General features: G+C 34.4%; 5 protein-coding genes across 8 annotated transcripts; 2 read left to right on the top strand and 3 right to left on the bottom strand.

Moving 5' to 3' along the window:
• Positions 1-1,421: 1,421 nt before the first annotated feature.
• Positions 1,422-1,933, bottom strand: LOC145956212 (transcription factor GTE12-like). Its single transcript, XM_083071778.1, has 2 exons — positions 1,770-1,933; positions 1,422-1,656 (listed from the first exon to the last, which is right to left on the bottom strand). Exons 1-2 carry the CDS (start codon positions 1,931-1,933, stop codon positions 1,422-1,424), a joined length of 399 nt encoding a protein of 132 aa, XP_082927904.1.
• Positions 1,934-30,195: 28,262 nt separating this feature from the next.
• Positions 30,196-44,363, bottom strand: LOC109789644 (uncharacterized). Of its 4 annotated transcripts, none has more exons than XR_014432384.1 (9): positions 44,193-44,363; positions 43,858-44,106; positions 43,010-43,726; positions 39,496-40,305; positions 38,523-39,173; positions 36,455-37,294; positions 34,542-34,669; positions 34,102-34,190; positions 30,196-30,730 (listed from the first exon to the last, which is right to left on the bottom strand). XR_014432384.1 is itself a non-coding variant. In XM_020348654.3 (9 exons), exons 1-8 carry the CDS (start codon positions 44,217-44,219, stop codon positions 34,135-34,137), a joined length of 3,447 nt encoding a protein of 1,148 aa, XP_020204243.2. In that variant the 5' UTR covers positions 44,220-44,363; the 3' UTR covers positions 30,196-30,730; positions 34,102-34,134. The 4 variants fall into 4 exon arrangements, 3 of the variants coding, with proteins under 3 accessions (XP_020204243.2, XP_082926918.1, XP_082926919.1); XM_020348654.3 differs by having other exon boundaries at positions 34,542-34,638; XM_083070792.1 differs by having other exon boundaries at positions 34,102-34,638.
• LOC145956211 (putative disease resistance protein At4g27220) lies at positions 44,276-47,032 on the bottom strand. Its single transcript, XM_083071777.1, has one exon. It carries the CDS (start codon positions 47,030-47,032, stop codon positions 44,276-44,278), a length of 2,757 nt encoding a protein of 918 aa, XP_082927903.1.
• Positions 47,033-57,301: 10,269 nt separating this feature from the next.
• LOC145956210 (uncharacterized) lies at positions 57,302-58,618 on the top strand. Its single transcript, XM_083071776.1, has one exon. The coding sequence runs from the start codon at positions 57,302-57,304 to the stop codon at positions 58,616-58,618; it is 1,317 nt and encodes a 438-aa protein (XP_082927902.1).
• A 10,897-nt stretch (positions 58,619-69,515) lies between these two features.
• Positions 69,516-69,962, top strand: LOC109789643 (uncharacterized). The gene has a single exon (XM_020348653.1). The coding sequence runs from the start codon at positions 69,516-69,518 to the stop codon at positions 69,960-69,962; it is 447 nt and encodes a 148-aa protein (XP_020204242.1).
• Positions 69,963-72,089: the final 2,127 nt, after the last annotated feature.

Below are 72,089 nucleotides of genomic sequence, written 5' to 3'. Positions count from 1 at the left end.
TTCGTTTTCATTTTTTTCATCATTTTCCCACTTTTGGTGAGAAAAAAAATATTAAAATGTCTTTATTTGACAATGTCTTCTAGACCATTACAAAAATATTTTTGTAATTTTTTTTCATTTTATCTTTAAAATCAATTGTGTTTAAATAAATTTCACAATCATAAAAATACAAATATTCTATCAAATACATAATATAAAAAACACAATTACATAATAATGACAGAATATATTACGTCAATGAAATATTGATATTTTTCACTTTTAGTGAGAAAAAATAATAAATTAAAAGAGATTGAATATTCTCTTTTAATAGCATCTTCTAGACACATTTCAAGGATGTATAATTTTTTTTATTTAATAGTGTCTTCAGGACTACTATAGTGTCTTCAAGACTATTTTAATACATAACAATGTAAACAATACAAATATTTGATAAAATTTTTATTGTGAAAGATGAATAACTAACCTTGAAATATTTGTTTTGAAAAATATGATTTTCTTCATGAAAATTTTTCATAGCTTTGTCTTACAGTTGTAACACCAATAGCGGAAAGACTATCTTGCTGATAACATGTTATAAAAGAGAGAAAAAGTAGAGAGAACAAAGGACAATATGAGATGGAGAATAGAATTTGACTTGTGTATTATCTTTGGGAGAGGATTAACCTATTTATAAGTACATGTAGTAATGAAACAATTATACAATAAAGAGAATAATGCATAACATATAAATGGTAATGATTGATAATGAATATTAACATCCACTAATTAAGCCACTAATTATTATTCATAATATAAGTTAAATTTAATTTTAAATTTTATAAAATAGATTTATCATAACTTAATCTATTCTCATTCCTACTCAAACTTCAGGTAGCTTCGCCTCCTCAACGTCAACGAAACGATGGTATGAAAATATTTACATAGAATTCTGAGTATCGAATATCAACGTAAACAAGAAGGGGATCCTGGAGTGAAAATTTTGATTTGCTAAATTAAAATAGCACGGTTTATGATTTTCTATAAATCAAATAATAATAATAATAATAATAATAATAATAATAATAATAATAATAATGTTATTTTCAAAACTAACTCTCACATCTTTTTTACATCACGTATTAAGGAAATTAAGTCTATTTATTTATTAAACCAAATTATACAAAATATTCAGAACTAAAAACAACAATGAGAAATAAAAAAAAATATTTAAACTCTAAACCTTAAATCCTAAACTCCAAACATATTTAAATAAAAAAAGAATACAAATCACATATAAAAATTTGTCTAAGAACAACCTCATACTAAGGTGAATGTCTTAGAGACCATGTTGATAATACTATTCAAATGGTGATTATGAATCATGATCCTCATCATCATTTGAACACATTTTCCCTTGTCCACTTGTGATTGTAAGTTTTTCATGAGAGCTCAAAAGTGTCTTTGATGTTCCTTGCAGTTTTGTGAACTTCACTCCTTGAAGGGTATTGTAATGCATAAGAGAACACAATCCTCATATCTTTTGCAAATTCATCAACTTTTGAGTACTTGATCAGTTTCTTCAAGTTGGACTCAATATCCTCCAAGCACATTTTTTCTTTATCACTTGATCTTAACTTATTATCAATTAAAGGTTGTTTCAAAGCCCATCCATCTCTTCCCACCATCAAATGTTTCAACATTATCCAACACTACATCTTTTTATAACAATCCATCATTATTTCATGACTCTTGTTATCCTTGCACACACTCGCCTTTGATTCACATACTTTAGGACATGACGTACTCTTGAAGGATATACACTGTGATAAACCTTTGAACAACTTTCCTTCTCGCTATGACCTTCATCAAGTCCTTCTTCATGCTTTACAGATTTTGGTAAGCGAAGCTTTATTATGTATTTTCTTTGTGGTTGTTCACTGCTCTCTGCCATTGAAGAGAATCAAGAATGAATGAAAGCTAGGGGGTATATTGGATTAGCATTTTAAAGGATTTTTTAATTGAAAAAAGTCTTGTGAATTTTTTAAAAGACTTTGTAAGATTTTCATGATTTTTAAGATTTTGTAAGATTATACAAGACTTTAAATCAGAATTTTAATGGATTCTGTAAGACTTTTAAGTCAGGATTTTAATGGATTCTGCGAGACTTTATAGACTTTATAGAATTTCGTGAATTTTTGACATACGATAAAATTTCAAGATTTTTTTTCATACATTCAAATTTAAAAAGAGTCAAAGACAATTTTTTTAAAATTTTTAATTGCTTTCAATTATTCACTTGCGAAGAAATTTTTAGTATTAAATTTTAAGATACCACAATGTCTTATATTAATTTCCTTTTAAAAATATAAAAAATTCTAAGTTCAAAATATAAAAAATAAAAAAAATAAAATTCATAGTAAAAAAAATAATAAATAATTGTTGAGTAAAAGGAGGAAGGATAACAGTAACAAACTCAAGGGATGAAGAGAAATCGTTGTTTTTGTGTTAAAAGAGTTCTTCCCTCAACTAAGATTCATTCTCATCTCAATCTACTCACAGAAATCCTAACTCAAATTCATATTTTATATATATATTTTGTTCTAATAAATCTAAATTGATTACAAGGTTTTGAAGATATACGATTGATTTTAGAAATTATGATATTAATTTCAGCTTTCACCTTTTCTTTTTCTTGACGTGTGTTATAAAAAATTATTACTTAAAAGTTGAAATTTCAAGCATTTTATTTGTTATATATATGAGGAACAAACTCAACTAAATAAAGCAAAATAAAAGCAAGTCAATTAAAGAGAACGAAGAGTAAAATGGAGCAAAGTTAATAACATTGTCATTTACGTACTGTAGTTTCATAGGGGAATGAAATGGGAATAGTAGTACAATATTAAATAGAGCAAAATAAAAGCAAGTCAATTAAAGAGCAAAGAAAAAAAAAAAGAAATGAAAAACTCACTTGGAAAACCAATGGATTATTTTTAAAAAGTCCTTCAAAATATGTCTAATACAACAATCTTTTAAAATCCTTATATTTTTTAATACCAATAGATTATTTTTGGCTAAAAACCTAATTTGGTCCCTTATAATAATTTTTTGTTTCAATTTAGTCCCATTTTAATTTTTGGTTTCAATTTGGTCCCAAACTAATTAATTGGTTTCAATTTAGTCCCTAATAAATTAATTGGTTTCAATGTGGTCCTTCCGTCAAAATTTCTTTAACATCGTTAAATATTGAGGACGTGGACGCCAGTTGGTGCTGACGTGGATTGATAATAGGCAGGCGGATGCCAACGTGGATTGGGACGTGGATGCATTTGTATTTTGCTTCTTGTTTATGTTTTTGTGGATGGGTAGGTGTTCATTATTCTCATTTAAGGTTTCTTTGTCCGCCCCCAGTTCTTCTTCTTTTGTTATTGTTCTTCTTGTTGTTGTTGTTGTTCTTCTTCTTCTTGTTGATAAATTAGTTTTTGTTGTCCCCATGTTGTCATTTGTAGGATTTGAAGTTAGGGTTTACTGTTGAAGAATGCAAACGTCCCGGATGTCTGCGAATTCACGCCCAATGAACTCCACGAATTCAAGTGCGTTTGAAAGTCATGGTAGTAGGTATTTTGTTCCCTATTGCCATTGCGGAGAGGTTGCTGTGTTGCGAACAGCAATGACATATGCCAATGCTGGTAAAAGATTCTGGGGTTGTCCAAATTAAAAGGTATGTAATGTAAATTAATTAAATTAATTTAGCCCTAATTGCTGATTTTGTGGTTTTGTTTATTTGGTTTTAAAAATTTGTAGTTTGGTGATGCTGAACAACAAGGATGCAACTTTTTCAAGTGGTCTTTTGAGGAATATGTGGATGAAAGGGATTTGTTGGTAGCTAGGCAGAGGAGAAAGATGAACAATCTCCAGAGTTCTTTGAAGTCAATAAGATGGTGGATAAAGTTGATAATAGTTGTAATTTTGTTGTTGTTGTTGAATTTGGTTTTAATGTATGTAATTTGTAACAACTTGGTTCAATTTGGAAGGGTGTTTTATTTGAAGTAGTGAAATATGGTGTTTTGTATTTAAAGACACCTTTTGGGATATTGTTGATGGTTATTTTTGTAATGTTGGTTTAATTGCAATGGAATTATCAAGAATTAGTAATGATGGTATTGTAGCATTTCCTGAAGTTTAAATTTAATGGTTTGTTTTTAAGATTAAAACCATCAGTGCAGCAAGTATGAATGTCAAAGCATACCAAAATTCATAAACATACATATATTAAGGTCAAATTTTTTAAAGACTTTAATACATATGGTATGAAATTTGAAGGAGTTAAATATATATGCTAAGAAAGTTGAATGACTAAACAAGAGAAAATGATAACATAAATTGCTTGTGGTGAAGCAATATGATTCAGAGAAATTACTGGGGAGGAAAATCATCTGGATAACGCTGAAGGTGCCAATTATACATCCTATCAACCATATAATTATAGTGTTGTTGACGTTCATCCATCTCTTGTATTCGACGATCCATAGATTGAATGGCAGATAGAATATCAGCATTGTCTACTTGTACATGCGGTTGTCTTGTGAAATGTTGGTCCTCTGTCTCCTCTTGGTCTGCTTCAAGTGCTACGTCCTGAAGAACAGGTTGTTGTTGGGGTACATCAGTCAATGACTACAAGGGGAAACACCAGGTGGTTTCATCCTTTACTGTATAGTGTCAGTTTGGCAGTAAGTGGTTCACTCCTGTCTGGCTAACAATGAAATAAAACTTGTCATCATTGTCCTTAGTAATACAGTGCATTGCATAACAAGTATTAAAATTAATCCTTCTAGGAGGTCCGATATCCTTATAACAGAGGGAATCACGGGCGTTATTGTGAATCACGGCCGTGATTCTCACGGGTCTGGCGGGTTGAAGTTAACATGTTTTTATTGACTTATAACAGAGGGAATCACGGCCGTGATTGTGAATCACGGCCGTGATTCTCACGGGTCTGGTAGGTTGAAGTTAACATGTTTTTATTGACTTATAACAGAGGGAATCAGGGCCGTGATTGTGAATCACGGCCGTGATTCTCACGGGTCTAGCGGGTTGAACTTAATATGTTTGTGATTATGACGGGTTGGACTTAAAATGTTTCTTTATTACGGCTTGGACTTAGTTAATATTGTCAATTACCACACTTAGTTAATAGTGTCATTTACCAAACTTAGTTAATAGTCTCATTTACCACACTTTGTCATATTGTTTGGCATTCTGTTATTCTTGCATTTGAAAAAACTATATAAAAAAAATGATCATAATAATAGCGTATTTCATTTGTTGAAATATAAGTAGCCAAATGTTGTAAATCACAATAATAATAGTCTCCTACATTAAGTATTGTCATATGATGACCAATTAATATTGTGATGCAAAACATAATCTCAAAAGTCTGCTACATCATAAGTCACCAATACAGTCTAAACACACAAAAATTTAAACCCTAAACACTAAAACCAACAAGCAACAATCTTCAACTTTGTCATGGTTTCCAGTGTGGTCGTGCTTTCCTAGGCTTCAACTTCTCCCTGGGTTGGGCCGCCTCAGATGCTTGTGTGGGTTGAGATACCTGGGTGGGCTGAGATGGTTGTGTGGGTTGAGATACCTCGATGGGCTGAGATGGTTGTGTGGGTTGAGATACCTGGGTGGGCTCATTTGTATGGGTGGGGTGAGATACCTAGGTGGGTTCAGATACATGGGTGGGCTCAGATGGTTGGGTGGGGTGAGATACCTGGGTGGGCTCAGATGGTTGGGTGGGGTGATGTGTGTGAATTGGGTTTTCCTTACAGGTTGATTTGTTATGGCCAAAACTCTTGCACCTACTGCACTTTCTCCTACATCCCCTCCTTGTCAATTCAGTGTCATCCTTCTTCAGTTCCCATGGCTCCAAATTCCTTCTTTTCTTAGGGGGTCCTGGCATTTTCTTACATGGTGGTGGAAGAACATTAGGGCACCATGTCTTGGTCCAGAGTTGCTGACCATTTACTGGATATATCATTGATTGATATACAACTTCATATGTTGCCCTCTTGTAATATTCTGGCACAAAAACCTTTGGATCCAAATTCATATACCTCATACATGATATAGCATGGCAGCAGGGCAACCCAGTCAACATCCATTTTCTACAGGTGCATTCCTGCACTTGCAAGTTGATAGTATATTTATCTCCTATCAAGTTGACATTTTTGACCTCAAAAACTTGCTCTCCAGCCCAACTGAAAATAATATGTTAACTCATTATAAACCAATAATGGGTTAATCTAAACAATTCAAACCATGTGAAATATACCTTGGTATCCACCATTTGCTCAAATTACTTTCCTTTTCAATCTTCTTTAATATTTTAGGAAGAATATCTCCTTGATGTAATGTGATGTTTTTCCTATTTTTAGCCCATCTGTTCATCAAGTACAATCGCATGTCTTCTAACATGGTAACAATAGGTTTTTCTCTAGCATCAACAATGACCGAGTTAAATGCCTCACTCATGTTGTTAACTAAAACATCACATTTAGGATTTGGCTTGAACCTTGACTTGCTCCAATACCTGAAACCAATAACATATAAACAATTATTTGAATAAAGGCATAAAGTACAAGTTATGAAACAAAGCATACCTAGGGGGAATTTGAATTAAATGTTTGAATGCTTCAACATCCACTTTTTTAATCTCATGCATTTCTCTTTCCCATGCTACAGGATATGTGGTTGTAGCTGCCTTCCACATCAAATCCTTTAATTTTTTCCCAGGAAACTTCTTCCTAAAATTATTGTAAAGGTGTCTAACACAAAACCTTTGATCTACACCGGGCAACAATTCATTGATTGCTGGCAGCAACCCCTGCAAAATGAATATTACACACACAATCAATCAATATAGTCATTATGAACTATAAATTTTAAAAATTTTCAATTTTACCTTTTGTTGATCAGAAATGAAAGTGTAATTGACACAAGCTGGAAATCCTCCAAGATCAGAAATTAGGAGGCATAAAAACCACTCCCACGACTCTTTAGTCTCGCCTTCAACAACTGCAAAACATATTGGCAGCATTTGCTCATTTGGATCTCTTCCAACTGCTGCCAATATTTGGCCACCATAATAACCCTTTAGAAAACATCCATCTAACCCTATTATGGGTCTACACTTTAAGAAACTTTCTTTGCAACCTTGAAAACAGATATACATTCTTTGAAAGGTTGGAAGTACTCTATTAGGCCCTTCAACATTATTCTCACAATCTTCATTGCCATCAACCTTCACCTTCACTGTTGAACCTGGATTAGATCTGATTAGCTCATGACTGTAGTCATAAATCCTCTTGAATTGTTCTTTGAAAGACCCTTCAACATAACTCTTTGAAACCTTCCTAGCCCTACATGCCATGGCCTTAGAGATGCTAGCATTCCATTTTCTCTGCACTCTTTCTCTGATATCATTCAATTTTAGTTTTGGATTCTCCTTCATAGTTGTTTTAAGTTTGTCACTTAACCACTTAGTACTCAACAAAGTCATCTTGTGCTCCCTACTACATGTATGTATATCAACAATCTTTCTTAGTTACCAACTTTCTTCATAAGGTACTTTGGCACAATATGCTACCCATGGACATCCTTGTTTGAATATCACCTTTATCCTTCTTTTATCATTTTTTTTATATTTTAAATTTCTCCCCGAATGAACAGCATATGTTGTAATTGCCTCTTTAAACTCTTCTCTACTCACAAAATACAAGCCCAGTTCCCACTTATAATCTTCCATATTTCTAGGCATATTAAAACATGGATACTTACTTGAACCAATAGTATACTCTTCATCACTACTGTCATCCGGGCCACTTACTAATTCTTCCGATTCATATTCTTCTTCAGAAATACCCCTACCCATGGAATGGGTTTTTTTTTCTACTCCACAGTTGTCAAGTTTGAACAAGTCATCATCTGAATCATCATTACCAAACCCATCAATATCGTCATCTGTAGGGACTATAGTAGCCTCAACAGTCTTCTTAGGCCTACCTCTCTTCTTACTGCTACAACTAGGTTGTTCATGTACTGGTTTTGGGACAGGTATTTCAAATTCATTCAATATATCTAAGTCACCACTATTACTAGCCTGTCTTACTTCTAAAGGTCCTTCAAACCTATCAACTGAAGAATTCTCTCTACCTTTAACAGGTACCTCAAATAATTCAATATCTGAAAGCTCTTCTTCATCAGTATCACCCAAATGTACTGAAGGATAACTATCTTCAGTTTGTTTGTCAGAAACAACAGTCTCATGCAAACTCTCAACCCTACCTCCATACTCATCAACAACACCACCATTTGGCACACTCTCATCAGCAAAACCACCCCCTACCTCGGTCTCATGATCAACAAAAGACCCAAGTCCATTGTCATCAGCCACAGGCCCATCATTTCTTACATCAACAACTAATGGTAAACTTTGTATAATTTCAGCTTGAGATGTTGGATGTTCAACATATAATCTAACATTTCCAAACTTTCTTGCTATCCTTATCATTTCCATGGCCCTATTATCATCAGACAACAATTTAAGCCCATTCTCGAAATCTGGCCCACCCACAAAATACCACATCTTATCCACTATAATATATCCCATTTCTTTTAAAATACCCAATATTTCAAAGTAAGACCATTTATCAGGGTCACAGGACCATGTCGAATCATCACCCACATAATCTAACTTCCCTTTATTTACAAACTTCCCCCCATGATGGACAACTACTTCAAAATATGAATCCATATCAGGCAACTCCTATAAAAATTCACAAAACACACATTTTAATATTAACCTATTGTAGTAATACATTTTTTTCCAAATATATCAATTTATTTATTTAAAAATTAACACAAACATATTTAATTAATAGAAACAATGAAATATTCAAAACAAATTCATAACATAAATATGCATACATAACAACCAACACTTTTGTGGCCCAACATAGTCAAAAAAGGAACATTATTGGGCCAATTTATGCAAAAAGGGAACATTATTGGGCCAACATATGCAAATAAATTAGGGCTTGATGTGTTACTGGCCCAACATATGCATTTATACGGGTCAACAATGTACAACTCAGTGAGGCCAATATATGCACAACACACAACAAGATTTATTCATACAGGAACCAAAATAAACCACAAATTGCCACCAACGCATTCTTTGGGACCACACCAAAACCAACGAACCCAATGTTTGGGACCACACCAAAAACAACGAACCCAGTGTTTGGGACCACACCAAAACCAAAATCTCCCCAATAAACATCAAAACGCAACTCAGAACCCAGGCCCACTCTTACCCGTAGCCCTAAAGTGAACCCAACAAGACCCTTTAATCAAAAAAACCATAAACAAAGGACTTACCCGATTAGAACAACACAAAAACGTCGCTTCTTCTTCTTCAATGCATGCGCCTTCTTCTTCTTCTTCAAAACCCTAAGAAAAACTTTATCTCCAAACAAACCAATGAATCAGACTTCTCTCGTTTTCTCTTCTCTCTTGCGCGGTTTTGGCACAAAAAATACTCTTTCCACGTTGGAAATCCACGTCAGCATTAATTACAATTATCACATTTTAATTTTTTGCCACGTTGAAAAAATCCAAACGCCGTTAAACAAATTTTGACAGAAGGACCACATTGAAACCAATTAATTTATTAGGGACTAAATTGAAACCGATTAATTAGTTTGGGACCAAATTGAAACCAAAAATTAAAATGGAACTAAATTGAAACAAAAAATTATTATAAGGGACCAAATTAGGTTTTTAGCCATTATTTTTAAGTTATAAAAAGTATCAAATGAATATCAATGGATTTTAATAGACTCTTTAAAAAAATCTTGAAAATCTATATTAAATATCACTGGATTATTTTTAAGTAACATAAAATCCTGATTAAATACCAATAAACTTTTTTACTTAAAAAAGTCTTTTAAAATTATATAAAATTCTAAACTAATACACCTCCTAAGACTAAGAATGAAAGTGGTTATGAGTATTTTAAAGGGAAATTTCAGTGGGAAATTTTTTGGATTTTATATGTAAACAAAATGGATCATATTTTATCAGGTAGCAATGATCCCTTTTTAGAAGTTATATGATCAATATCACCAAAAGAAGGAAATGATTGATTAAGATTGTGTTTCAAAATAAGTACAAGACGGTGGATATTTCAGCATTTCAAAAAAAAAAATTACAATCAAGAATGATCAAGATTGTGTTTAAATTAGGTATAGATATAACGGAGATATTATGGAGAGAAATTTATGAGTACGGAAATTAAGTAGTTAATTTTTTGTAAAAAAAAAAAATCAAGATCTTGATTTAAGTAATGGAATAAAGCAGATTTTTTTTTATCTTATTTTATGATGATGACTTTACTGCTATCTATTTCGTATAAATTTGAAGTATTTAATTTCAATGTTTTTAAAATAAAATAGATCAAGATGCGGGGTTACCTAAGGAATTGGAGCAATAAATGTAGATGACAGGAAAGTTGTGGACTTGAGGAGGCTGCAAAAGAAAATAAACATTTAAACAACCAAAATCTCATTAGAATATTATATTTTCTCAAGGTATTTGTTTTTCTCTTAAGAGTTTTATTAGGATACAACAATTAGAAAACTCCATGTGATTGTAGCTCTTTGAAAGTTACCACACGAGGCCATTAAGATTTGATATAATTTACACTTAACAAGCTCTTAACCAGATTTATGTGAAATCAATAAAAGAACTACACACCGAAAAATAAAATGAGTGATGATGGATGATTAATAGATAAAAATTGTGTTTGAATTAAAAAGGGATATGGTATGGAAATTTTTACAGGGAAATTTGAGTGGGAAATTTTTGGAACTTTGATCAAGTAGTTTTTTTTTTTTTTTTTCCTTTTCGAACATAAAATCAAGTAGTTATAAATTATAAACATTACTTTAATACTTCTTATTTTGTATAAATATAAATTTCAATTTGAGTGTGGATATTTTTCCGTGCAAAGACCATTTAGCGGGTAAGCATATGGGTCTCATACTACATCGATTATTGGGAGAACTGATGTAGATATACTTGTAATTATTCACGAAAATGCCACTGCGAATTCCAAACGACATCGGTCCCACCAAAATGATGTAAAACGTTCATCATTTACATCGATCTTCTCTACAACCGATGTAACTATGCTTTACATTGTACTCTTATTTACAATTATGCTACTGCATTCGTTTTTTACATCGTTCTACATGAACCGATGTAAAATTGACGATGTTAAACATTAACTTTGTAGTAGTATAAACTATTTAGCATCATTTTTTAACGTGTTAGGAGAGCGTTTGTCAATATATTTTTTAGAATTTTTTATTTTAATAATACAAGTATATTAGTTTATACACTTTATAGATCAAATATTTATTATATAACTAAAATATAAAGAAATTATATATAAATAAATATATGATTTCTTATAAATTTTAGTTACTAAAAATGCCAGATTTAATCTTAAAAAATATTTATTTAAAAATATCAAATTTAAACTTATAAAAAAAGTTGTTAAACCTAATATATCGATCTATTTAACTATGTATTATAATAAAAATTAATTTACATATTACATTATTCATAATATAATTAAATAAATTTCTAATAAAAAAATTATCTATATTTATGATATTTCCTATTCTTAAATGTTACATTTCATGTTCATATGAAATTAAGAAATAAAAATTAGAAATTAAAACAATATCTTTATATGTTTTTTCCTTCATTTTAATAGTTAGTTGTTTAAATTTTTTTAAATAGGATATATAATATATTTAGAAAGTTATTTTTTGATAAAATTAATCTCTTATTACAACCCGTGATGAGTATACCAATTATCTCTCTTACATATTAGACTTTTTATTTTTCTTTTAAAATATAAATTTTAATAATAATGAAATAAACTATTTTTTTATCTTGTAAATTAAAAAATGACTTACCCTCACATTTAAAAATATAATTTTTGACTTTTTAAAATTATAGTTATTAATTAATTAGCATAAAATAAAATTTTAAATAAATTAATAAATGAGACCAAACATTTAAAAAGACAAAATCAGACTTAACCGACATATTATCATCTCGACTCAAACTATACGTAGTTCCGTTCTTCAGCAGAACGGTATCAAAATATTGGCACAAAATTAAAAGTATCAAATAACAGCGTAAATTAAACAAGAAGGAGATTGAGGAATGAAAATTTTGACTCGCTAAATTAAAGTAGCTAGGCTTATGGCTTTCTTTTAAGTAGATAATAAAAAAATAATAATAATAATAATAATAATAAAGAGAATAACAATGTTATTTCCAAAATTAATTCTCACAACACATTCTCTCATCATCTACGTATTAAGGAAATCAAGTCTATTTTGAACTACCGAATTATTAAAATACAAAATACAAAAAGTCAAAAAATAACAATTTAAATTTTAGAATGATAAAAAATAAAGCAAAATACTCTAAGCTCTAACTTTAAACCCTAAACTCTAAACATATTTAAGTAAAACGAAACATGAATCTCATGTAAAAATCTGTGGAAGAACAACCTCATATTAAGGTGAATATGTTAGAGAATATGTTGAAAACAATTTAAAATTTAGAATGATAAAAAATAAAGAAAAAATACTCTAAATTCAAACTTTAAACCCTAAGCTCCAAATACATTTAAGTAAAAATAATATGAATCTCATATAAAAATCTATATAAGAACAATTTCATATTAAGGTGAATGTGTTAGAGAATATGTTGATAAGACTCTTCAAATTATCTATATGATATTTCCTATTCTTAAATGTTACATTTCATGTTCATATGAAATTAAGAAATAAAAATTAGAAATTAAAACAAAATCTTTGCATGGTTTTTTTTCTTCATTTTTACAGTTAGTTATTTAAAATTTTTTAAATAAGATATTGAGAATATTTAGAAAGCTGTTTTTGGATAAGATTAATCTCTTATTACAACCTGTGATGAATGTAACACTGCACATAAGTGTATACCAATTATCTCTCATTAGACTTTTTATTTTTCTTTTAAAATATAAATTTTAATAATAATGAAATAAACTATGTTTTTATCTTGTAAATTAAAAAAATGACTTGCGCTCATATTTAAAAATATAAATTTTAATTTTTTAAAATTAAATTTATTAATTTATTAGTATAAGATAAATTTTTTAAATAAATTAATAAATGAGACCAAACATTTAAAAAGACAAAATCAGACTTAACCGACGTATTATCATCCCTACTCAAACTATACGTAGCTCCGCTCTTCAGCAGAACGGTATCAAAATATTGGCACAAAATTGAAAGTATCAAATAACAGCGTAAACTAAACCCTAAACTCCAAATACATTTAAGTAAAAAAAAATATATGAATCTCATGTAAAAATCTATGTAAGAACAATTTCATATTGAGGTGACTGTGTTAGAGAGTATGTTGATAACACTCCTCAAATGTTTATTCATAAATCATGATCAGTCATCATTATTTGGACACACTTTCCCTCACCCACTTGTGATTGTAAGTTTTCCATGAGAGCTCAAAAGTGTCTTTGATTCTCCTTGCACTTTTGTGAACTTCACTTCTTGAAGGGTATTGCAATGCATAAGAGATCACAAGCCTCATATCATTAGCAAATTCATCAACTTTTGAGTACTTGAGTTTCTTCAAGTTGGAATCAATATTCTCCAAATTCATTTTTTCTTTATTACTTGATCTTGACTTATCATCAACAAGAGGTTGTTTCACTACAAAAAAAAAAAGTCAATTTAGCCACTGAAATTAGCGACCGATTTTATTTCGTCGCTAATAGCGACATAATTAGCGACTGAATCTGATTTGGTTGCAAATTTTATTTAGCGACCGATTTAGCGACTGAATTTTTTAGTAGCAAAAAATTGGTCGCTAAATCGGTCGCTAAAATAATAATTGTTGATTAAAATAGCGACGGAACGGTTTCGGTCGCTAAAAAAAGAAAAAATATTATTATTTATAATAATTTTAGGGATCAAATTAAAATCGGTCGCTAAAAAATAAAAAATAATACTATTTATAATAATTTTAGCGACCAAATTAAAATCGGTTGCTAAAAAAATATTATTATTTATCATAATTTTAGCGACCAAATTAAAATCGGTCGCTAAAAAAATAAAATATTATTATTTTTAATAATTTTAGCGACCAAATTAAAATCGGTCGCTAAAAAGTAAAAAAAAAATATTTTTATTTATAATCATGACCAAATTAAAATCGGTTGCTAAAAAAATAATAAAAAATAGTATTATTTATAATAATTTTAGCGACCAAATTAAAATCGGTCGCAAAAAAATAAAAAAAAATATTATTATTTATAATAATTTTAGCGACCAATTTAAAATCGGTCGCTAAAAAATAAAAAATATTATTATGTATAATAATTTTAGCGATCAAATTAAAATCGGTCGCTAAATATAAATTTTTAAAAAAATTTAGAATATATTTCTTTTAAATGAAAGCAAATATAAAAATATATAATATTATTTTTATAATGATAAAAATATTAATGATAAGAAATAAAAATCAGTACCCTCCCAATAAAATTAATTTGTTTTTTAAAATAATACAAATTATATAACTTAAAATAGATAATTAATATATCATGATGTATTAAAAAATGAGAAACATAATGCTATAAAATAAAATTAAATAATAATCTTTTTAATTGAATATTTTTTAAAAAAATTAGACTAATTTAAATAATAATTTATCTAGAAAATTTATTTATTTTTCTCTTGAGAAATTTATTTCTCTTTTACCCTGCTTAATATTTTATTACATTATTAGATAACATGAAAATACATAATTTATTGTGCTTTCCAATTTTGTTAAGATAAATAAACTTCTTTTCATAAATCTTATTTTATTTTCATTATTACTTTCAAAATTGACTTAAACATCTAGTTCAATTGATATAAACACGTTTATTCCATTAAATTAAAAATAATAGGCTTATATAAGGATTAATAAAAATTTATCAAACAAATCTAAAATTGATAAAATATAATTAATGTTCCATTAGTTTAATAAATAAAAATTATAAAATAAATTATATATATAAATATATACACCAATAACACATGAGATCAATTACTTAAAATACATTATACTATCTATCTTCGATTATGCTCGTACTACTTTGGGGTAGATATCGCTTCTTTGAGGAGACATGATTATATTATTATTTATGAATATGATCCTACCATGTGAAACTAATTCAACAACAACCATATTTTGAAATATTTTTATTTTGCTTAATGATAAATTAATTTTTAATATAAAAATATTTATTTAAAATATATCTAATTATACATATATATTTTAAAATTATATTAATTAAATATGTATATAATAGTTTATCTTAAAAATCAATTCATTTAGATATTATAAAATATTTTATTTTAAACATCAATTAAATAATACCTTGCTACTTATAATTTATTTAAATATTTATAAATGAATATTACATTAACTCCATTGATTATTTTAATCCTTGTCTTTAATTTTATTATATATAAAAATTATTTACCTAATATATTTTGAAATTATTTTCATGAATCTTATTTTATTTCAATTGTTATTTTAAAAGTTAGGCTTAATCATTCAATTCAATTGATATAATCGTGCTAGTTTCATTGTTTAAAAGCAATTGACTTATACAAAAATTAGTAAGAATTTGTGAAACAATTATAAAATAAATATTTTTTAGTAATTTAAAAAAATTATTATCCTTTGATTTTAATTTACTCATAGATGTTCATAGTATTTAACTTATGATATATACACCTTCTTTTTATTACAATTACATCTGCTTTGTTTAAAAAGGCTAAAATTGCTGACAGTAGAGCTCGAATCCACATACATACTTACGTGGAGAAAATCTTAAGTCTTCCCCCTTAACTAATTGGGCAAACCATCCGCTGGTTCTTTTTGATCAGTTTTTTATACATCACAATACGTTTCCTTGCTTTTTTCTCTATTAAATAAAATGCGTGACTATTTTAATGGAGTTTTTTTTATTCGCACATTTATTTTAAAGTTTCATGTTGAAATAAAATTCCAACATAAATTAACATATTTTATAACTAATATCTGGTTTTAAACTTGATACGAAGATATTATGATATAACTTGATAAAATTTTAAATTAGTATTTTATTAATGGTTGATAATTAGAAAATAAAACAAGGATAAATACATTTTTTGAATATTATATCTTAGATTTAAGATGAATAAATATATTAAGTTAATTAATAATTTATTTAAAATGTTAAAATTTAATTTATAAAAATAATATTTTAAAAGAGAAGTGTTATAATAACACATGTGTAACTTTTAGTAAGTTTTACATCGCTCAATAACTTTATATTAAATGTGAATTTTATAAATTCAACCGTTAGATTGAAAGTTGTTTACTCTTAGATCATATATACAAAATTTTATATGAAATCAAGATGATTTGATACTTCATTCTTGTAAAATAAAATTGACGTAACATATACATTTTAAAATATATTAAAATATGAGCACTTTGATTACCTTCTAGTTGTTGTTCAATTTTAACAAAACTTGATATAAACATATAAAATGATATGAACTTTCAATTTAACGGTTGGATTTACAAAATTCACATTTAATATAAAAGTGTTCTTACCGGAAATCTGCCGTAGAGCTAATCCGTTTGGTAAGATCGGTGAGCCTCCTTCACTAGTACGCTGGTGCTCCAAGATGGGGGTGGTACCTGCAAAAGAGACTCCGATGCTAAAGTTAGGGTTTGTATGAGTAGTAGTCTCGTATAAGTAATGCACGTACCTTGGTGTGATTTAGGGTTGTTTTGGGCCTTAGGCCTGAGATAAGATATAATATGATTAAATAAGGGACCTCGTCTGGGGCGAGATCCTCGGGAATCAGTTATGATTCACTTAAGTGTCGGGCTGACGTCGTGTAGCGCGTCCCCGAGATCACTAGCCCCCCGAGCTCCAAAGACCGTAGGTCGAGGAGTTAAGACCGACTTCGCTAGAGGGGGTGACCTTTCGCGTGCGCTGGCCTGTTGAGATGCCATGTGTCGCAACTGCTCCTTTCCCGAAAACGTGCAAGTGGTGCATGAAGGGAAATGACGGTTATGCAATGATGGTTTTGCAATTAATGTGTCGTCAGGTGCGTCCCTCGATCGACACGTGGCGTGGCGGTTTTGAATTGGAGGGAAGGTTTTTTCCTTTCTCTCACTCGTGCCTCTTCGCCTTTTTCACTTTACTCCTTTTTGGTTTTTTGGCTTCTCGAGCACGATAGCCTTTCTTGCCTCCTTGCTTTCGCTCGTCTTCCTTCTCCATTTCCGTCACCGTTTCCGGTAACCCAGTCCTTATTAGGGTTGTTTTCTGAGGGGGGGGTGTTAGGTACTTCCTTCCGGCGGCTTCCTTTTCCCTTCTTCCCGACTCATCCTCGATCTTTCTCATTTTTCTGATGACTGGTGGACGTGGCGCCGGCTCTTCTGCGCCTGTCAGGGGCAGGGCGCGCTACAAGGCGGTGGTTACTGGGAGAGCCGCTGCCGAGGGGGCGGACCCGCCTCCACCTAAGGACCTGGAGCCAGGCATTCCTGGGTACGACTGGGTCAAGCATGAAATGGCTAAGGTTGAGAGTGTGTTCAAATTGTCTTTAATGGTCAACGCGGTTTGGAGAACACATAGAATTTGTGACCCCTCTATTTCTCGGATGATTCGACTGGAGCCCTGTCCGGCTGGTGAGGGCGTGTACACGGGGAACCCTACCGACCCTCCTCATTTCTATGTTTACCAATGTTTTTTCAGGGACTTGGGTGTCCGTCTTCCTTTCACTCAGTTTGAGTGTGATTTTTTAAATTACGTCAACGTGGCTCCTAGCCAGCTGCATCCCAATAGTTGAGGGTTTTTTTAAGGGCGTTCCAAGTCTTGTGTGTGGTTCTAGGGATAGAGGTGTCCCTTCGGGTCTTTCTCCACTTCTATCAGTTGAAGTTGGGTGTTCCGCCTTATGGCGTTCTTTCTCTGAACGGGGGTAATGATGGGGGTTTGTTTACTCTTTACTCCCAGTCTTACAAAAATTACAGGCAAGAGTTCTTCCGGGTTGCCCTTGTCAACGTCGACCCTCTAGAGGATGGGGGTTTCTATTTTGGCGGGCTGCCGAGGTTCCCTTTCTACTGGTGTCCTGACCCGTCTGGGTTTCACGGGGTGGACCCTTCGCGGTTGACGGCTCCGGAGGCGGCTGTCGTTAGGGCTCTTAAGACACTTCCACGGCCATTGGATTGTAAACTCATCCTGTCACTCGAGAACTCGGCGCACAGGGATAGGGGCTTGGAGAGTGAGTATCTTATACTTCCGTAATCTGTTAGGGTTCGTATAGCTTGTTTTCGCTGATGTGCTCTGTTTTTATTTTTTGTTTGTAGGTATCATGGGGAAGAACTTGTGGTGTGAGTTGAAGCACCGCTACAACGTTACTGAGCTCGAGGCTCCTGAACCTCGAGAGGAGGAGGTCTCCCACCTGAAGACCAACCGGAAAAGAAAGAGGGGAGTGAAGGAGGTCGGGGGGACCTCTGCCCCTTGCGAAATGGAGGAGGCTGCCTCCGAAGACGCTAGCGTCGAGGCGGTGGACTTGACTGGGAGTCCTCCGCCTGAGGAGGGTGCTCGGGTGGCGACCGAGGAGGGGGCGACGGCTACTGAGCCTCTGCCCCAACCTACTGGGGTGTCCGTCCGAGCTTCTGAGCGAGCTGTTAATGCGGCCGTGGTGGGTGCCTTGCTCGATTATTCTTTCTTCTGTTCTATATGCTCTTTTTCAGTTTTCTGACTTGGGATTGCCTGTTATAGGTGGGGGCCGCCACTGAGACGGCTACTCGGGCCGTTGGTCAGGTTGCTCTGACCTCCGAGATGGTGGCTCCGGTCGCCGAGCGGGTCGTCCGAGCTGCCGAGGTAAGCAGTGTGTACTTGTGATCTTTGGATGCACTGTACTCCTGATTGTTCTCTTTTTATATTTCTCTCCCTTTCTCTTTTTTTTGTAGGCAAGCAAGGCCGCCGAGGTTCCAGAGACACCGAGATCGGTGGCGACAAGAGTCGATGTTTCCGGTGCAGGGCCGGAGGTTTCTGGCTTTGCACTGGCCAATACTCGCGGAAAAGGGCCTAGCTCTGGGGTCCCGACTTCCGCTCGGGTGACGAAGGGACCTCCGAAACGCCCGTATCTTGCGTATCGCTACGCGCGGGAGGGCGCGCCGATGCGGTTGGAGCATCTGAGCGCGTCGGAGGAGGTTGATTCTCTGTGGAGTGTTGCGGTGACTCCGAAGAAGTTTTTCCCGAAGGGGTCACTGAGCGCGGCTGATCAAGAGATGATTGAGTCAGCCGGGCCAGTGGGCGGTTTGGAAGCTGCTCAGATATTCCTGCAGAGGGGCACGACCATTGTGGATCACTGGAAACACAAGTGGTCCAAGCAGCAGGAGGATATGGCAAAGCTAAAGAGCCAAGTACAGCCCCAGAAGGAAGAAAATAAGGTTTTAAAGGAGGAGAACGGGGTTCTGACCGCCGCTCTTGGTGAAGCGAAGTTGCAGGGGGCCGAGCTCCAAGCGACGAGGGGGGACCTTGTCAAGGTTCAAGAGTCGTTGGAGGCCGCCCTGCGCTCCAATGAAGGGTATGCGGGCCAAGTTCGCTCTTTGGAAGGTGAAGTAGCGTTTCTGAGGGGTGAACTAGTGTCAGTGACCGAGGAGCATCTTCGCGACGAGGTTATTATTATTAGCAAGGAAGAGGAGATAGCTGCCCAAAGGGTAGGTCTTTCAGCGTTGGAGGTCGAGAATGTGGCGCTGAAGAGCAGACTTGAGGAGGTTGAGCGTTCTGTTGTGGTGGAGCACAAGAAGGGTTTCCTCAAGGCCGCTCGTCAGGCCAGATTCCTCGCTTTGGGAAGCTCGTCAAAGAAGACGACGTGGAGGATAGCTCCAGCGAGAATGCCTCCGCGTAGGCCGATTTTGTAATAGTCTGTCTAGTTTGATTTTCTTGTTGATATAATTTTCTATTTGTTGGACTTGGCAAACATGACTTTGTATATATGCCTTTTTCTTTGTCTTTATGTGTTCACGCTTGATTTTTGCTTTGTACGCGTTTTGAGATACCCGTCCGATGTCTGTTGTATGCTTTTGTACTTGGTGATATTTCACCTTGAAGTAGTGGTGCTGAGGATCGGACTCAACCTCAAATTTGCGTGTTCCAGGTTCATGTTTGACCTTGAATAAATGCGCTAAGGCTCATACTCGACCGCGAATAATCGTGTTAAGGTTCGTGGCGACCTTAGATTGTACTGAACTTTGCATTCGGGCTCAATCGTATCGAGGTTCGAATCCGGCTTCGAATTTTTCGTTAAGTGACTTTTGTGAAGGTTCGGGCTCGACCTTAATCGTATTGAGGTTCGGACTCGACTTCAGTCATACCGAGGTTCGAACTCGACCTCGGGTTATTCGTTAAGCAACTTTTGTAAAGGTTCAGACTCAACCTTAATCGTATTGAGGTTCGAACTCGACCTCGGGTTTTTCGTTAAGCAATTTTTGTAAAGGTTCGGGCTCGACCTTAATCGTATTGAGGTTCGAACTCGACCTCAGTCATACCGAGGTTCGAACTCGACCTCGGGTTTTTCGTTAAGTAACTTTTGTAAAGGTTCGGGCTCGACCTTAATCGTATTGAGGTTCGAACTCGACCTCAGTCATACCGAGGTTCGAATTCGACCTCGGGTTTTTTGTTAAGTGATTTGCGTGAAGGTTCGTACTCGACCTTGAATGAACGTGTTAGGGTTCGTACTCGACCTCAAATAGACGGGTTAAGGTTCGTATTTGACCTTAAGTTTGAGAAAAACGTAAAATAATGTGGAGTTTGAGAGATATAAGTAGAACAGAATGGTTCTTTCATTGATTGTGTAGGTGTGCCTCGTTAAAAACTCTCTCAACCAAAACCCATCTTTCTGTTTTTTGGGACAAAAGACTGAGGTGGGAAAAGAGTGCACATCTCATTCATACAAGTTTCAACTAAAATAAAACTTGAGATGCGTAGCATTCCAAGTTCGCGGTATAGGTTTTCCGCTGAGCTCTTCTAGTCGGTAGGCCCCATTCTCCAAGTCTTCTGTAACATGGAAGGGGCCGCCCCAAGTGGGTGCGAGTTTCCCCTCTGACGTGTCCTTTCTTGCTTCGCCTAATAGTCGCCAAACCAAGTCACTTGCTCGGAAAGAGCGAGGTTTTACTCGGGTATTGTATCTGCTGGATGCTCGGAGCTTGCAGGCTTTCTCGTGGATCCGAGCTTCGTCTCTAAGTTCATCCACTAGGTCGAGGTCTTGCTGCCAGTTCTTGGGCATTCGGTTCGCCGCTGAAGACTTGGCGTCTATGGGATGCTTCGCCGATTTCTACTGGGATCATCGCGTCGGCTCCGTAGGTCAGCCTGTAACGCGTCTCTTGCGTGGTAGACTGGGGGGTGCAGTGATATGCCCAGAGGATGCTGGGGAGTTCATCGGGCCACTGCCCTTTGGCGTTTCCTAGCCGCTTTTTGAGTTCCCGGAGGATGACCTTGTTGGCAGCTTCGGCTTGGCCATTGGTCTGGGGGTGTTCCACTGAGGTTGAAAGGTGTTTGATTCCGAGCTCGTGGAGGAAATCCTCGAATTCCTGTGTGATGAACTGTCGACCATTGTCAGTAACGAGGGCGTGAGGGATTCCGAACCTGCAGATGATATTCTTCCAGGTGAACTTCCGCACGTTCTCGGTGGTGATTTTGGCGAGTGGGCATGCTTCGATCCATTTGGTGAAGTAGTCGACGGCTACCAGGAGGAACTTTAGTTGGCATTTCGCAGGGGGGGAACGGCCCGAGGATGTCCATTCCCCACTGGGAGAAAGGCCACGCCGACATCATGCGGTGGAGATTTTCGGGCGGTTGTCGGTGTGCGTTCCCGAATTGCTGGCATTCTTTGCATTTTTGAATGTGGTTTTGGCAATCTGACTTCAAAGTGGGCCAGTAGTACCCAGCTCGGAGTACTCTGGTTGCCATCTAACGTGCCCCGGAGTGCATGCCGCATATCCCCTGGTGGTTTTCTTTGATGACATATGCTGCCTGAGACGCAGTCAGGCATTTGAGCAGTGGAGAGGAAAGGCCACGCTTGAATAACTCATCCCCGATGATGACGAACTTGGCCGACCTCATCCTTATCTTCCGAGCTTCGTCTTTACTTTCGGGCAGGACTCCTTCTTTCAGGTAGCCCTAGATGTCTGCCATCCAACCAAGGTCTTCATTTTCACTGACGTTGACGACCTTGTCGTCTAAGCTGGGTGAGTGCAAGGTCTCCTGGATGATGGTTCGGTGTTGCCCGGGTCTTTTGGTGCTGGCGAGCTTCGATAGGAGGTCAGCTCGGGTGTTTTGCTATCGTGGTACATGCTTTATGGTGAATTCGTCAAAGGACGAGATCTGGTGGGACGCAGTGTGAAAGTATCGCTACAGCAGAGTGTCCTTTGCCTGGTATGTCCCACTGAGCTGCTCCACCATGAGTTTCGAGTCGCTGTTGTAACTCACTCTTCGAGCTCCGAGGTCGCGAGCTAGCCTCAGTCCTGCGAGAAGTGCTTCGTACTCTGCCTGGTTATTGGTCACCTTGAAGCCAAACTTGAGGGATTGCTCCAAGGTGACTTGGTTTGGTCCTTCCAGAATGATGTCTGCTCCGCCACCTTTGGAGTTGGAGGACCCGTCAACATGCAGAGTCCACACCTGGGCCGAACTCGGATAGTTCCACAGACCAGGCGATCATGCGTCCGGCGAGCTCGGGCTTTCGCAGAATTTGCTTGATGGGGTAGTCAGTTTTGACTATCACCTAGTGGCTCTGGAAGTAGGGTATAAGCCGTCGGGCCGCGGTGACAAGCGCCAATGCCAGCTTCTCAATCATTTGGTACCTCCTCTCCGTGTCTTGGAGGACTCTCCTGATGAAGTAAATAGGTGCCTGTACCCTCTGGTGCTCTTGCACGATAACTGCGCTGATGGCGTTTTCCGCTACGGCCAAGTAAAGGAGGAGGTCGGTGTTGTGATCCGACCTCTGTAGGATTGGTGGGGTTGTGAGGAAGGTTTTGAAGCTTTGGAAAGCTTCTTCGCACTGATCTGTCCACTGGAAATCCTTTGGTTTTTTTAACAGAGTAAAGATTGGTCCCGCCTTCTCCGCGAGCTTGGGAATGAAGCGGGACAGCGACACTAACCGTCCGGCTAGGCGTTGGACCTCTTTCACCGTTTGTGGGCTTTGCATCTGGATGATGGCTTTGCACTTCTCAGGATTGGCCTCGATTCCTCTGCTGGTAATCATGAAGCCGAGAAACTTACCCCCTTGGACATCGAAGACACACTTCTCTGGGTTGAGGCGCATGTTATGCTTCCTGACCTGGGTGAATACTTTGGCGAGGTCGGCGGCGTGGTCTATCGCCGAGGTGGTTTTGACTACCATGTCGTCGACATAGACTTCCATGTTTCTTCCGATCTGTTGATGGAAGACCTTATCCATCAGTCGCTGGTAGGTTGCCCCTGCATTTTTGAGGTCGAAGGGCATCACCCGGTAGCAGTAGTTGGCGTGGTCGGTGATGAAGGACGTGTGCACTTCATCAGGTGGGTACATCATTATCTGGTTGTACCCAGAGTAGGCATCGAGGAAATTGAGGAGGGCGTGTCCGGAGGCTCCGTCGACTAACCTGTCAATGTTCGGCAAGGGGTATGAGTCCTTGGGGCACGCTTTGTTTAGGTCGGTATAGTCGACGCACATACGCCACTTCCTCGAGTTCTTCTTTACTAAGACGACGTTCGCCAGCCATGTGGTGTATCTGACTTCACGAATGAAGCCGGCATTGAGCAATTTTTGTGTTTCGGCGACGATGGCTTCTCGTCTTTCGTCGCCGACCTTCCACTTCCTCTGGGCGACTGGTTTCGCCTCCTTGTGTATTGCTAGCCTATGACATATGAACTCGGCATCTATGTCGGGCATGTCAGCGCTAGACCAGGCGAATAAGTCGTCATTCTTGAGGATTTCCGCTTCGAGTTGTTGTCGCAACTCTGGAGTTAACTGCCTGCTGATCTTCGTGGTTTGTCTGGGGAGTTTCTCGATTTGGAGGTCATCGAGCTCATCAATGGGGCTAGGCCGTTCTTCGTGGGCATCGGATCTTGGATCGAGGTCGGTGATTTCTTCGTGGCCGGTGCGAGCCACGGTGGTAAAGTCGCTCTTGCACTGTTCATCCAGTGAGGCGATTTTCAGGCTTTCCGAGTAGCATTGCCGTGCCATCTGCTGGTTTGCTTTGATGGAGATAATCTTCCCATCGTGCCCTGGGAATTTCATGGTGAGGTGCGGGGTGGACACCACCGCTCCGAGTTGATTCAAGGTTGGCCTGCCGATGATGATGTTATAGGAGGTGTCGACTTCTACGAGTAGGTATCGAACCATGACCCGCATTGAATCCGGAGGTGCTCCGAAAGTTGTCAGTAGGTCCACGTATCCCCGAGTGTGAATGCTTTTCCCTGCAAAACCGACTAGGGGTTCTGTGTGAGGTTGTATGAGGGAGTGGGGGATGTCTAACCTGAGGAATGTTGGCCAATATAGGATGTCAGCCGAACTCCCTTGGTCGACCTGGGTCTTGTGAACCTCCCAATTAGCTAATGCCACGGCTATGACCATGGGATCATCCTGGTTGGGGTTGACCCCAGCATAGTCGTCGTCGGTGAACGTGATCGCCGGCGAGCTCTGGTGCGAAGCGGAGGTGGTGAGGTGTACGCGGTTAACGCTGCGCAGGTGTTTTTTCCGGGGCGAGCTGCTGGCGCCTCCCCCAGCAAAGCCACCTGTAATTGTGTTGATCACTCCCCGTAAGGGAGCAGACCCCGCCGCTTGGTATACCTCGGCTCGCGTTGCTCCGTCGGGGTTGAGTAGAGGGCCGAGAGGAGGGTCAGGGTGTTTTCGTTGGGGTGGAGCGCGAATCCTCTTGTTTTCCGCGGGCAGAGCCGCTAGGTCAACCTCGTTAACAGTCTGTATTGCGGCCAGGTCAATTTCGTGCTCGGCACGCATGCCCTACGGATCGGCGTTGTGTTGTTGCCGCATCTGCTCGACTTGGTCGATCAACCTCCTCAAGGTCACAGCGTCGCTGTTCTTGGTAGTTGCTTGATATGTGTCTTCTGTTGCGCGTCTATTATGGCTTCTGGTGAAAACCATACAGGTGGCCGACAAGAGCTGGCTTGATCGGCCCCACGGTGGGCGCCAAATGTTCTTACCAAAAATCTGCCATAGAGCTGATCCGTCTGGTAAGATCGGTGAGCCTCCTTCACTAGTACGCTGGTGCTCCAAGATGGGGGTGGTACCTGCAAAAGAGACTCCGATACTAAAGTTAGGATTTGTATGAGTAGTAGTCTCATATAAGTAATGCACGTACCTTGGTGTGATTTAGGGTTTCTTTGGGCCTTGGGCCTGAGATAAGATATAATATGATTAAATAAGGGACCTCGTCTGGGGCGAGATCCTCGGGAATCAGTTATGATTCACTTAAGTGTCGGGCTGACGTCGTGTAGCGCGTCCCCGAGATCACGTTGTGCTGAGGTGCCGAGCTCGGAGCTCGGTTCTTCAATATGGATAGTACATAAAGTTATTGAACAATGTAATACTTAGTAAAATTTATACCAGTGTTATTATAATCCTTCTCATTTTAAAATTAAAAATTATTATTTAAATTTTTAAATTTATAATAGATAATTTAAATTGTATCATAGTATTAATTTTAAATAGAAATAAGTAGATTGTTAATTATAAAAGTAAGTATATATAAATAAAGATTAATTAAATATAATATAATAATTATTATTGGTAATATAATTATTAAATATATTATTATATTTTTATAACGGTTCGGATACACCGAAATGAGAGGGATCCAAAGATAGTATAAGTATGAGATTGTATATTTGAGGATGACTTAAATAAATTAATTTGTACTACCTATACTGACAATATACATATACCTTTTTGTAGCTTATCTCATAAGAACTCCACAGTTAAGCGTGCTTGACTTGGAGTAATATAGGGATGGGTGACCTTCTCGGAAGTTTCCCAGAAATTGTGTAATTAAGGACGAAACATGCTGAAAAGTGAAGTATTGTAAAATAGAATCCTTAAGAGTCCAAATATGAGTATTTCGTAGCGACCAAATTTGCAACGTCTATAAAATTTAATAAAATAAAAAATAAATCTTTAGCGACCGATTTAGTGACCGATTTATTCGGTCACTAATTTGGTCCCCATACACATCAACGACCAAAATCATTGCAACCATTTTGCGACCAAAATTTTCGGTCGCTAAATAGTGACCAAAATTTTCGGTCGCTAAATAGCGACCGAAAATTTTTTGGTCGTTATATAGCTTTGCGACTAGGGTTTTTGCGACTACTTAAATTTGGTCGCTAAGGCAAATAGCGACCGATTTTAGCAACGATCAAACGCTTCAATATTACCCAACACTCCAACTTTTTTAAATATAACTACATATTCAAATAATCAATTCATATATTAAACACAAATTTTTATCTTGTGTGAAATTAACAATTATATATTAAATGTAAATATTTTTTTGAATTTTTTAACTTCTTATTTAATTTAATTTTTATTTATCATAATTATTTATGAATTAAATTTAATATTTTAAAATAAATTATTAATAAATAAAAATAATTTTGTGCTATAATATATATTATTTATCATAAATTTAAAATATAGTTTATATGTTTAAAATTATCATTTATACAGATTTTAAATATGATTTATATATTTTAAAATATACTAAAATATGAATATTTTTATTACCTTTAAATTATTGTTCAATTTTAAAAAAATTTGATATAAATAGACAAGGTGGTAAAAGTTATAATTCAACGGTTAGATTGATAAAATTCAGATTTAATTTAGAATTTTGAATAAGATAATATTTAGTTAATAAAAGTTCCATCGGTATCATTTAAACATTCTATATATATATATATGTGTGTGTGTAATTTTCAAATTTTTAATTTTAATTTTAATATTATTTTAAATGAAACTAGTATTTAATGTACATGTTAATTAGTTGTTTATTAGGTATCCATTTATTTGAATTTTCTTTAAAAATATCTTTTAATAAAATAAGAAATTGTATGTTTTTCAATATTTTTGTCAAATCTACTTATCATAAAATTCAAAATATAATTTATATGCTCAAAAATATCTATTTGCAAACATAATATTTATTTGTATGTATAATTTATTATAAATATTAGTTATATATAATAATTTTTTACTTGTCCATTGCACACACTAAAATACTAGATTTATATTATCTCACATGATTTACATTGTGTAACCTCTCTCTCTCTCTATATATATATATAAGGGATCTGTTTACTTTAAGAGTCTACATAAACTTACTTTGTTCAATAATTTATGTTCTACATCAAATTTTAACGATTCAACTATTGAATTTAAAGTTCTTAATACATTGATCAAATCTACAAATTTTTAAAAAAATTAAAAATCATTTGATAATTCATTTCATTAATTCAAATTGACAGATAATTATAAAATCATTTTACACATTAATTTGAATTAATGAAACGAAGTATCAAATGATTTTTAATTTTTTAAAAATTTGTAGATTTGATCTGTATATTAAGAACTTTAAATTCAATGATTTGATCGTTAAAATTTGATGTAGAGCATGAATATTATGAAATAGAGCAAGTCTTAATAGACTTACTCTTAGAGTAGACAGATCTCTCATAATATATATATATATATATATATATATATATATATATATATATATATATATATATATATATATATATATATATATATATATATATATATATATATTATTTTTAAATAAAATACATAGAAAAACTAAGTGTGTGGATCCCACTAGTCTTAATTAAGGTGATATACCTTTTTATTGTATACATTCTATTGCCGTTTTGCCTTTTAACTTCCAAATGACCAAAACATTTTATCTCTCATATTTTTTTTATTTAATTTTTATTATCTTTATATCTACTTCTCTATAAAATTTTTAAACACATGTAAATAATTATTCAAAATCACTCATGCATATTTAACTTTAAGTATTTTTATTAATTTTTTTAAAAACAAAATACACATGGGCACAAAGCGTCCTTTTTATACTAGTATATATAGAGTGAGAACAATCTTCTTTATCCCGTAAATAAGCTACTCAAAATTATTCATGTATATTTAACTTCAATTACATTTATTATATATTTTACTTTTTTTTGAAAAAGTACAAAGTGTCTTTTGTGACATTCTTTTACCTTGAATTTAATTAAAGAAAAATGCAATAAAAGGTATATATATATTGTTTAATCATTATCATTTTATAGTAAAAAGGTTCACAATTCGTGAAATAAAACTCTTTAAATAAAAAAGAAATCAAATAATTGCATTAATTCAAAACAAGGAAATCGCTTATTTACACAACTTCCACCATAAAACATAAATAGTTATATGAAAATTAACTTTAACAATGACTAAGTGTGAGACTCTCTACTCTTCATTCATTAATTCAATAGTATATAAAAAAAAAGATAGTAATATGAAAAATATTTCATTAACTAATCAGAAACTAAAGGTAAAGGTATCACATTACAAATTTCCAAAATAAAAGACTAAAAATTAGAAGCAATTACTAAGAATATTGACTAAAACAAAAATATCTTAAAAGAACAAAGCATAATATAAAGCATACATGTCATTTGCTAGTAAAACCACTTTATCTTTGCCCGAAGGTTATGTAGCCTAAGAGTTCATGTCAAGTAAAACCATCACAACACTCTACACTAGGAGAAAATATACTAGTGGTGTGTCTGAAAGAGATCCGTTCAAACTCTAACTTGCGTTTGGAAACTTTCCGGCCACCTAATTCCAAATCATCAAGGAAGTTGGAAAAATTTATTTAGAAGGTAGTGATGCTCATTGTAAGTTTTTTTTTTTTGTGTAGAGGGCACCCCTAAGCCCTCTGCCTCCAAGGCCACCCCTGATTTGAGTCCCCAAATCTGCTCAGTCATTTATAAATCGCTCAGACGTTTCATGATAGAGACCATCATTGGTTTTTCTTGATTTTTGGGTTTCTAATCCTTTCTAACCCATCCCAACTTACCTATAAGCTCCAATACTTGAATCCAAACCATCAAAACTCATCTAAAAAACATGAATTTATCAATTCCAACATCAAAAATAATTCATAACAAGAATTTGGGTACAAAATCAAGATTTTTTCCTAAAAACCCCAAATACCTCAAAAACTCCAATAAACTCAAAATCTCAACATAATTTGCCACCAATGAGCAAGACAACACCAACAACACAAGATAATCTAATTACAAGAACTTTTGTTACCTTAAACACCTTAAAATGGAATTTCTCAAAAAATAGAGCAAAATCACAAAACTTCAAGGTAATCTTCTCCCTAGATTTCGAAGCTCTTAAAGTCTAAATTTGACAAACTTCCTTCACAAGTATTCCTCAAGAAATCAAGATGAATCTATCTACGGATTCAAATCAACGATCAACTACCAAAAATATAGACTCTCTCTCTACTTTCTCTCTCTAAAAATTGATATTTCTTAACTTATGAAATTTCTCTCCTCTAGACTTCCTTAGATAGCCTTTTCCTATTTTTGACCAAATTGAACCTTAACTTTTATAATTTCAAATAACTTAACTCTTAAGGATATTCTAACCCCTAAAGCTCTAAAATAGCTAAAAGAAAAAAATACCCTCAAAACACTTTCTATCACCACTAACAATAAAAATCATTACACAATAAATAATCAAAACTACAACCTCACCAGACTCTTGTCTACAACTAAATAATCTATAACATGCATGTAAAACCACATACATAACAATATGATCATAAATATCATAACATGCATAGATCAAAACCATAGTGTTTCAATGAATCCCCAAACTTTTACATAAGGAGGACCTTCCCTGACAACATATTTCATATCCATCATAAAAACACATAATGCACATGTTGTATGTCATACAAACTCTATGCATAGCCATAATATTTACATTCATAATTTATATTTTCACTATTTCATATTACACAAGTCACACTACTACTAGGACATTCACCCAAACTTTTACATTACTAAGATGTACTTAAGTTTATCACATAATCACTTATCATATCCCAAACATCAAGTATTCACGTTCTCATCACATACTTTCTCACTTTTCCATACTACACACATGACACAGTTTTCACAACCAAATAATTCGTATAATGTATCTATCAAGACTAATTTCATTAGTTACACAATTATACACATACTAGTTGTAGGCATATGATGATGCCCAGCATGGGGGTGTTATGCGTCTGTTGCGATTAAAGCTGCAAGCTCCTAGAAGGAGCACACTCGATGTGACTCTTCTCGATCTTGATAAATTTCACACAAGGGGTCTCTAGAGTTGCCACACTCGAGGTGACCAAGCTCACGCCCGACATCAACAACACTGAGCATTCTATGATTCTCATGCTTGACGTGCACATCCCTATGCATGGCCTGCTCGTCATAGAGAGAATTCAAAAATATTACAAGTTCATTAGTCACATCCAATGTATTTAGTTTACTTAGGCACATCACAAAACTTATTCAATTTACAATAGTACAAACAAATTATTCAATGGGCACCATGGCATTTTTTTTCTTCTATATATGCAAGAACTCACAATTAATTAAAGACGATGCCCTCATTTTTTGTAATCTCATGCAATATTATATAGCTACCAAATAGAATCATAATCAGTCCACACCATTTTAAAACACATTCGTGCAATGATTGACATACATATTGTACTCGCAGTCATTAACAATTTTACATTTGGTTAATCATACATTGTGTTATTGTACCTTGGCACACATCAGTCTATCATTCCTTAGTAAGGAACATTTATCAATCACATCAAGTACAACTACAAACATCATAAAAGAGTGGCAATTGCGTATGATATGGCCTAATTAATGTGTTCTTATTAAGAGGGTTCCTATTCAAAATTGTTTCTCCAGTAATTATTCTTCAATTCTAAATCTTATGGTTTTCCAGAGAACTCATGAGCACTAATATATTCATAAACAAGGGCAAGTTAGAAATCAACAACACAATTACACATATATATAGAAATTAAGAAACAACAATACACATTGAAATTACAAATAATATTTTGTGTTTAATCCCTCACACATACAACACAACCAACAAGATTAGGGACCAATCCTGGTACCTAACATATAACTTACACTCAGAGTGAGGTTTTCACCACGCCCCTCACCAATAATACATGAAATCAATTACTTAAAATACGTTATACCATCTATTTTTAATTATGCTCATATTACTTTGAGGTAAATATTATTTATTTGAGGAGACATGATTCTATTATTATATATGAATATGATCCCACCATGGGAAACTGATTCAACAACAACCATATTTTGAAATATTTTTATTTTGTTTAATGATAAATTAATTTTTAATATAAATATATTTATTTAAAATATATCTAATTATACATATATATTTTAAAATTATATTAATTAAATATGTATATAATAGTTTATCTTAAAAATCAATTCATTTAGATATTATAAAATATTTTATTTTAAACATCAATTAAATAATACCTTGCTACTTATATTTTATTTAAATATTTATAAATGAATATTACATTAACTCCATTGATTATTTTAATCCTTGTCTTTAATTTTATTATATATAAAAATTATTTACCTAATATATTTTGAAATTATTTTCATGAATCATATTTTATTTCAATTGTTATTTTAAAAGTTAGACTTAACCATTCAATTCAATTGATATAATCGTGTTAGTTTCATTGTTTAAAAGCAATTGACTTATACATAAATTAGTAAGAATTTGTGAAACAATTATAAAATGAAATATTTTTTAGTAATTTAAAAAAATTATTATCTTTTGATTTTAATTTACTCAAAGATGTTCATAGTATTTAACTTATGATATATACAGCTCCTTTGTTTAAAAAGGCTAAAATTGCTAACAGTAGAGCTCGAATCCATACACATACTTACGTGGAAAAAATCTTAAGTCTTCCCCTTAACTAATTGGGCAAACCACCCGCTTGTTCTTTTTGATCAGTTTTTAATACATCACAATGCGTTTTCCATGCTTTTTTCTCTATCAAACATAATACGTGACCGTTTTAACGGAATTTTTTTTATTCGCACATTTATTTTAAAGTTTCGTGTTGAAATAAAATCCCAACAAAAATTAACATATTTTATAACTAATATCTGGTTTTAAACTTGATATAAAAATATTATGATATAATTTGATAAATTTTAAATTAGTATTTTATTAATGGTTGATAATCAGAAAATAAAACAAGGATAAATACATTTTTTGAATTTTATATCTTAGATTTAAGATGAATAAATATATTAATTAATAATTTATTTAAAATGTTAAAATTTAATTTATAAAAATAATATTTTAAAAAAGAACAGTTATAATAACACCGGTGTAACTTTTACTAAGTATTACATCGCTCAATAACTTTATATTAAATGTGAATTTTATAAATTCAACCATTAAATTGAAAGTTTTTTACTTTTAGATCATATATACAAAATTTTATATGAATTCAAGATGATTTGATACTTCATTCTTGTAAAATAAAATTGACGTAATATATACATTTCAAAATATACTAAAATATGAGCACTTTGATTACCTTCAAGTTGTTCAATTTTAACAGAACTTGATATAAACATATAAAGTTATATGAACTTTCAATCTAACGGTTAAATTTACAAAATTCACATTTAATATAAAGTTATTGAACAGTGTAATACTTAGTAAAAGTTATACCAGTGTTATTATAACCCTTCTCATTTTAAAATATAAAAAATAATTATTTAAACTTTTAAATTTATAATAAATAATTTAAATTGTATAATAATATTAATTTTAAATAGAAATGAGCAGATTATTAATTATAAAAATAAGTATATATATAAATAAAGATTAATTAAATATAATATAATTATTATTATTAGTAATTTAATTATTATATATATTATTATATATTACAACGGTCCGAACACACCGAAATGAGAAGGGTCTAAAGATAGCATAAGTTGAGATTGTATAGTTGAGGATGACTTAAATGAATTAATTTGTACTACTTATACTAACAACATTACAACCATTTTGGTGGTCACTAAATGTCATTTTTTTTGTAGTGTGAACTCACTCCTTTTAACTACCTTTTATCCAAGCTGAGAGTTCTAAATATATACTCTTTAGCTTGAGGGGGGTATTGGAGAAAATAGAGAAAAGAAATATAGGAATAAAGTAGTTAGTAGTTTAGTATTTTGTTGTTTTGTTATCTGTTATTCTATTTCAATATTTCTGTTAATTAGCTTTTGTTAGGATTAGTTATTGTTAATTAGCTTTTGTTAGGATTAGTTGTTCTATTGAGAGTCTAAACTCTTGTATATATAACCCTTCCATCTGTGTATTTGATAATGATGAATATACAAGAAGTCATTCTCTCTTACTTTCTCTTTCACATACTACATAATCTTTTAATTCGAATGAGGCCTGATTAATAACGACAAGAATACAAATGTCATCGTCACTTAAATTTAATTTGATTTTTTGTTTTTTATGAAAGTGAAGAACTATATATAGCCCTTCGCTACTGCCTGATAGCTGTTTTCAATTAATCGGTTTGAAACATTCATTCTAGATTTACCACAAGTATACTCAAGAGACAGTTTTTTTTTTTTTTTTAAGGATATTATAAGCCTTTGTTGCACTTTATCAAGAGATTTCTAGGAATTTGTATCAATCGCAGTAATAATTATGTTGAATAAAAAAATTGAACACATACCTTTGCCAAAAATGCCTCATTGTAGGGTTGAGATCATTTTTCAATGCAGCCAATTTGAAATTGAGACAATTTGTCTGTTTTTACTATACCTGCAGAAAAAGTTGAGTTGAGTTGTGAAAATATTATCTCATCCTCATTTGATTCATCTCTCTCCTTATTACATATTACTATCTCTTCAATTGAATCACATTCTTCTATCTCCATTATTTTGAGTCGAGCCAAACTTTTGGCCGTTGAAAATGTGAACAAATACCGTAGACTATTGCAACGGTATATTCTCAAAACTGTTAGATTTCGGAGGATGGGCTGAATCCAAGAGTTCTCTAACCCAGTATCATCCTCATATTGGGAATCTGTCACCTCAAGCCTCTCAATATTGGGAACATGCTGTAGAAACTTACGTGGAAATACATCTGTCTCACAGCGCACAAAACTTATACCTTTTAACTTGTGTAAGAAAAGGTTTCCCTGAAATACTTCATGCCAAATCATCTTCCATTCGTCTCCAACTAGTTCCAGATGTTCTAAGTTGCAAAGCTACCAAGAGAAAACCAATAACCAAACAAAACTAGGACAGTTAAAGAAAAATATGAATTAATAACCAACTTTTCATGCTAAAAGGTGCTTGAGAATTAGGGACAATTTATATATTTCAATCAAATAGGTGCCTCCAAATTTATAATATGAATATTGTCTCCAAATTTATAATATGAATATTACCTCACAAATTTAATTAGTCTCATTCTCTTCTCTATTTCAATTAGAAACTTCAAATACTTATTTTTATCATTTTTTATAGTTGTTTTTTATACACTATCTCCATAATTAGTCAAAAATATCAATTAGTTATTAAACTACATTTCTTTTATTTTTATATGCAACTTTGAATATTTTAATTGTATATATCTTTCAATGTATCAACATTTATTTTTATCACTAAATTTAAATATTTTTTTAAATTACAAATAGTTAAAAATAAGTTGTGCATTAAAAAATTATTTATTTTTTCATTATATCAAAATATAAACTTATTATGTATAATATACGGGACAAAATGTGTATTTATTTATCCCCACCGCTTAAAATGATGGGCAGTACAATATTGGTACTCGCAATTACCTGTACTTTAAAAATATTAAAATAGTTTTAATCACGTAGAAAATAGTTTCATTTAATTTATTTTTAATATAATTATATATGACATAATTATTTATTTTATTAAAAATATATGTTGCCAAAATATTTTTTAATATAAATATATGTTTTAAAGGTGGTTATTTTAAGTTTTATCTTATTTTTTAATTTAAAATCTTACATTTTAACAAATATGTATGAATACACGTAGATATTCACAAATATATAAAATTTATCAATACTTGTTAAATATATACCCAGATTAAATATGATAGGTGACGAATGATTACTACCACTCCCAACTCATTGTTAATTCTAATTACAATAAGGACAATTGAGTTCAAATCTTAATCCAAATGTATATAAAATGTTTATTAGTCGATAAAAATAAATAATTTTAATTAATTTGAATTTTAATAATTTGCATCTAATTTAATGAATTTTTACATGTTAAATTATTCAAAATATTTTTATTATAAGATTATACAATTAATAAATTTTTATTTACAATATAGTTGTAAAATAATTGAATTCATTTGTTATTACAGATTTCAAAATTACAAAAATATTTAAATTTAATATAAGTTAAATCCTTTTTAAATATAAATTACTCATATAATAATATATATATATATATATATATATATATATATATAAATTCTCATACCCTACTTGAATATACCTAAATTCTTATTATATTTTTAGTACTTAAGCAATTAATTATGCTTTTCTCAATAAAATTTAAATTTATAAATAAATATATTTTAAACATCCATTAAATGAGAGGGTGAGTAGAAAGAGGATATTTGTAGTATGTGCAAACAATGGTGTAAAAAAGGTAATGGCAGACAATCATGTTTTTAAAATCTTCTAATTAATATTTATTTTTAAAAAAGGCACTGATCCACGGAAGTAATTTGGTAATTCTTTGGAGATTCCAACCCGAGAGATTAATTAGTTTTTAAAAATTGTAAGAATATATTTTCATGAATAACAAAAAGTGTATGAAAAATTCTTCATCCTCAGACTGAATTGTGCGAAATATATTCCGAAAGTTTATAAAATTAATTTAAATTATAAAATATTAAATTAAATAATTATTTAATAATAAATTTATTATAAAATATTAATATTTTAAAAATTTGGACCATGCTTTTGGTCCGAATTCAGAGATATAGCAACCCTCAAAGTGTATATAAGTTAATGATGGGATCCGTACCTTTTCCTCAAATATCCTGTGTGCAGTAGAATTAAGATCAGAACACTGATGAGGTTTCTCATATTGATATTCTGCAGAAAACCACTTTGTTGAATGATCTATTATGTTGATTGGACTGAAAGTTTTCATCCACCTGCAATCGATTACGTGCACTTGCTCTAGGCATGGAAAACGTAAAGTATAATTCCCAGGGTAAAACCATCTCAACTGACGTAATTCTTGAAGATACAAAACCTGGAGCTGCTCAAATATTATTTGTTCATCCTCATCTGGTTCATCTCCCTCTCTGGACACTATCTCCATCACTGATTCACACCTTTTTATCTTCAGTCTTTTGAGTCGACCCAAACTTTTGGTTGTCGAGGATGTAAACAAATAGATAAGTCCTTTGCAACTACTTACTTCCAAATATGTCAGATTGGTGAAAGATACTGTGCATGCTGATGATGGTACCAAGTTTGGCAAACTATGGCAACGTTTTACTTGTAACGTTTGGAGATTTTCAAGAAAGGGTTGTAGCCAAGAGTGCTCTAAACCAATGGACTTAAGCTGATTCATATAACTTAACTCTAATCCTTTGAGGTGCAAAAGGATTGGAGTGTAATCAGCATTCGGTCTTTCAGCGGAGAACATCTCTTTAAACCTACACCGGTTAAATGCAAGCTTTTGGATACTGGGAACCCTGTGAAGGAATCTGTATAGAGGAGCAGCGTCTAAGAATTCTTCAAAGTCTTCTAGTTGATCAAACTGCAATTGCCCTCCTGCAGACTCTCGATCCCATGTAACCTTGATGTCTCCAATACTGAATGACACTTTCTTCAAGCTGGGGATTTGGATAACCTATACACCAAGAAAAACAAATAACCATATTACGTACGCAAACAAAATAAACTTATTTTTCTACAAATAAAGCTTTTTTACTCTTGCTAATCCATAAGCATACACATGATCTATTTTTATTATATTATATAAATTTTTACTCTCCTATTTATATTATTTTGGTTTATTTTTATCTTATTTCTTTTCTTCTCTATTTTACTTGTTTAAATAGTTCTAATAAAAATATGAAAAATTCTACAGTATCCTTCTTAATTGAAGAGGACTGATACAATTGGATCAGATTATTAATTTTATCTTAAATTCATTATTTTTAATCATTTATTCATATAATATTTTTATATATATATTTTTTAATTGTTTTTATATTTTCTTTGGATGTTTTATCCTTCCATTTTTTTCTAAATTATTTAGTGGTTCAATTTTCATTCTATATGCTCTACTTTTCTTTGTAATAGTATTCAATATACACTTAAATAACTTAGTTCTAATAAATATTTAGCATATTTTTGTCTTTTTGCCTTAAACTTTTGAATTTCTGTAGTGTAAATTAGTTTTTACTTTTGCTATTTGATTAATAATTTTCTTTGTTTTATTGTTTTTATAACATTATTGTAATATTTTAATTTTAATCTTTATAATTTTCCCTACTTTTTCTTGTATAAGTATAATCTAAATTATTTATTTTGTAGTTGAATTGGCTTTTTTTAGATTTTTTTTTTCTAATTCCAGCATTTGTATTTAAGAGGAATGAGTTTCTTCCTGATCATTATTTATTTTATTACAGGTAAAATCTTCAATTTTATTTACAATTTCTAATATTAAAATTATATTTTTATCAATTTTTTCCATTGTTAGTTCCAACTTTTTATTCATATTTTCAAATTTTTTCTGTAATTATCATTAGTATTTGTTTTATTTACTTATACTTTAGGTTTCCAATTATTTTGTCTTTTGTCTCAACTTTTATTAGTTCACACATGAGAATATACCAAAACTCTTCCATCGGTAGTAACTTGTATATTTCTTTTTCTCCTAATTTTCTTCTAGTAGTTTTTAGACTTGTCGGCTGTCACACACGCATCTATCCTGATCGACCCGGGATTTAAAGAAACTAATTTGGTTAAAGTTAGATGAAATTACACAACTTTTCTTCTTATTTGAAAATCATCCAACCAGACTTGCTCCTCTACATACAATAAGTACAAGTGAATTAACTTATAAGAATTACCTTTTCAATTTCAATAAGGACTTGCTCCTCTGCATCATCTTCTTCACATTCAAGCGTGTGCGATCCGGGAAAGAAGTATTTGAGCTTTGGCAATTCCGTTAGAGTCAATGAGGTGAGAGAACTAAACACACACATTTTTGTTGCTCCTTCTGCTTCTGCAGCCTTTGAAAATATTTCTACCAACTCCCTACACTCTGTTACCTCAAGCTCTTCAAGTCTGCAGGTAACATCTTTTTTAGCCACCCCTGCTGGAAATAAACTTTTCAGACTATCACAACCTGTAACCGACATAACCCGTAGTACTTGAAGGTCAATAATTCCCTCAGGATCCTTGTCCCATACATGCTCTAGTTTTGGTAGATAATATAAACTCAATCTTTTCAAACGGATTATTCCCAAAGTTTTTTTCTCATCACTTATATTAAATATGACCCGTGCTTCACTACAATTCCATACCCATATTTCTTCAAAATTCTCAAAGCAAGGAAGTAAATGAGATGGAATTACATGCTCTAGACTATCACATCCTATTTCCAAACTTTTCAGATTGCGAAAGTTGTTTTGTAACACCAAATGATTGCAATGCCATAGTTGCTCTATAAATTCAGGATACCTGGAATTATTCAAATGCTCCGAGTATCTGAAAGAAACCTGTAAAATCAGATAAAAAATATAATATAAATTATTATTCCACAGTGGATATTAAAGATGAGAACATATGTTTATTAAGACTCATATATTCAACCCAAGTAAATCATTTATAAATCAAATCATCTTTAGAATAATGTTTAGAATTGGATTCAAGCTAAATAAATAGAAATTTATATTATTTTGATTAAAAAGAAAAGTTTTAAGGTGATGGGAAGTTCTCTTTAGGACAAGACGGGCTACATGAAACAATTAAATTCTTGTATTATATGTTAAATTTTATGAGTGAAGTTTTTCAAACAACTTGAATGATAAATGTAAGTACCTTATCTTTGAAAACTTTTTGTATGGTGCCATTCAAGTCGCGTTCCCACTGCCATTTCGCTTCTTCTTCGCCTTCAACAGCAAGTATATTATTTTGCAACTTTGGCGCACTTGCCAGATTCTCCGAGAATGTTTCCATCTTGGAGCATTCTCTCACAATCAATATTTCCAATAAAGGGAATTTGAATATACAATTCTTGTTGCTGCAAAAACTTGTGAGCCGTTTTAGAGTCACAAGTTCTATAGTAATCAAATTGCTAAATACAATTTCGATGTTTTCTTTTTCATTTCCCTCATTGCTTATTATTTCCTTTATTTCATCACAATGGATTACCTTCATGGTCTTAAGTTGAACCAAGCTTTTTGCCGTTGAGAATGTCATTAAATCCCTTAATCCACCACAATACTTTACTTCCAAATATGTCAAGTAAGTCAATGATACCGAGGGAGGAGCTAAAATGCTCAATTTGTGGCACTCTTGTAAGCTCAAAAGTTCAAGTCTCCGTAGAAACGGGTGTCGTTCAAGTCCTATATCCTCTATAAATGAAGATGACAAAACCAATTCCTTCAACTGTAATACGGTTTCTAATCTTTCCTGGGGTGCAATGTTTGCACTTGGCATTAACTCATGAAGCGACAACTTTTCTAGATTTGGCATTCTGTACAGAAACTGGTAGAGAGAGTCAAAACTAACTTTCCCGGAGATAATAAGCTCTTTTAAACGGTGCATTCTGTACATTTTGGTGTTGCTCAATAACCACTTCTCTGGTTGGTCAAAGTCAATATACAAATACTCCAAGTTGGGAAATACCTACAGAAAAATGAAATAAAAGTGAATACTACGAAGAAGGAGGTTACTTTATATATATAAGCTTATCCCCCATCTTTCCATTTATTTGATTTTATTAGGCTTTTCTGTTTGGATTTTGTTGTTACGATTGCAACAGTTTAAGAACCAAATTTTGATTTTTGTTTGTGTTTGTTCATAAATCTTGGGGCCAGCTATCCCACCCTTTAAGGTGCCTCCAACGTAGCGAGGAGATTAGTCACTGTTATCGGCAGTGGATACTCCAGGGACGAACCAAAAAAAAAAAAAAAAAACACCTCTATTATGTTAAGACACAAAACTAATAGGAAAGAACAAAAAAAAAAAAAGCAAAAAAGACACAAAAGATTGAACTGCATTAATGCAAATTTTACTACATTGGGCACCATGTGATTTTCAAATATGTCTGTGTGACACCAGTGGTAATATACGATATAACAGATCATTTTTTAGTTGGATTATAATAAATTGAATAAAAATAATTTATTAATTTAGATTTATTAAAAAATTTAATCTACTTAATTTATTTTAAAATATTATTTAATTTATTCATTAATATTTTACTATTGTAAGATATTTGATCCATCTATAAAAAAAAATCTTGAAAATTTTTTTTTCTATCTATTTTTTCTAACTCTATCTCTAAATGTTTTGTGTTATCCATGCAATTAATGTTTTAAATTTTACAATATTTTGTTATTATATTGGCCAAAAAATTTATATCCGTTGCAAATTCAACATGCTCCTTTTATGGCAGTTTATCTTCTATTGAAAGTGAGATTTCATATTCATTTGGAAAGAAAAATTAAAAGATTAGTTATTAAAAATGTGTCAAGTTTTTACTTTTCTTTATTAAAATCCAAATCTTATTATTATTATTATTATTATTATTTTATATATTTTTCATTCACCTGTAACTTTGAATGTTTGTTGAAATCTTTGGAGTCCTTTTAAATGTTATAAATTCACAGTCTTTTTAAATCTTTTAAATTTTTATGATAGAAATCCATTAAAATCTAAACTACAAAATTATGATTATAAAATTCTTTTAAAAAATTTATAAGTCATTATATTTTTATATAATCTTTTAAAATTCATAAGTCTTTATTTTTATACCAAAATAATCTTTTAAATCTCAATCAAAATATGTACAAAAAAGTATATAAAAAAATAAAGAAAAAAAAACTCAATCCAATACATTTCTTTATTATAATCCAATAGATTTTAAAAGTATAGTAGATAAATTACTAAGCATTCATAAAATTAAATGAATAAATTGAATATAATTCATAAATATATTATATTGTGTAATAAATGGATTGAATGAGTTTTCTTGAAGATAATGACAGATAAGTAACAAGATAGTCCAAGCAAGTTGAAAAACCATTCTACCCCTTCTGACCCTTTTAGATTCTTGCCACTCACTTGTTGAATTTATTTAAACTTATTTCACTCAATAACTCATATTAAACATCAAATTTTATCAATCCAACCATTGAATTAAAAGTTTTAATGCATAAATTATGCTTGCAAGTTTTTAAAAAATTAAAAAACATATATTTAATATTTCGTTTCATTAATTTAAAGCAACGTATAAAATATTTTTATGATTATCTATTAATTTAAATTGATGAAATAAAATATCAAATAATTTTTTAATTTTTTTTTAAAAAAATTTATAAACTTGATTTATATATTAAAAAATTTAAATTTAACACTTTCATAGTTAAAATTTAATATAAAATATAAGTTATTTAATTTATTCTTACAGTAAGTGAATCTCTCCTCATATATATATATATATATATGATTAATTCATTTATTAAAATATATTTCTTTTCTTGGACATATAAGGTCTGAAAATTAAAAATATTAGTTATAATAGCAACATGTAAATGTCAAAAGACAAATATTAGGAAAAGTTTAAAATGTTTGCAATGAGAATGAAGAAAAAGGTAGAAACTTACCTTGAAGAAAGAAGATTAAAAAAAAAACAACAACAATAAAAGAAATATACAATAAAAAGATGATACAAGTAAAATGAAAAATAAAATAAAGTTGAAAGATCCTATAATGTTTTAAAGTTTCTAAGGTTAATAATCTTGATTTGTATATTTTAAGATAAGAGGTAGAGAGATAATAATATAATTGATGTCGTACTTGGAAAAAAAAAAACATAAATATAAAGATAAATGATCAAACACAATGAAATAATAAAAGAGTGTTCTTATTCGTTCATTCTAAAATGTGTGGTTTGAGAAGTTGGAATGAAAACAAAAAATAAATAAAATAAAAGTGAAAAGAAATATATGATAGATGATGAAAAAAAGAAGATACAAGTAGAATGCAAAGAAAATGAATAGATGGTGAGTATATTTCTCCCTAAAAACCCTGGTCTTAACTCGTAACATCTTGAAAATAAATAAATAAATAAATGTGTGCATTAAAGTTGAAAAAAAAAACTAATACTAAAAAAAACTATAAAATAAAATCAACGAAATGAGAATTGAATGTGGCGAGCTTTAAACCTTTTACTCCATAATTTTTTTGTCAAGATAAAAGAATACTCTAAGAAATACTTTAAACCTTAAATTTATCAAATATTGTTTTAAGTTCTAAATAAAATTGTTGTAAGCCACAAAGAGTGAATTAAGTAATTCTTTTTTCGGTTAGAATATTCCTTACTTACCTCTTTAGGTGTTGAGAAAACTGCTACTTCATTTGTGCTTGCACTTCTTTCTATTTGAAATGTTTCAAGCTTCTCACAATACGCCATTGCCAACTTATTCATTTTTGGACACTTTATACCATGTCTCCCCTTATAGAAACGCTCCATGTTTTGTAGCCGATCTAATTTCATGCTGATCAATTCAGGGAACACTAATGGTTCATTGCTTGCTTCTAATCCATCTTTACAAGCAATAATTTCCACCATTCTCTCACAAAATCTTACTGACATGCGTTCAATCTTTTGAACATCTTTGGCCACAGAAGCCGGAAAGACATTTCTCAATTTATCACAAGAATATACATCTATATTCTGCAGTTTTCTGAAGTTGAGAATTCCTCTTGGATCCGTGTTCCACACTTGCTTCAACTTTGGGAGGTTAGCAACATAAATACTTTGCAAATTTGTGTCTATCCCACCAGATGCATCTCTTTGTTGGGAATCTTTGATTTCAAAAATCACTTTCACTAACTGACAATTAACAACCTTCAACTTTTTCAAACTTGCATACCATCCTTCAATGTGACTCGGAAAAATCTTTTCTAATTTTTCACATTCTTCAATGTGCACAGAAATGAGACTACAAAAGGAATTAACACTCATTTCAGTCTGCCATATGTCTGTTACCATTTCCATTTTGCTGAGGTGGATTTCCTCCAACTTTGGAAAGACAAAGACCTGCACTTTTATGCAAACAATTCATTAAGTAATGGAGCTTAACAGAAATGTCTAAGGAAGAGCATGGCCAAGAACTACACACATAACATCTACTAAGCTACAAAAATTTAATTATTTACTCCAATACACACCTTGTGTGGACCATTTCCTTCGGTGCAAAAAATCTTCTCCATCACATGACACCCACTTACATAGAGGATTTTTAGCATGCTCAAACCGCTAGCCACAGACAATGAACACAAATATCTCAACTTATTACAGTCTTTCACAACTAGTTTTATTAAGTTTTGAAAGCAAAAGCTTGACAGGGACTGGTCACACCATATCTTATGGATGTTGATCGAGGATAAATTCAAGCTATGTAAATTTGAAATTGTAACCTGCAATAGCACATACACATTTAATATATCTATAAAAAAAATAATCACATTAATTAAAAGTAAAAGAAAAGGATGCAACAGCATACCAGTTTACCAAAGAGAGGAGGAACCATGTCTTGCTCTTCTCTACTATTAAAACTAGTAAATGATGCTGATAAGGATTCTAGAGTCAGAGAGTGCAACCTAAGAAACTCAACCTTATCAGAATTTGCGGTATTTCAACAATCTCCTCTATAGAATCACAATCAGAAACATCAATTGTTTCTACACAAGAAATAAGTTTAACCATGTAAATTGAGATGACATTCTTCAAATGGGCACACATATTGATCTTGATGGTCTTCAATTTGGTAAATGAGACATCTGTAACTGGACCGCAACATATCATCTCTATGTTCCACAATTTGTAAAGGCATAAAGATTCCAAATTGGGAAAAACATCCGGAGGATGAGCCAAATCCTTTGGATCGAAGATATGTTTGATGCTAAAATTATTTGTGATAGATAAGTGTTTCAGATCTGGAAATCCATCCAAATTCAACTCATAAATAACATTTTTAACACCATTTATCTCTCCCAATAACAAATTTTGAACTGTTTTAAACAACAATTTTATCCCATTTTGAGAGTGAATATTGTTAGTATCGTCCTTCAGTTGCAATGCCAAAGATCTAAATGGTTCGTACTTATTAGGCATCCTGAAATCTCCACCTGAAAGCACCTCGATGTCTCCAATCACAATCTTGTAATCATATAAGTTTTCAAAGAACAAGTCCTTGGGAAAAACTGTAGCACATGGGAGGCTCAAGTCCACCACTTTCAGTTGATGCAAATTTTTTAGTATAGAAAGCAATGAAATTGGACTGTTTGTCTCTTTTCCCACAACAGAGTAGATCAAACACTTTCTTACATACAACTCTTCCAAAGAAGTCAACCTTGATATAGAATTAGGTAGGTACATCCTTTGTATGCAACAATTTCTGGTGTCTAGTGATTGTAGCTTATCTAAGCACCACAACTCAGTTGAAAAATTTTCAATTTGAGACCCAGAAAAACTAAGAATTCTTAATTCTTTCAACGTTCCTATGATTGATAAATTGCCATCTAAATTGCATCGCTCCAAACAAAGCATTCTGAGATTTGATAGACCTTTAATTAAATCTTGTAAGTTTGACAGATGAAAACCACTCAATATTAACACTTTGAGTTTTTTCATTCTTTTAAAAATACTGTTAGGTATTCTCAAAGATGAATCATCATTATTAATTTGAAAAAAATTAAGTTGAGGACAATTTATAACATTAGGAAGTTTATCAAGGATATCACTGTTGCATATAGAAATTGAAGTGCACTTCTCAAGTTCAAGCCAATCAAGTTTACCACTTCTCATAATAAATATATTTTTCTCCTTGTGTGCTATTGACAAAGCAGCGTCTCGAACCATATTATGTATATTGAAATGATTACTAGAACTTCCACCCAACACCAAACTTGAGTCTTTTAGCTTTTTTATTGATGTATGAATTCTGTCACGAGCTTCCATAAGCGAGTAGACCCCTTCAAGTATACCCAAACCAAAGGAATACTTCACCAAGTCCGTAATTAGTGGTTGATGACCCATTTGAGCACAAAGTAAGAAAATGGACTTGAGTTCCTCACTTTCTAGATAGTCATAACTCATCTTTAAAGAATTTTCCATAGCCTTTTCCATTCCCACCAATTCTTGCTTTTTAAGTTTTTCTAGTGCAGCTTCCCACACTGAGTCACTCTTGTCTCTTAATGCCCTGCCAACAGTAATTATTGCCATGGGTATCCCCGCACAATACTTAAGAAACTCTTGTTTAACTTTGGACATTTCATTAGGTATTCCAGCCACCTTCTGCAACAACATCAGAGCATCCTTGTCATCTAATTCCTTAATGCAAAATGTTGACTTAACATCCATTTCATCAAACAATACTTTTTCATTCCTTGAGGTTAGCAAAATTTTGCACCTGTTATAATCACCAAGAGGTCTTTCTTTTTTCATCACTTTGCTCCTAAGATTCATTTCATTTTCACTTTTCATCTCTTTCATCTTGCTTAAATCATCATCATAATCATCATCATCATCAAGTGGAATCCCTAACTTGTTCAAATCTAATTTGTCCCATAGGTCATCCAATATTATAAGGGTGTTCTCTTTCTCTTTCTTTAACCTCCTTCGTATACAATCAGCTCTCACATTTTCACCATCCCCTTCCAATCTCAATCCTAACACGTAAGCAATTTCTTCCTGGATTTGTTGCAAATTGGGATTGGCTGTTATTTCTGCTATTACCACCTCATTAAACATCTTCTTGTTTCGAGCTATAGTAGCAATTTCTTTGACAAAAGTGGTCTTACCCACACCACCTGGCCCATGCAGCCCAATCATTCTGACCGTGGAATCTTGAAGTAATGCCAATATGTCATTCATTGTGGATTTTCTAGAACCAAAATCCATGTAGCCAACATTAGAGTAAGTGACATCATTAGATGTTACGTTCTCCGTATAGGCAACTTCATCAACATCGGGGGTCTCATCTCTTTGCTTCTTAACCTTCATTGCCATCTTTGTTGCTCGTCTGCTTAGTTTATGCCTATTCCATAAGTGAGGATACCTTGACTTTGTGTGGCCTTCATCTTTCATAAAATTCTCAAATTTAGACTCAAATTCACCTACTTCCAGTAACCATTCTGTGACCTTAGCTTCAATCTTTTTTAGATTACTATCAGCATCAACAACTTTGTGTTCCAGCCCATCCTTTTCACGTCTAAGATTCGCAACACTATGATTTAGTTCATCTACATATTGCTTGTACTGGAAGATGTAGGCCACCTGCTTATAAACCGGACGAACCACATATCCAAGCACTTTTTCCACTATTGATAGCACAGGCTCCATTCCTTTGAGCTTGATTTTCTTAGTCCTGGATACGACTACATCTCTTCTCTTTTTCAACAAAACGTAAAAGTGGAAACAGATTAATCAGAAGCTAACTAAGAAAAATAACTTATATTTGATCGATCAAAACTCACTAGTACACATCGGTAAAAAAAAAATTGTTCTATATATCAGTAATTCAAAAAGATTTCTAGTGAAAGAGAAATAATTGAAAATCAAGCATTTATTTATTTAAAATATAACTGGAACATTAATTGTTTATATTGTCCGTACATAAAATTTATGTGTATTATTCTGAAACTTGTTTACTCCGTATTTGTTATCACAATTAAATTGTTAAAATTATATATTACAACAAATTACATATCCAATTGGGGTAAAATTTTAATTTTTATTATACATAAATGACTTAATTCTGAAGCACTATAGTTGATTTAGTAGTATAACCAAGTTTGATGCGTAAATACTTAAATTCGATTACCATTACCATCATTGTAATTTGATTTACTGATAAAAACATAATTTAATTCAGTTTTTAACTCCACTACTATTATCAAAATTTGGATTTAATCTTCCAGCTTTTATAAATTCCGTTCTAACTTCCAATATAAATTTTTAATTCATTTATTTTTTTAATAATCAATATTTAATGTAAATAAATACATACATATAATGGTTCTGAACTTGTCTATTATTTTGTTTGAATAAATTAATATAAATTTTTTTAAATTAAATAGGACAAATTAATTTTCACTAAATATAAAATTTATTCTTATATATATATATAGAGAAAAATTTTATTAAATTTTTTTTGAAGGGAAATTTTATTAAATGTTATGAAATATAAATACTTATTTATAAATATTTCATAATTTAAAATAAATTTAATATTAGATAATATTTAATAAGAAATATGAGAGAGAAGTAAGAGAAATAAGGAGAAAAAACCGATTGGAAAGGGGGAGGAAAATAGAGAAAAGAAGAAAAAGGACACAGAGAAAGGAGAGAAGTAGAAAAAAGAAAAAAGAGAGAGTAATTCAGTTCAATATTGTGAATTAAATATAAATGTTTTTGTCAAGTCATTCTAATTTGTTCATCCCACTCAACCTATTTTATTTTATGACAAAGGAGAATTGACTAAATAAATGAAGAGTTATAAATTAATGAAGATAATGGTAGTGACAAGAATCAGTGAGAAAATTTTCCATTGTTTAAAATATTTAAACCAAATTAAATCGGTACCAATTACAACTATGTGATTTGCGTATCATTATTTGGATAATTCATCAACTTTATTTTGCATGCAAAATTTGTTTAATGTTATTTTTTATGTTTCATCAAGCAATAAAATATACGATAATTAAATTAATTCTTGAATTAATGAATAAAAAATTAATCCTTGAATTAATGAATCAAAAATTAATCCTTGAATTACAAATATCAGTGTATTTAGTCCTTGAAATAAAAAAATGTCATTTCAATGCTTAAAATTTACTAAACAAACATTATTTGTTCTTATATATTATTAAATAAAAATTATTTTAGTTGTTAAAATTACAAAAATAAGATCACAGAAATTATTAATACCTGAAATTTAATATATGATATTTTTAAGGATTAAAATGGTAATTCTATCGTTAAATGTATGGTAGGATCATGTTTGGGAGGCCTTAAAGTACTTTGTTATTATATCATACTTATAATTAGTTTTTTTTGTTGTCATATCCTTATTTATAACTAAGTCAAGAAATAATCGTTAGTTATATCTAATAGACCAAAAAAAAATTAAAGAAAAAATATCTTTAATAGTAATAAAAAGTATAATTATAGATTTCACATTTAATTGAATTATAAAAAATAAAAAATAAAAAATAAAAAAACCTTTTTTATAAATTATAAGAATTCCATAATTTATCATATTCAAATTTTAATTGATCCTGAGTTTCTAGTCCGAAATTAAAAATGTAAAGAACTTTCATTTAAACTATTAATATAAACATTTGTTATAAAAGAAATTTATATAATCAAACTTTAAAAAAATTTCTTTCGGATTTTTGAAAACAATCAATGAAGAAAGAATTTCTCTAGTACTTGATTTTGTCGGTGACCATGAAATTTCAAGTTTGATAATATTTTTCTTTTTCTTACAAGAGAAAGCTAAACTATAAACATAATACAATAACCTCCTATTTTAAAAGTAGGAGTTAAATGATGAATTTGTTAGAAAAGGTGAATTTTTCACTGGAACAATTATAACTTCTAAGTTAATTTATATAAATTTCTTTTATAAGTACTTATATGAAAAGAAAATAAAAATAAATAAATTTTTATAACTTATCTAAAACTAATTTATGTGTAAATTAAAAATACATTTTTAAATAAACTAAAAAAGATTTCAACTTTAACAAATTAATTTATGTACTTTACCAAAAAAAAAATTAATTTATGTATAATTTAATTTTATCTTATAATTTTTTTAATATAAAAATTTATGTTTATATATCCTTAATCCTTATATATCAATTTCACCTTTCACCTTTCACCTTTCACCTTTCACCTTTCTTGGTGTGTGTTATAAAAGAATCACTTAAAAATTAAAATTTTAAGCATTTTTTTTGTTTTATATAAAGGAATAAATTCAACTAAATAAAATAAAATAGAACAAGTCAATTAAAGAGAATGAAGAGAAAAATAGAGAAGTCAACGATACTGTCATTTACATATCAGAGTTTCACAAAATAGGGGAATGAAATGCGAACAATGCTACATTATATATGAGCACTAAACAGTAGTGCAGTATTATTAACAATTCTTGAAGCACTTAAAGTCACTTTAAACAATCTTCCAAAATTTGATGGTTTGGATGAAATTGTTTTATAAATTTGGTATTTATAAATAACACTAGAAAGTCTTTCAAAATCTCTCTAATATTACAATATTTTAAAATTCTTATATTTTTTAATACTAATGAATTATTTTTAAGCTATAAAAAATCTTAAATAAATATCAATAGATTTTAATGGACTATTTTAAAAATCTTAAAAATCCAAATTGAATACCAGTATATTGTTTTTAAGTGACATAAAATCCTGATTGAATATCAACAAATTTTTTTACTAAAAAAAATCTTTTAAAATTCTAAATCAATACATCCCCTAAATTTAATTAATAAAACAAAAATAGAGCAGAACATGAAGGAGAAAAAAAATTCTTGCAAGAATATTTAGAATCTTACCTTGTGTGACACAAACTAAGAATAAGAATGAGGAAAGCTCTTATTCTTCACCAGAGTTAGTACTCCATTTTTCAATTTCTTATCTCCTTTGTCTTCACCTCACATTTTCTTTCCCTTTTCTGAATATTCTCCTCGATTTGAAGCTGATGCGAGATAGGCAGCTTAGAAATATATTTACTTAGCAATGGATCCATGAAAAGAGCGCAAGTAAGTGATTAGATCTTACCTAGAGAGTGAAACAAACCAAAACAGAGGAAAGCTCTTAATCTTCAATTCATTCACCAAGCAACTACTCCTATTGTCTGTCTGTCTTGAAAGATGCACTTCATAATAGATATCCATATTTATCTTTATATGAGTGAAATTTCTTGATATATATAGATTCATGAGCTATAAACAAAGGAACAAACCTGGTCTGATCTGTTCTAGGAATGTAAGTTGAGATCTGTCTTCCCTTTTCACAACTCCAAATGGTGAGCAATAAACTGAAAGTGATGAAGAGAGGAAAAAAGCAAAGATATGAAGGTGTAAGTCCCAAGAAAACTAACATCCAAGAGAATACAACAAAAGAAACCAGGAAAAAAAGTATATAAAACAAGTGATCCTCGTCTTTTCTTTCGTTGACTAAAATAATATCTTCACTTTTCTTTCAAAGGGTTGCGCCAGCGTCTGAACATATTGAGCAAGGTTGACAGAATCACGTGATCTTACCTCTAAGTGCCTACTCGTCCGAATGCACAATCGTCTAAACTCAAGCATGGTAGAGTAGTAGGAGCGGCCATTTCTGCGTCTCTCCCTTTTAGCTTTCAAGTTCAGACTTTTAGGTTTTGTTCAGGATTTTAACTTTTTATTTGGGCCTATACCTATTATTATTGGTTGATGTTATATACACCTCCCTTTTTTTTATACGTACCCCTCTTGTTTTAAAAAAATAATTAAAATTTTAAAATATTTTTTTAATTTTTAATTTTTTAATTTTATATTCATAATATTTAATTTAGTACTTTTTTTATATATTTTCTCTCATTCTTTTTAATTTTTACATGCATTTCCTTATCTTTTTTTCACCTCACTTATTTTGATAAATAATTTTAATTTTTTTAGTTTTATATTACTTTCTCCGATTCTCTTTCAATTTTCTTACTTTTATTTCCTCTCCTCTCACTTTTAGTTTTTACACATATGTAAAACGTAAAAGTATTTTTAATAATATTATAGGTGTGTGACTTTCTCGATAATAGATAAAAATTTAGAGGTAGACGAAATAGTGCATATAAAAACTAGAAAAAATATGTAAAAAAACATAGCAAATCAAAAGTTAAAAATATAAAATTAAAAAAAAATACAAATATTTTATATTTGTTAAAAAATAAAGAAAGTGTACTTATAAATAAATAAATAAATAAGGTATATATTATGAGCCATTATTATTAAGTCTCATTTTTACGTTTTGGGCCTAATAAAACTATAATCCATAACCTAAACCCAAATCAAAGTTTGTTCAGCCACTAAACCTAAATATCTAATGACTACTAATAATATAATATTATCAAATCATGAATTGAAAGGTGACGAACGTGAACGAGCAGTACGTACAAGTGTACAACCTTTCATTCTTGTTCTTCACGTATCACTTATCGCAACCGCGAGATTGCAAGTGACATTCGATGTGAACGAGCAGGACACGCAACCTTTTTTAATATGCTTATAAATATGTTAGGAAATTGTTACAGTAAAAAATTTTAATATATTTTTAATATATAAATTTATAAAAAATTTAAAAGAATTAATTTAATTATAAAATAAATAATCTAAATTATATTTATAAAATCAAAAGTAAAATAAAATTAAAGAAATTAAAATTATAAGATTTCATGTTATAAAACATTAAAAAGAAAAAAATTAATAAATAATAGAAATAAAAAATTATTAAAATTATAATATAGAAATTCAAAAATTTAAGATAAAAAGACAAAAATATACTTAAAAAATTATTATAGAAATTTAAAAATTTTAAGTGAAAAGACAAAAAATACATAAAAAATTATTAAAATTAAACTATTTAAATATATAATAATATTATTATAAATAAAATTAGAATATATAAAATAAAAAATAAAATAACTAAATAATTTAAAAATTGAAAGAATAAAATATCATAAATATTATTTAAATAAATTATTAAAAATATAAAATATAAAATAAAATTGTAATTACAACTGTACCGGTACCCTCTCAAATAACATGGGTACCATAGAATTTCTCAACATGTTATTATCAATTTAAATTTAAATTAAATATTTCATGTGTTATGATGATCTTTTTCCCTCTTATTTATACGAGACTAAAAACCTATTTTAGTCCCTTATAATAATCGTTTGTTTTAATTTAGTCTCAATTTTATTTTTGGTCTCAATTTGGTCCCTAATAAATTAATTGATTGCAATGTCGGACTTGTGGATGCCACGTGATGTAGATGCCACGTGGATGCCATGTAGATGTCAAATTTTGTCATGCATCTGGAACCAGAACGGCCCGTTCTGAAACCGAAACGGCTCGTTCCGGTCGCACTCATGGTGTGTAAATTTTGCATCTAGAACGACCCGTTTCAGATGTATTATTTAACACCAACGCGTGCAGCAGAACGGGTCGTTTTGAAACCAGAATGGGTCGTTCTGGTTTCCAAAACGGGTCGTTTTGGATTCAGAACGGGCCGTTCCAGAACGCCAACCAACATAGTGCACTAGTGTGGTTCAAAAATCGAAAGCAAACCATTTACACATACAAACTTTTTTACCTAAAAAATAATATATTTTAAAAATTAAAAATTATATTCTAAGATATATATATATATATATATATATATATATTTAAATTATCGTATGTATAAAATATAAATTTCGAGGAGTTATTCATTTATCTGATATTTGTCAAACTTCTGTATTTTCTATTTATTGTTTATGTTGATAAAAAAAATTAAAATTGTAAAAATTTATATCACATATTAAAAACATCTTTATATGATAAATAAATTAAACTTGATTTTTATAAGATTTAACATATTTATTTATATGTTTTTATTAGTGTTAAATTATTATTAAGTAGGTTTTTAAGATTGTTATGTTATCAAACATTTTAAAAAATGTCTATGACAGATAAATATATAATATTTATAACATGTATTTTTAACAAAAATTAGGTTTAAATATATTAAATTATAATATAACATAATCTGACCTAGTTTATTTTCATCCTTAATCATAATTGTAGATATAAAAAATTGTAAAAAATAACTATAATATATATATTTATACTTTCAAAAATTATATATAAAATTTTTAATATTACAAATATACAAATAAGTATTGTCCTCACAATCTAAAATTTCTGGATATAATCTTCGAACCAAAACGACCCGTTCCAGATGCAAAATTAACACACCAAGAGTGAAACCAGAACGGGCCGCTCTGGTTCCAGATGCATGACAAAAATTTGACATCCACGTGGCATCTACGTAGCTTCCACGTGGCATCCATGTAGCATCCACGTGGCTAACAGTTAACTCTGTTTAAATAATTTTGACCGAAGTCCGACATTGCAACCAATTAATTTATTAGGGACCAAATTGAGACAAAAAATAAAAGTGGGACTAAATTGAAACAAACAATTATTATAAAGGACCAAAATAGGTTTTTAGGCTTTATACTATATTAGATGTACACATAAGATTTTATATGGATATAATTTGATTTTATAATTTCAGTAGAATCTTATGTTTTTTGTTACGAATCTATGATTTATGATTCTGTGACCTAATTTTGCATCAAACTAAAATCTCGATTTTGATTATCTTGATATTGAGAAATAAGAAATAAATAGTATGATGAGATCTATTTAAAGTAAAACAAGAATTTGATGAATTGTGTTAAGTCTCAATTATACTTCTTTTTGGACAAGACTTATTGAACAATTTCACTCATCCTTTGCACCATTGCAAGATAATTGTTCTCTTTTTGATTCATTTTGTATGCAGATATAGCTAACCCAATTTCATCTAACAATACCTTAATACACCTCATTTTTTGTGTGGGTATTGAGTGAAGAGTTGAAAGTTGAAGATCCTTTGGATTGGAAATCTAAAGAGCTAAGGAGCAGAGAAGAGTGACTGCGCCGGGCGCGAGACTACCCTCGCCGGGCGTGATCGAGACAGAGAGTAACTTAAACTCTTTGGAAGGCATTGCGTCGGGCGTAAAAGGAATTGCGCCGGGCTTGTCCTGAGGCAGAGAGTATTTGACCTTCCTGGAAGGTCCTGCGCCGGGCGCAAAGACTTATGCGTCAGGCGCATAACCCTAATCTGACTCCCCAAGCTCGTATTTGAAGACATTTTCGAGGGCTTCTTCCTCATTCACACATTGGACGCGTTTGAGGAGCTAAGGAAGGGATTCCCAAAGCTTGGGACCGTTCGTGTGTGGGTCTTTCCTTCGGTTCTTCATTCTCTCTTCCATCTCTATTTTTTGTTACCCTCATTGTTTTGAGTGGTTCTACCCATCATTTTGTGAGGTTAGATGTAACCAACGAATTATATTGTAATCCTTACGTTTTAATGATATATATACATGTTGTTTCATTCATTGTTGTGTATGTTTCTATTCTTAATGCTTGCTTTGGATTGATTCTCCATTGCATGATATAGGTTCCATTGGGTGTTGGAAAATAACCATTGAAACTAGCTCTGAAACAAATGCCTAGTGGGAAATGTATCTAGGAATGGAGCTTGGCCTATTAGTAGTCTTAAACCCTAGCCCGTAATGCGGGTGTAGGTATTGGATACTCAAGGAATTGATATTCAATATCCGCACCTAGGCTCTTGCTCTAAGAGATTAGGTTTGAGTAAACTTATGGGTTGACTAAGCAATGTATGTAACAAGAGATTAAGGATTCATTAGTATAACGTTCGGTGAAATCTGACCCCACAATCTCACAAAAATCATAATACCATTTCTATCCTTTTCCACTCACAATCAAATATTTTTATAATTAACATTCCAGTAGTCATACTCTTTAATTCACATTTACATGACAAACTACAAAATTGGAATTATTCTTTAGTCACGAATAGTCAATAAATGCTTATTTTACCTACTAATCCCTGTGGATACGATAATTTTACTACTTGAACGGCCAGTATACTTGCTGTGTTTGAGACCGTTGATAGAACAAAAATGATTTAAAGTGATAACAAAAGTGGTTCAACGGAAATCTCAACAAGTTTTTGGCGCCGTTGCCGGGGATTAGCAAGGTAATTTAGTATTTATAGCTATTTGTGACTTGTTCCTTTACTTTTATTGTTAATTTCTATTTTCGCAAATGAACTCTTTGGGCTGACTTGTGCACTCTAGTCTTTTGTTTTCTCTTGTATGCAAGGTACTATTCGAACCAGAGGTACTGCTTCTTCTGAGCCGCTGTTGGACGATCCTGAGATTGAACGCACGGCAAGGAGGAATAATAGCAACATGAGGAGAATGAGGAACAGAGTAAATCCAGTTGGCCAACCAACCACTCATATTCCTGAAGTTTTTGTTTCTGATATTCCTGAGTTCACTATGGAAGGTGACGGTGGTGCTCACAATGAAAATCCAAACCGAAGGCGCACTATAGGTGATGCTTTCACCTACACTAGCCCGAGGGAATTCTCTAGCATTGTGAGACCTACAATGAATGACAGACTAGCAGAAATGAAGCCTGCACTCCTACAGCTTATCAGCTCTCATCAATTTTCTGGCCTGGATCATGAAGACCCACATACTCATCTCTACACTTTCTATGAGTTGTGTGGCTCAGTTGGAGTTTTAGGTGCGGATGAAGAGGCACTGTTCATGAGGTTGTTTCCATTTTCTCTGAATGGGAAGGCTAAGGCTTGGCTTCATTCTCAGCCAAACCAAAGCCTGACCACTTGGAGGGATGTGGAGACTAAATTCTTAGCCAGGTTCTTTCCCCCGTCCAAGAACACTGAGGCCAGAACTGCTATTGCTACCTTTGCTCAAGGTGCGGATGAGCCATTATGTGAAGCATGGGAGAGGTACAAATCACTGTTGAGGAGGTTTAGGGTTTAGGAGCCATCACCATCATTGAGTCCATGGCCTCCACAGACTTTAGGAGCCAGCATGGTAGAAGCTCTTCACACAAGAGGGGAGTTTTGGAGTTGAGTACTCAAGATGCGGTGTTAGCTCAAAACAAGCTACTTTCCCAACAAATTGAAGCATTGAATCAACAAATGGCCAAGCTACCTCAACAACTTCAAGCTATGCAATCTAATGCTCCTCCTATGCAACAAGTGTTATCATGTGATTTTTGTGGAGGTGACCACCCGAATGGTTATTGTGCCGGATCATCTAGTTCCCAAGGTGAAGAAGTGAACTATATGGGGAATCAAGGGCGGCAAAATTTCTCTCAACACCCCTATTCGCAAAATTCAAATCAGGGGTGGAGAAATAACTATGGTGGAAACAAGCCAGATATGAATGCTTCATCAAGTAGCAGGCCTCCACATCAACACCAACACCCACCTTTATATGAGAGAACCACCAAGTTGGAAGACACGCTGCAACAATTCATGCAATTGTCTATGTCCAACCAAAAGAACACTGATGCTTCAATTAAAAATCTGGAGATACAGGTGGGGAAGATAGCAAAACAGCTAGCAGAGCAAAAAAAGGGTTCTTTCTTAGCCAATACCGAGCAAAACCTGAAAGGGCACTTGAATATAGTATCTACAAGGAGTGGTCAGGAATTTGTGGTGAAGGAGAGTGAGAAGAAGAATGAGAGTGAATAAAAAAAATGATATGGGAGTAGAAGATGATGCTAGTGTTGATGAGGAGATCATCCTAGAGGGCCTAGGAGTATGGAGAAGGGGTGAAGGAAGTGAGTTGGTTGATGAGAATAAAATGAAAAATGAAAATGACAAAAAGAGTGAGAAAAAGAAAGAAATTGAAAAAGAGAAAGAAGGAGCTAGTAGAGAGAAAAAGAAAGCACCCATGGAGGAGAGGAGTATTGTAAAGGTGCCACCCACCAAGAGCCTACCATATCCTCATGCACCTTCAAGAAGAGATAAGGAGAGACAATATGCTCGGTTCTTAGAGATTTTCAAGACCTTGCAGATCGAAATTCCGTTCTCCGAGGCATTAGAGCAAATGCATACCTATGCCAAGTTCATGAAGAAGCTCCTCACCAAGAAGAGAAAATATTTTGAAGAGGAGACCATTACATTGGAGGCGGGGTGTAGTGCTATTATCCAGAAGATGTTGCCAACAAAATCCAAGGACCCTGGTAGTTTCACTCTTCCAGTCACTATTGGGAGTTTAGCTATTGTTAAGGCTTTGCTTGATTTGGGGGCTAGCATCAATCTTATGCCCTTATCTATGCTTCAGAGGATTGGTGATTTGGAGGTGAAGCCCACTCGCATGACTTTGCAGTTGGCTGATCGATCTGTGAAGTATCCTTATGACATAGTGGAGGATGTTCTGGTGAAGGTGGACCGTTTCTTGTTTCTCGCTGATTTTGTGGTGATGGATATAGAAGAGGACATTGATGTACCTCTCATTCTTGGTCGACCATTCATGAAGACTGCACGAGTTCTAATTGATGTGGATGATGGGAAGCTTAAGGTGAGAGTGAATGATGAAGAAGTCAACTTTGACATTTTTGATGCCATGCACTACCCCAAAGACAAGAGCAGTTGCTTCCGAGTTGATGTAATTGATGGCCTTATTGAAGATACTAGGAAGCAGGTCTCTTTTTCCACTCCTTTGGAGAAAGTCTTGATCAATATGGTTAAATATCTCCATGAAGAAGAAGATAGAGAGATTGAGGCATGTTTGAAAAGCCTTGACTCATATAAGGAGGTGACACCTACTTCTATGCGTATAGAAGATTTGAAGGAGGAAGGGGAGGAGATTACCCCTAAGCTTGAGTTGAAAATACTTCCTTCTCATCTCAAGTATGTGTTTCTAGAAGAAGGTGGAAGCAAACCGGTTATCATAAGTAGCTCCTTATCCACATTAGAGGAGGAGAAGCTTGTGAGAGTATTGAAGTTCTATCAAGGGGCAATTGGTTGGTCTATTTCTGATCTCAAGGGAATTAGCCCAACCTATTGCATGCATAAGATATTTATGGAGGATGAGTACAAACCGGTTGCTCAACCACAGAGGAGGCTTAATCCTGTGATGAAGGAGGTAGTGATGAAGGAAGTGATTAAGTTGTTGGATGCCGGTATGATCAACCCTATTTCTAATAGTGCATGGGTGAGCCCTGTACAAGTGGTTCCAAAGAAGGGTGGCATGACGGTGATTTAAAATGAGAAAAATGAGTTGATTGCTTCTAGAACAGTCATGGGGTGGAGAATGTGCATTGATTATCGTAAGCTCAACAAAGCTACAAGGAAGGATCATTTTCCACTCCCGTTCATGGATCAGATGCTTGAGAGATTAGCTGGCCAAGCTTATTATTGCTTTCTTGATGGGTATTCAGGCTACAACCAGATTGTGGTTGATCCGGAAGATCAAGAGAAGACCGCTTTCACTTGTCCTTTTGGTGTCTTTGCTTATCGGAAGATGCCATTTGGACTGCGCAATGCTCCTGCAACATTTCAGAGATGTATGCTTGCTATATTCTCTGACCTAGTGGAGAAGAGCATTGAGGTTTTTGTAACGACCCGCCGTGGTCCCTACACTTAGTGGAATCGCATTACTGCTAGTGAAATTAAGAGAAATATTAAGCTGGATAACTCATACATACATGTACAAATAAAAATGAAAATAACTAAGTTTCTGGTTATAAAATAGAACTCCATATATGTACAGTCATCCCAAAAATAATATTCCCTAGTGTCGGTCAAGTACAGACAAACCGTTACCCAAAATGGTAACTCTAACACGAGCATCAAAACTCCCTGTCTCGCAACGGACACCTCAACTCCAAGCTAGCCCTGACCTGCTCCCATACCAAGTATGATCATCGCAGTTCCACCACATGAAAATAGAAGGGTAAGCTAGAGTTCAAAACCAATCATACAAGTACAGAATAAAATCTATGCTACACATCATCCAACTATCAATCATATTCATAGAGTCACACCATACACTCTATTCAATACTACTTATGCATAAAATACAATCCGCCAATCATGAAGTCAAACACCACACTTCATCATATTAATAATCATGCAATAAATGCATCTCATGACAGATATCAATGCATATCAATCATCTAATGCGTCGTCACGCATACACCTAGGAGATCTCCATAACAATAGAGCTGTATAAGTGACATTCCATCCTACCGAAACCACCCCAACCGTTTTCACGCCCAATGCGCCCACTCGGTCACAGCTAAACAGGATATAATCCTCACTCGGGTTTACTCGGATGATGTCACTTACACACTTGGAAGTCCAGATCCACCGTCAGGTATAGCACAGCTGGGTACGGGCTTACCACGACCTTGGCATACGTAACCAAGTCAATTGTGGAGTTCACCCACCGACTATCCGCAAGGATCCACGCACCTTCCCGAGTACTTGGTTAAGGGAATAACCCTCGACCTCATACCCCGCTCCAACATTAGCTAAGGACTTAGAGGAGACTCACCCAACCCAGTGGCCTATTTGAGCACCACTCTCCCAAATCCAGTGGCCTCCTTGAGCACCACTCTCATATATCAGTGGCCTATCCAAGCACCACTCTCAAGAGATTCTATGTGAGCTCTTCCAGTTCAAAAATATTTTTACTCTCCTCAAGTCCTAGGCTAGACTCATGCCATAGGCATCACATGCAATCATGCATCATACATCATAATGGTATGCCTACCATCATGATCAATAATCATACACATGTCATAAAACATCACATGCAATAATGCATCATACATCATAAATGATCTACCCATCATTATGATTAATATACATACTCATATGAACATATACACATGTCATATCATATTCAAACATTCATACGTATCATCACAAAGCATACATATGAATCATACCTCACCATACATCATATATCATACATACATGATCTAAAACTTCGACTTTAAACATGCATAAGCAATAATTTAAATCAATTATTTATAAATATATTCACGCACAGCACAGTCAGCTCGCGCCTGGCCTAACACCAACCCAAGAGCTTTAAGCTTTTCTATGCCTAACGCACTCAACCTACATCCGGCCTAATCCCAGTCAGAGAGTTTCAAAACTCTCATCCAAGCCAACACATACAGCCACATGCAAACATAAAACACAATACATAGGCTCCATACAACTTGAAATAAACTTAAATCTCACATGCATCCAACCTATGCATCAATATCATCAAAATCTTCCTTTTTCTCAAAACCCCAAAAATGATATTTTCTTCAATCCATCTATGGATTCTTAACATTTATACATCAATTGAGTTTCTAAACTCACATGCAATCCTAACAACAAACATTCTAGCTTCTCTCACCTGAAGATTGGCTCAAAATAGCCAATAACTAAGAAGAAGTAGAATTCCCTTCCGAAGTTCAACCCGGAACTTCAATCCTCCCACAACAAGCTTCCTAGTCCAGAGTCATTCTCTCTAAAACTTCTCTCTAAAAACTCATTCTCCTCAACTGCCCCTAACCCCTATTTATAGACATTCCAGAGTGGCCAGAACGGCTTGTACCGAAATCGGAACGGCCCGTTCTGCACTCCCTCAACACGTACAAAATCCACATGCGGAACGGCCCGTTCTGAAATCAAAACGGCCCGTTCTGGTATTTATCCAGAACGGCCCGTTCTCCATCCAAAATGACCCGTACTCCCTCCGGAATAACCCGTTCTCCAACTAGAACAGCCCGTTTTGGAATTTGGAACGGCCCGTTCTCCCTCCAGAACGGCCCGTTCTCAGCTACGTTTTATAGATGAATTCAGTAGCTTGGAACGGCCCGTTCCAGATTGGGAACGGCCCGTTCTGGGCTACTAAATCACCTATAATTTTTTTTAAACACGTTACAATACTCCCCAACAAACAGGAATTTTCGTCCCCGAAAATAGGTCTACCTAAAGAGAGGAATGGATATTGTCCCTTGAACTGAGTCTCCAACTCCCAGGTAACCTCACCAGTAGCTGCATCCGAAACAATCCTTACCAAGCTGATGGACTTGCCACGAAGCTCCTTCAACTTATGATCAATCACAGCTACCGGTCTCTTCTCATAAGTCAAATCCTCTCTAATTTGCACCTCATCCATCTCTACCACGTGACTCGGGTCTCTGATGTACTTCCTCAACTGTGAAACGTGAAACACATATTCTCCCTCTTCAAACTCTAGAGGTCTCCTCCTCCTATCAGCTAGGACTTTTTTCGACTTTGGGTATCCCTCAACCTTTCTTGAATCTATCTCACCATCCAGTAGTCTAAAGAACTAACTCTGGACCAACCACTACTGACTCACCCTCTTGATACCAACATAATGGAGTCCTACACCTCCTGCCATACAAAGCCTCAAAAGGTGCCATGCCAATACTCAAGTGATAACTGTTATTATAAGTGAACTTTACCAATGGTAACACCTCTTCCCAGCTACCCAGATGATCCAACACACAAGATCTCAAGAGATCCTCCAATAACTGAATTGTCCTCTCCGATTGACCATTTGTTTGTGGATGATAAGCGGAGCTCAACCTCAACCTCGTCCCCAAAGCCTGATGCAGAGTCTGCCGACCTGGAAGTAAACCTTGGATCTCTATCAAAGATAATACTAGAAGGCACTCCATGCAACCGTACTATCTCTCTAATATACAACTGTGCAAGCCTCTCCAAAGACCACCTCTTGACAGGAAGAAAGTGCGCACACTTTGTCAACCTATCAACAATCACCCAGATAGAGTCACTGTTCCTAGCTGTCCTAGGCAACCCAACCACAAAGTCCTTAGTGACACTATCACACTTTCACTCGGGAACCTCCATCAGCACTAAGCTCAAAACCAGCTGCCCTCTCGGTACCAAGAAATCCCAAAATCCTCAACAACTCTGGATCATGTAATTGCTTAGTTCCCACCTATCTCAAGAACTCATTAGTTATGGTGATCATACCACAACTAATGTGATCTTGAACAACCTCCACCTCTAGTCTCAAATCTCTGAATTAATCAATCAGTTCCAACTCCCTAATCATCATAACCGACACATGAATAGATTTCTTACTCAATACATCTACTACCACACTCGCCTTCCCAGGATGATACATCAACTGAAAATCGAAGTCCTTTAGGAATTCCATCCACCTCCTCTGCCTCATATTCAGCTCCTTCTAATCGAACAAGTACTTCAAACTCTTGTGATCACTGAATATGCTGAATCTCGCACCATACATATAGTGCTTCCACGACTTCAAGGCAAACACCACAACTGCAAGCTCCAAATCATGAGTAGGATAATTTCTCTCATTAGTCTTAAGTTGCCTCGAAACATACTCTACTACTCTCCCTTCATGCATCAACACACAGCCCAACCCCTGGTGAGAAGCATCATAGAACACATCAAAATACTCACCAGTATTAGGTAACACCAAAACTGGAGAAGTAGTTAACCGTCTCTTCAACTCCTGAAAACTCTGCTCACAAGCATTCGTCCACACAAAAAAGCTGATCCTTTCGGGTCAGTTGAGTCAAAGGCATTACTATTCGAGAGAAACCTTCTATGAATCTCTGATAGTAACCTGCTAACCCAACAAAACTTGTAATCTCCGTAGCAGTCCTCGGATGCTCCCACTGAATCACAGCCTCCACATTGGCTAGGTCTACTGCAATCCTGTCTGCTGATATCACATGCCCCAAAAATCTCACCTCGGACAACCAAAACTCACACTTGGACAGTTTGGCATACAACTGTCTCTCCCTCAACACCTCCAAAACCGATCTCAAATGCTCACGGTGATCCTCCAAAGATCTAGAATACACCAATATATAATCAATGAAGACCACCACAAACCTGTCCAAGAATGACCTAAAAATCCTGTTCATGTAATTCATAAACACTGTTGGAGCATTAGTGACACCGAAATGCATCACTACATACTCACAATGACCATACCTAGTCTTGAAAGCAGTCTTCGGTATGTCACTCTCCTTTACTCTAATTTGATGGTATCTGGATCTTAAATCAATCATCAAAAACACCGAAGCTCCCTTCAACTAATCCATCAAATCATCAATCCTCAGAAGTGGATACTTATTCCTTATCGTCAACTTATTCAGTTGCCAATAATCAACACACAAACAGGCCCCACCATCATTCTCTACTAATAGTACCAGGGCACCCCAAGGAGAAACATTGGACCTCACCATCTGTTTTTCCAACAAATCCTCAATCTGTTTCTTTAGCTCTACCAACTCAGCTGAAGTCATCCTATAAAAAGCCACTAATACTGGTCTTGCACCCAGTACCAGATCAATGCTAAACACAACTTCACGCATAGGTGACAATCTTGGCACATCATCTGAGAACACCTCAGGAAACTCACTGACACTCTCAATCCTAGTGATGGCCCTCTCTGTCTCAACACTCAAGGCGATAAACAACATGAAGCACTCAGCTCCATCTCTCATCAACTACTCAGCCTAACCCACTAACAACAACACCTCATCCTCCAACTGAGGAAATACCAACTCTCTTCGAGCACAATCTATAAGGATGTGATGGGCAGATAACCAATCCATCCCTAAGATTATGTCGATATCCACCTTGAACAACACAATCAGGTTCACTCGAAACCTCTTACCAAACACCTCGATTGGACATCTCACACACATCTCGATGTCACCAAAGAAATTAAAGCCAGAGTAAATACATACAAATCAACGTGCAATGCAGACACTGACAACCCAATCTCCCCACGCAATCAACAAAAATAAATGAATGTGTGGCACCAGAATCAAACAGGAACAAAACATCCTCACCTGCTGCTTTCCCCTTCACCTTCACCTTCACCAAATCTGATGAAATGGAAGCCTCTACACCTGATAAAGAAAATTACTCTCTCCGCAACCATAGGCCTAACTGGCCTCGGGGCACTCCCAGATGGAGTCGATGGCATCTGACAATCTCAAGAAATGTGGCCTGGCCTGCCACATCTGAAAAAAAACATTCCCCGAATAGGAACAATCTCTAACCATGTGAGCTTCTCCACATCTGTAACATTGCACTGACTATGCTCCACCCTGAGGAGTAGCAGGATGAGGTCCCCTACTAACAACACCCCTTTGAGACTGAACAGGCCTGTCATAGCGTCCTTTTTGCTGACCTCCCCTCATAGATCCAGATGATCCCTCCTGAACTCTAGCAGCCTTGCCGCTGCTACCACCACCCTCCAATCTCTCAACAGTCTTTGTCTTCTCAACCAAGGTAGGAAACTCCTTTATGGACATAGGGACTATGACCCTTTTCAGCTCATGCCTCAACCCCTCTGCAACTTCCTACATCTCCAAGCTTCAGATATGGCCTGAGAGTACAAACGAGCCAAATGCTCAAACCTCAGCATACTCTAATACAAACAGGCTCCCCTGCTGCAATCTCATGAACACCGCCTCCTTAGCGTATCTAACGCTGTCTGGGAAATACTTTTCCAAAAAGACCCCCTAAAGCAATCCCAATCAACAAGTACACTCCTGCTCTCTAACATCTGTTTGGTGCCTCTCCACCAGTACTCAACCTTGCCTGCTAGTATACATACTGCATAGGCCAACTTCCTCTCCTTAGAAGATCCCAAAACACTGAAGATCTTCTCATCTCACAAACCACAAATCTATCACATTGAGATCTGAATCCCCCCTTGAATTGAGGAGGCTAACATCCCCTGAACTCTACTAAATCTCTCCCATACTAAGAAACCACCGACCTAGCTGCCTCAGTCGCAGCTCTACCTGCCTCCATTTAAGCAAAGTGAGCACTTTGCTGCCGCATCACCATGGACATCATCTCCATAGCCTTAGCGATCTGATCAAACTGAGGCCTCACCATACTAAAAGAATTCAAACATTCTTTTACTAACATTTCACCACCACAACTCACCAAAACTAACACATATCAGAGATATGACACAACAGAAACCTATAAGGATCACTCCCCACAGAGTATCCCAAAAGACTCGACCGGCTTTGATACCATAAAAGTGTAACGACCCGCCGTGGTCCCTACACTTAGTGGAATCGCACTACTGCTAGTGAAACTAAGAGAAATATTAAGCTGGATAACTCATACATACATGTGCAAATAAAAATGAAAATAACTAAGTTTCTGGTTATAAAATAGAACTCCTTATATGTACAGTAATCCCAAAACTAATATTCCCTAGTGCCGGTCAAGTACAGACAAACCATTACCCAAAATGGTAACTCTAACACGAGGATCAAGACTCCCCGTCTCGCAACGGACACCTCAACTCTAAGCTAGCCCTGACCTACTCCCACACCAAGTATGATCATCGCAGTTCCACCACATGAAAATAGAAGGGTAAGCTAGAGTTCAAAACCAATCATACAAGTACAAAATAAAATCTATACTACACATCATCCAACTATCAATCATATTCATAGAGTCACACCATACACTCTATTCAATACTACTTATGCATAAAATACAATCCACCAATCATGAAGTCAAACACGACACTTCATTATATTAATAATCATGCAATAAATGCATCTCATGACAGATATCAATGCATATCAATCATCTAATGCGTCGTCAAGCATACACCTAGGAGATCTCCATAACAATAGAGTTGTATAAGTGACATTCCATCCTACCAAAACCACTCCAACCGTTTTCACGCCCAATGCGCCCGCTCGATCATAGCTAAACAGGATATAATCCTCACTCGGGTTTACTCGGATGATGTCACTTACACAATTGGAAGTACAGATCCACCGTCAGGTATAGCACAGTTGGGTACGGGCTTACCACGACCTTGGCATACGTAACCAAGTCAATTGTGGAGTTCGCCCATCGAATATCCGCAAGGATCCATGCACCTTCCCGAGTACTTTGTTAAGGGAATAACCCTCGACCTCATACCCCGCTCCAACACTAGCTAAGGACTTAGAGGAGACTCACCCAACCCAGTGGCCTATTTGAGCACCACTCTCCCAAATCCAGTGGCCTCCCTGAGCACCACTCTCATATATCAGTGGCCTATCCAAGAACCACTCTCAAGAGATTCTATGTGAGCTCTTCCAGTTCGAAAATATTTTTCCTCTCCTCAAGTCCTAGGCTAGACTCATGCCATAGGCATCATATGCAATCATGCATCATACATCATAATGGTATGCCTACCATTATGATCAATAATCATACACATGTCATAAAACATCACATGCAATAATGCATCATACATCATAAATGATCTACCCATCATTATGATTAATAAACATACTCATATGAACATATACACATGTCATATCATATTCAAACATTCATACGTATCATCACAAAGCATACATATGAATCATACCTCACCATACATCATATATCATACATACATGATCTAAAAATTCGACTTTAAACAAGCATAAGCAACAATTTAAATAAATTATTTATAAATATATTCATGCACAGTGCAGTCAGCTCGCGCCTGGCGTAACACCAACCCAAGAGCTCTAAGCTCTTCTACGCCTGACGCACTCAACCTACGTCCGGCCTAATCCCAGTCAGAGAGTTTCAAAGCTCTCATCCAAGCCAACACATCCAGCCACATGCAAACATAAAACACAATACATAGGCTCCATACAACTCGAAATAAACTTAAATCTCACATGCATCCAACCTATGCATCAAAATCATCAAAATCCTCCTTTTTCTCAAAACCCCAAAAATGATATTTTCTTCAATCCATCTATGGATTCTTAACATTTATACATCAATTGAGTTTCTAAACTCACATGAAATCCTAACAACAAGCATTCTAGCTTCCCTCACCTGAAGATTGGCTCAAAATAGTCAATAACTGAGAAGAAGTAGAATTCTCTTCCGAAGCTCAACCCGAAACTTCAATCCTCCCAAAGCAAGCTTCCTAGTCCAGAGTCCTTCTCTCTAAAACTTCTCTCTAAAAACTCATTCTCCTCAACTGCTCGTAAGCCCTATTTATAGACATTTCGGAGTGGCTAGAACGGCCTGTACCGAAATTGGAACGACCCGTTCTGCACTCCCTCAACACGTACAAAAACCACATGCGGAACGGCCCGTTCTGAAATCAAAACGGCCCGTTCTAGTATTTATCTAGAACGGCCCGTTCTCTATCCAGAACAACCTGTACTCCCTCCGGAACGGCCCATTCTCCAACTAGAACGGCCCGTTTTGGAATTTGGAACGACCCGTTCTCCCTCCAGAATGGCCCGTTCTCAGCTACGTTTTATAGATGAATTCAGTAGCTTGGAACGGCCCGTTCCAGATTGGGAACGGCCCGTTCTCGGCTACTAAATCACCTATAATTTTTTTTAAACTCGTTACAGTTTTCATGGATGACTTCTCGGTGTTCGGGTCTTCATTTGATGAGTGCCTAGCCAATGTTGAAGTGGTGCTTAGAAGATGCTTGGAGACCAACCTTATCCTCAACTGGGAAAAATGCCATTTCATGGTGACCGAAGGGATAGTCTTGGGGCATAAGATCTCTCACAAAGGCATTGAAGTTGACCCTGGCAAAGTGGAGGTAATAGAAAAACTCCCTCCACCAATCAATGTCAAAGGTATTAGGGGTTTCTTGGGGCATGCTGGCTTTTACAGAAGATTTATTAAAGAATTTTCAATGATAGCCAAACCCCTAACTAATCTCTTAAACAAAGACACTCCTTTCTGTTTTAATGATTCTTGTCTGAAATCTTTTGAAATTTTGAAGGCTAGACTCACCTTTGCACCCATAATCACTGCACTGGATTGGAAACTAGATTTTGAACTCATGTGTGATGCTAGTGATTATGCGGTTGGGGCAGTCTTAGGCCAAAGGAGGGCTAAGACTTTTCATGCCATTCACTATGCTAGTAAGGTTTTAAATGAGGCACAAATTAATTATGCCACTACTGAAAAAGAGTTGCTAGCCATAATGTTTGCATTGGAAAAGTTCCGGTCCTATTTGATTGGTTCCAAAGTGGTTGTGTTCATAGATCATGCAACCATTAAGCATTTACTCACCAAGTTGGATTCCAAGCCAAGACTCATAAGGTGGATCCTTCTACTTCAAGAATTTGATTTGGAGATCAAAGACAAGAGTGGCAAGGAAAATCTGGTTGCTGACCACCTCTCAAGGCTTATAAATGATGAGGTGACCCTGAAGGAGAGGGAGATCTTGGAAGAGTTCCCTGACGAGAAATTGCTTATGGTGCAAGAGCGGCCTTGGTTTGCTGACCTGGCAAACTTCAAGGCAGCTGGAGTCATACTTGAAGATTTCACATGGCACCAGAAAAAGAAGTTCCTCCGTGATGCTACCTACTATGTGTGGGATGACCCTCACTTGTTCAAGATCGGTTCAGACGGCCTATTGAGGAGGTGTGTTTCAAGAGAGGAGGCCAAGAGTATTCTATGGCACTGTCACAACTCTCCTTATGGAGGACATTTCAATGGAGAGAGGACAATTGCTAAGGTCCTTCAAGCTGGTTTCTACTGGCCGACACTCTTCAAAGATGCCCACAGTCATGCCAAGCAGTGTGACAGTTGTCAGAGGGCCAGAGGAATCACAAGGAAGCATGAGATGCCCTTGCAGAACATGCAAGAAGTTGAGGTGTTTGATTGTTGGGGCATAGACTTTGTTTGACCACTGCCTTCTTCCTTCACAAACGAGTATATTCTTGTGGTAGTGGATTATGTCTCCAAATGGGTTGAAGCTATTGCAACACCCAAGGCGGATGGCAAAACAGTGGTGAAGTTCCTCAAGAAGCACATTTTTTGCAGATTTGGCACCCCCAGGTTACTTATTAGTGATGGAGTTTCACACTTCTGCAATGCTCAGTTGGAGAGGGCTCTAGAACACTATGGAGTCCATCATAAGGTTGCTATCGCCTATCACCCTCAAACAAATGGGCAAGCTGAGGTTTCTAACAGAGAGATCAAGAGGATTTTGGTGAAAACAGTGTCTTCTTCACGGAAGGATTGGTCTACAAAGCTTGATAAAGCTCTATGGGCTTATAGAACCGCCTTCAAGTCTCCAATTGGTCTCACTCCATTTTAATTGGTGTATGGGAAAGCTTGCCATCTTCCTGTGGAACTGGAGCATAAAGCTTATTGGGCTTTTGAAGATGTTGAACTTTGATCCTCTCAGTACTGGTGAGAAGAGGAAGTTGGAGCTGCATGCTCTTGATGAACTGAGGCTCCAAGCCTTTGAATCATCCAAGATATACAAGGAGAAAGTCAAAAGCTATCATGACAGGAAAATTCTCAAGAGAGAGTTCGGGGCAGGCCAGTCGGTGCTATTGTTCAATTCCAGGCTCAAGCTCTTCCTTGGAAAACTGCGACCAAAGTGGTCTGGCCCTTTCAGAGTCAAGGAGGTGAAACCCTATGGTGCCATAGAAATTGAAGATCCTGAGGCGCAAAGAAGCTGGGTTGTGAATGGACAGCGGTTGAAACCTTACTTGGGTGGAGAAGTCGAAAGACTTTGCTGTATTCTTTCTTTCAGAGACCCTTGATGTCTCTTCTAGTTAGGCTCGGGACAGTAAACAAGCGCTTCCTGGGAGGCAACCCAGAGATCTGAACTTTGTTTTATGTGTTTTCAGTTAATTTGTGTTTTTAGCTTTGATTGTTAATGTGTGTTATAATTGTATTTGTGATATGAATTGTGATTTTTTGTGTTGTGTGTTAATTGTGTGAATCATGCTTGAGTGGATTGATATAGATTAGATCCTGTTAGGAGTGTGAGGAGTGGAAAAATTCAGGTGAAATCTTCATAGAGTTGACCATGCCGGGCGCGACATAGCCACGCTTGGCACAACTAAAGCAAATTGGTCTCTGCCAAGACCCACGCCAGGCACAATTTGTATTGTGCCCGGCCCAGCATTCATTATAGCCCTTGGAACGACCACGCCCGACGCATTTATTGTCAAGCTGGGCACATTAAAAGCCAGAGGCTCCAGGGGGTTGCAAGCCCGGCGCGCTCATAAATGCGCCCAGCGCGGTCATCACTAGAAGGTCTCAGCCTTAAATATGTCGGGCGCGTATCTGCCAAGCCGGACGTATTGAATGCTTGCACGTTTCTAACCCTAAACACGCCCGGTGCGAAATGGCAGCGCCCAGCGCGACACCAGATGAGGGCACCCTTTGGACTTCTTCTGATATGGCGCCTGACGTATGAATAGGACGCCCGACACGTCGTTTCAGATACCTTAACCACTTTCCCCTCTTCCCCACTCTCATTTCAACCTCTCAACTGCCCACAACACTCACTTTTTTCTCAACTTCTCCCTCACCTCTCTTCCCTCTCTCATGGCCTCCCCTCTCTCAACTCTCTCACTCTCACACTCCCATTCTCCCTTTCACTCTCCCACTCTCTATCTTTTCTCTCACGCCACTCTTCCCCTTTTCTCTCCAATCCCTCTCAACTCCTCATATTCCAAACTTTCTGCATCTCCTCAACCCCTCACTCTCCCACACGCCTCTCATCCCCCTTTTGACCCTAAGACCATCTCCATTCACCCTCGTCCTTTAAGTGCACGTCTCGGGTTCTTCCTTTCCTCCAAGCACTCCGCACTCAAGTAGGTTCTCCTACTTTTTGTTTTTAGTTCTTTTTGTAATCTTTTCTTGGTATTTTGTGTTTTAGGGGTGTTAAAACTGTGGCCTAGGGCCTGCATTGGGGGTATTGGGGCCAAAAGATGGATTTTTTTACGCCCCTGTATGCAAGGTTGTTTTGTAAAACCTTGGGGTTTTGAAACTGAGCTGGGCGCGAAGAACTGTGCCCGACGTGCTTAAAAGATATAACCCCTCAGGTTTTTTCGCGCCCAGCGCAATTCTGTTTTGCGCCCGACGCAACGTGTTCCAGAATGTTTATTCTTTATTTTGCGCTCGGCGCAATTGATTCCAGAGAGTCTCTATACTCTCTGCGGCCGATGCGTGTATATAAAGCCCGGCGCCATACACCTCTGACCCCTTTTTTTCTTGTGTTTTAATTTTCCTTTTTATGTTTTGGTGCTTTCTGTGTCTAGATTGTTATTGTGTAATTAGTTCTTGCATATTCTATTTGAATTTTGGTCTAAGGATAGTCCTTCGTGTGCCTTATTTGAATTAGTCATCATTATATACCTGGTTGTGCTCTTTTTTTTCTGCCAGGGATTTCTTATTTTATGCTTTATAGATGGCCTCTTACAGCAAGCGTCCCCGTTTTGACCAACCGGGTCAGTCTCCACGCAAGTCGAGTCGCCCCTACTCCCGCCTATTCCTCACGAAGCGGAACGAGACACATTTTGAGTCTATTAGTGGGAGGACATTTATCCTGGAGAGGCGGGTCGAGTTGGATGATGACGAGGCACAGGAGTTCCAGACTGAGTTGCACAAGCACCGGTGGGACAAGCTGGGCTCCTACCCACTCCCTGCCAACATAGCTGTGGTCAAGGAGTTTTATGCCAATGCCCTGAGACCGGAGGAGGGTATTGTGCCATATACCAGCTATGTCAGGGGTGTGCGAGTCCCCTTTGATGCCAGGACGATTAATGAGTTTCTGGGGACTACGCTTGGGCCTGATGAAGAATGCGAGTATGGCAACTACTTGACAGAGACGATGGACACTGCAGTGATAGAGGCTGCCATCTACACGCCTGGATTAA

Source organism: Cajanus cajan, chromosome 3 (genome assembly GCF_000230855.2).
Source record: "Cajanus cajan strain Asha chromosome 3, NIPB_CcT2T_4, whole genome shotgun sequence".
In the NCBI taxonomy this organism is placed as follows: Eukaryota; Viridiplantae; Streptophyta; class Magnoliopsida; order Fabales; family Fabaceae; genus Cajanus; species Cajanus cajan.
Note: the sequence above shows the minus strand (reverse complement) of the source record. Positions and strands in the feature narration are given on the sequence as shown.

Bases quoted from the DNA above. Each gene is read 5' to 3' on its own strand.
- LOC145956212 (XM_083071778.1), bottom strand. From the start codon at position 1,933: ATGGCAGAGAGCAGTGAACAACCACAAAGAAAATACATAATAAAGCTT. The intron at 1,657-1,769 runs GTATGTGAATCA...GATGGTGGGAAG, and splicing joins AGAGTACGTCATGTCCTAAA to AGATGGATGGGCTTTGAAAC.
- LOC109789644 (XM_083070792.1), bottom strand. From the start codon at position 44,219: ATGGTTCCTCCTCTCTTTGGTAAACTG. The intron at 44,107-44,192 runs GTATGCTGTTGC...GTGCTATTGCAG, and splicing joins CTCCTCTCTTTGGTAAACTG to GTTACAATTTCAAATTTACA. The intron at 37,295-38,522 runs GTAATTCTTATA...CTTGGTGTATAG, and splicing joins TCCTTATTGAAATTGAAAAG to GTTATCCAAATCCCCAGCTT.
- LOC145956211 (XM_083071777.1), bottom strand. From the start codon at position 47,032: ATGGAGCCTGTGCTATCAATAGTGGAAAAAGTGCTTGGATATGTGGTT.
- LOC145956210 (XM_083071776.1), top strand. From the start codon at position 57,302: ATGGAGGAGAGGAGTATTGTAAAGGTGCCACCCACCAAGAGCCTACCA.
- LOC109789643 (XM_020348653.1), top strand. From the start codon at position 69,516: ATGGGAAAGCTTGCCATCTTCCTGTGGAACTGGAGCATAAAGCTTATT.